General features: G+C 48.5%; 3 protein-coding genes and 2 pseudogenes across 4 annotated transcripts; 3 read left to right on the top strand and 2 right to left on the bottom strand.

The window, feature by feature from the left end:
* The first annotated feature begins 15,750 nt into the window (after positions 1 to 15,750).
* LOC109740300 (F-box protein FBW2-like) lies at positions 15,751 to 17,036 on the top strand (annotated as a pseudogene).
* A 1,556-nt stretch (positions 17,037 to 18,592) lies between these two features.
* Positions 18,593 to 20,568, bottom strand: LOC123494537 (putative disease resistance protein At5g05400). Its single transcript, XM_073500688.1, has 3 exons — positions 19,689 to 20,568; positions 19,470 to 19,555; positions 18,593 to 18,687 (listed from the first exon to the last, which is right to left on the bottom strand). Exons 1-3 carry the CDS (start codon positions 20,394 to 20,396, stop codon positions 18,669 to 18,671), a joined length of 813 nt encoding a protein of 270 aa, XP_073356789.1. The 5' UTR covers positions 20,397 to 20,568; the 3' UTR covers positions 18,593 to 18,668.
* Positions 20,569 to 21,224: 656 nt separating this feature from the next.
* Positions 21,225 to 25,809, bottom strand: LOC109740292 (polyadenylate-binding protein 2). Its single transcript, XM_045230058.2, has 6 exons — positions 25,547 to 25,809; positions 25,324 to 25,417; positions 24,244 to 24,314; positions 21,891 to 22,082; positions 21,661 to 21,782; positions 21,225 to 21,582 (listed from the first exon to the last, which is right to left on the bottom strand). The coding sequence occupies exons 1-6, from the start codon at positions 25,649 to 25,651 to the stop codon at positions 21,534 to 21,536; spliced, it is 633 nt and encodes a 210-aa protein (XP_045085993.1). The 5' UTR covers positions 25,652 to 25,809; the 3' UTR covers positions 21,225 to 21,533.
* A 201-nt stretch (positions 25,810 to 26,010) lies between these two features.
* On the top strand, positions 26,011 to 27,065 carry LOC109740291 (24.1 kDa heat shock protein, mitochondrial). 2 transcript variants are annotated; one of them, XM_020299326.4, is made up of 2 exons: positions 26,011 to 26,328; positions 26,453 to 27,065. In XM_020299326.4, the coding sequence occupies exons 1-2, from the start codon at positions 26,097 to 26,099 to the stop codon at positions 26,869 to 26,871; spliced, it is 651 nt and encodes a 216-aa protein (XP_020154915.1). In that variant the 5' UTR covers positions 26,011 to 26,096; the 3' UTR covers positions 26,872 to 27,065. The 2 variants fall into 2 exon arrangements, with proteins under 2 accessions (XP_020154915.1, XP_020154916.1); XM_020299327.4 differs by having other exon boundaries at positions 26,016 to 26,325.
* A 484-nt stretch (positions 27,066 to 27,549) lies between these two features.
* LOC109740299 (uncharacterized) lies at positions 27,550 to 29,003 on the top strand (annotated as a pseudogene).
* The last annotated feature ends 42,706 nt before the right edge of the window (positions 29,004 to 71,709 follow it).

The following is a 71,709-nucleotide window of genomic DNA, read 5'->3' as shown; positions in this document are numbered from 1 at the left end:
CAAGCCCCCAAGTGATTTTTATATAAAGCTTTAATAAGCTGAATCAAGGGGTAAACCGGACGCCGCTTTATGAACAGAAGCCCCCATGTAACCACACATGATATAAGAAAAACAACAAATACCCCGCTTTAGCTGAGGCTCCGGTTTATTATATTAATCATAATATATACATTGTCATAACTATGTACATGAGCAGAGCCTGTGGCTCAAGCATAGTAAGGCCGAAGATGAGCAATATTCCATGGCCGGTCGGTCTCCTCCTCCGATTTACGTGAGTCTTTGCGCTCTCGAACATCTATCAGGTAGTATGACCCGTTGTGCAGATTCTTGCTGACCTCAAAAGGTCCTTCCCAAGGTGGGGATAACTTGTGCATATCCGTCTGATCCTGGATGAGTCGGAGCACTAGATCGCCTTCTTGAAAAGTTCTGGTTCAAACCCAGCGGCTGTGATAACGCCGTAGATCTTGCTGATAAATCTCCGAACGGGCTGCTGCAATGTGACGCTCCTCATCTAACAGGTCAAGTGCTTCTTGTCGTGCCTTCTCATTGTCAGTTTCAACATACGCCGCTACACGAGGTGAGTCATGACGGATGTCACTAGGGAGAACCGCCTCCGCTCCATAAACCATGAAAAATGGCGTGTAACCCATCGATCTGTTGGGTGTGGTATTGATGCTCCATAACACAGAAGGTAACTCCTCTACCCAACAACCCGGCGTCTGTTGCAAAGGAACCATAAGCCGGGGTTTGATGCCTCTCAAGATCTCTTGATTGGTCCTCTCTGCTTGACCATTGGACTGGGGGTGAGCCACTGATGATACGTCAAGCCGGATGTGCTCACGTTGACAGAACTCCTTCATGGCACCTTTTGACAGATTGGTACCATTATCTGTTATAATGCTGTGTGGAAAACCAAACCGAAAAATCACCTTTTGGATGAATTGAACCGTCGTGGCTGCATCACACTTACTGACTGGCTCTGCCTCCACCCACTTCGTGAACTTATCAACCGCCACCAAAAGGTGGGTCTTCTTGTCCTTGGATCTCTTAAAGGGCCCAACCATATCCAGCCCCCAAGTTGCAAACGGCCAAGTGATTGGAATCATCCTCAATTCCTAAGCCGGTACATGAGCGCGTCGTGAGAATTTTTGACATCCATCACACCTTTTGACCAAGTCCTCGGCATCAGCATGAGCCGTCAACCAATAGAAACCGTGACAAAACGCCTTGGCTACCAGAGATTTTGAACCGGCGTGGTGACCACAATCTCCTTCATGGATCTCACGCAAAATTTCGCAGCCTTCTTCAGGAGACACGCAGCATTGAAACGCCCCTGTCACACTGCAATGATGTAACTCTCCATTGATAATAGTCATGGACTTGGACCGCCGGATTATCTGCCTGGCCAAAGTTTCATCTTCTGGTAACTCGCCCCGGTTCATATACACCAAATATGGAACCGTCCAATCCAGGATAATATGAAGAGCCGCCACCAACTGAGCTTCCGGATCAGGAACAGCCAAATCCTCTTCGCCAGGGAGCTTGACGGACGGATTATGCAGCACATCCAGGAAAACATTGGGTGGAACCGGTTTACGCTGGGAACCCAAGCGGCTTAAAGCGTCCGCCGCTTCATTCTTCCGCTGGTCTACATGATCGACCTTATAACCTTTGAAGTGACCTGCAACAATATCCACCTCTCGACGATACGCTGCCATGAGTGGGTCCTTGGAATCCCAAGTACCGGACACTTGTTGAGCCACCAGGTCCGAATCACCGAAGCACTTAACTCGGCTTAGATTCTTCTCTTTAGCCATCCGAAGACCATGGAGTAGAGCCTCATATTTAGCTGCATTATTAGTGCAAGGGAACATTAAACGGAGAACATAATAAAACTTATCACCTCGTGGGGAAGTTAATACGACCCCAGCCCCCGAGCCCTCCAATTGCCTGGACCCATCAAAATGAATAGTCCAATAAGTATAATCCGGCTTCTCTTCTGGCGCCTGTAGTTCTGTCCAATCATTGATGAAATCCACCAGTGCCTGAGATTTGATCGCCGTCCGGGGCATATATTTTAACCCGTGAGGCCCAGCTCAATAGCCCACTTAGCAATCCGGCCGGTTGCTTCCCTGTTCTGGATTATATCCCCCAAAGGAGCAGAGCTGACCACAGTGATGGGATGACGTTGGAAATATTATTTAAGCTTCCGGCTTGCCATAAAAACTCCATACACCAGCTTCTGCCAATGTGGGTACCTTTGATTGGACTCAATAAGCACCTCACTGATATAATAACCGGCCGTTGAACCGGATACTCCTTTCCGGCCTCCTTGCGTTCCACCTAGCCACGCTAACAGCCCGGGCGTTAGCTGCCACATATAGCAACAATGGCTCCTTATCAACAGGAGCAGCAAGAACCGGCGGATTAGCAAGCTGCCGCTTTAACTCCTCAAATGCTTCATTGGCGGTGTTACTCCAGACGAAGTTATCCGTTTTCTTCAGCATCTGATATAAAGGGATGGCCTTCTCCCCAAGGCGACTGATAAACCGGCTCAATGCGGCAATCCGGCCTGCCAGGCGTTGAACATCATTGATACACTTCGGTTTAGCCAAAGAAGTTATAGCCTTGATTTTCTCCGGATTAGCGTCGATGCCTCTGTTAGGTACCAGAAAATCCAAGAGCTTGCCTGCCAGTACACCAAAGACACACTTGGCCGGATTAAGCATCATTTTATAAGCCCGGAGGTTATCAAAGGTCTCCTTCAAGTCATCAATCAATGTCTCCTCCTTTCTTGATTTCACCACAATATCATCCACATAGGCATGAACATTGCGGCCGATCTGATCATGAAGACAATTCTGCACACACCGCTGATAAGTCGCCTGGGCACTCTTGAGCCCAAAGGGCATAGACACATAGCAGAAGGCTCCAAAGGGAGTTATGAAGGTTGTCTTCTCCTGGTCCTTAACCGCCATTTTTATCTGATGGTAACCAGAATACGCGTCCAGAAAGCTCAAACGCTCGCAACCTGCCGTAGCATCAATGATTTGATCAATACGAGGGAGGGCAAAAGGATCTGCTGGACAAGCCTTATTGAGATCTGTGTAGTCCACACACATACGCCAAGTGCCGTTCTTCTTGAGTACCAGCACCGGATAAGCTAACCACTCAGGATGAAACACTTCGATGATAAACCCAGCCGCCAAGAGCCTGGCAACTTCCTCATCGATAGCCTTGCGCCTTTCTTCATTGAACCGGCGAAGAAATTGCTTGACCGGTTTATACTTGGGATCAACATTGAGAGTGTGCTCGGCGAGTTCTCTCGGTACACCTGGCATGTCAGAAGGCTTCCACACAAAGATGTCCCGATTCTGACGGATGAACTTGATGAGCGTGCTTTCCTATTTCGGATCCAAATTAGCGATGATGCTAAACTGCTTGGATGAATCGCCAGGAACGAAATCAACAAGCTTAGTCTCATCAGCCGATTTAAACTTCAAGGCCGGATAATGCTCTGTAGTTGGTTTCTTCAATGAAGTCATATCTGCCGGATCAACATTGTCCTTATAGAACTTCAACTCTTCTGTCGCGCAAACCGATTCAGCATAAGCCGCATCACCTTCTTCACATTCTAAAGCGATCTTGCGGCTCCCATGGACCGTGATGGTCCCCTTATGGACCGGCATCTTGAGCTGCAGATAGACATAACAGGGCCTTGCCATGAACTTATCATAAGCCGGCCGTCCAAACAGGGCATGGTACGGGCTCTTGATTTTCACCACTTCAAAAGTCAATGTCTCTGATCTCGAGTCATGCTCATCTCCGAAAGCCACCTCCAGAGCTATCTTAACAACCGGGTACGCCGATTTACCAGGAACCACACCATGAAAGACCGTGTTAGATGGTTTAAGATTTTTATCTGTTAACCCCATGTGACGGAAGGTTTCATAATAAAGGATATTGATACTACTCCCCCCATCCATGAGTACTTTGGTGAACTTATAACCTCCAACCTGAGGTGCCACCACCAATGCCAAGTGTCCCGGATTATCAACCCGAGGTGGATGATCCTCTCGACTCCACACAATAGGCTGTTCAGACCAGCATAAGTAACGGGGCACCACCGGTTCAACAGAATTCACTGCCCTTTTATGAAGCTTCTGATCGCGCTTGCACAGGCTAGTGGTGAAGACATAATACTGCCCACTATTCAACTGCTTCGGGTTGCTCTGATAACCCGACTGCTGATGTTGCTGCTGATTGCCCTGATGATTATAACCACCTTGGTTGCCCTGATTACCTTGATTGTTATGTCCGCTCTGATTACCGTGAAAACCTGAACTAGAACTGCCTCCACCATAACCCAGCCCATGAGATCCGGGGCCTGAACCGCCACCCGGTCCATGATCATACCGAAAAAAATCAGAATTTTTGAACTCCTGCATGATATAACAATCCTTCCAGAGGTGCGTGGCCGGTTTCTCCTGTGACCCGTGCTTTGGGCAAGGCTGGTTTAACAGATAAGACAAGCGCTCTGGGTTAGGACTTGGTCCTCCACTACGCCGGGGCGGTTTACCCTTACGCCGCTGGCCCTTATCCTGCGCGTTGGTATTAGCCACGAAATCCAAACTGTTATCCTCTTTACGCTTACCGTTGTTTCCATGACCCACCGGGTTATGCTGCTGCCCCTTGGTGTTGTCGCTCTTCTTTCCCTTCCCTGTCTTGTCATCGTCAGACTCGGGATCCTTGGTACTATCAGAGTCGACATACTTCACCAGAGCAGCCATAAGAGTCCCCATGTCATTGCAGTGGCGTTTGAGCCATCCCAATTTCAATTTCAGAGGTGTAAACCAGCAATTGCCTTCCAACATCAAAACTGCTGTGTCAGCGTTGATGCGGTCTAATGAATGCAAGATTTCTGAAACCCGACGCACCCAATGGGTTGTTGATTCTCCTTCCTCCTGAACACAGGCAGCCAAGTCCACAATTGACATGGGTTGTTTGCATGTATCCTTGAAATTCTGGATAAACCGGGCTCTGAACTCAGCCCATGACCCAATGGAGTTAGCTAGCAAGTTTTTCAACCAAGTGCAAGCCGTTCCTTCTAACATCATGGTGAAGTATTTAGCGCACGCCGCATCATCCACATCCAGCATCTCCATTGCCATCTCATAGCTTTTGACCCACGACTTAGGGGATAAATCGGCGGTGTAATTCGGCACTTTACGTGGGCCTTTGAAATCCTTGGGCAGGCGCATGTTGCGCAGTGCTGGGACGAGACACGGCACTCCCAAAGAGCTGGAAGTAACCCCTGGTTCCACCGACGTGGTTGGACGAACCGGAGTAAGTTGGCGGGCCTCATGCCGCGCCGCTAACTCGGCTTCTCAACGTGCCCTAGCGCGATCCACCACATCCTGAGCATCACCACCGCCACCCGCCGGGTTATGACCACGGGGCGGATCACGGTTTCGCGCACTGCTTGACACGGCCGGTTCATCAATTCGCCTGCTGTAATTCCGGCTTGGGCGGGGAGTAGAATGGATCCTTTCGCAACTATATGAATAAGCCTGCTGCTGAGTTAAAGCTGTCTGAAGGAGCTCCCTAGCCCGTCGTGTCTCGATCACTACTGGGGACTCGCCTTCGATCGGGAGAGCCGCCAGTCGTGAAGCGGCAGCGACAATGTTATCCATCGGGTTAGAATAGTGACCCGGCGGCGTTGGGACATGCTGCGACGGAACGTTGTTCTGACGGGGCGGATGTGTTGGACGCAGCTGAACCGGCGCTCCCGTTTCAGGTGCCTCTGCCCGGTTTACCGCCGGCGAATTACTGGTCCCTGCTCCTGGGGTATTAAAGAGGTTCCTGGCCTCATAAACCGACGGTAGGTGAGACCGGTATCTTCTCCTCATGACATCATTTGACGCACTCTGATCCAACATAAGCCGGTAAGCCTGTGCATCCAATGCGGCCCGTTCCGCAGTCATCCTGGCATCCTCAGCTGCCAGGTCGGCCTTGGCCTGAGTTATCTGATCTTTCACCTTTGCAATTTCCGCATTATGCTCATCCCGATTGGCCGGATTAACCTCCGCCATCAATGTTGCCAAAGCGTCAAACAAGTCAGATAAAACCTGAGCTGGTGGTCGCACAAGGCCTCCTGCCCCGGCCGCTGTCGCTGCTACTGATCCAGAAATCATCGCCGCTGCTGTCGAAGAGTGGAGCGTTGGCTGTGTACCGGCCATGAAGATCGCGACCCGGTTTGGCAGATCAAAGGGGTCCAGAATATTGTCGCCATCGGAACAGCCCTCGATCCGGTCATCTTACAACTGGTACAATGACTCAGTCTCTCCGGTCGATGACTCGTCGCCGGAATAAACGACGGTTTCACCACCAGACTCCGATCTATCCTCAGATTCCACTCCGTGGATGACTCCCACGAAGGCACGCTTCATGACAGGCTTAACCCGGGCAGATCTCGCACGCTGAGCCGTTTCGACGATGTCGGTGCAGATGTCCGGCTCAGGGCCCGGTTCGCCGATCTTGCCAATGAAAATGTGTATGCCGCCGAAGGGGACCCGGTACCCGTACTCGATTGAGCCGGTATCGGGGGCCCAGCCTGCGTCGTCGATGTAGAGCTTGCCGCGACGACTCTTGGTCATCCGGCCCACAGCGTAGCCCTTGGGTCCTTCGAAGCTGCCCTCTAAGAACTCGAAACCATCGTGCGATAGCCCCACGGTGGGCGCCAACTGTCGTGGTTTTGTCACGGCAGATGTCCTCGTGAAGGGACTTAGTCATGGAGCCATCGCAATGGGTTAGCTTAAAGGGGTTAAAGCGGACAAGGGTGCTGCCGGCAGAGCTCTTGCATGTAGGCCTCGGCGGCGGCCTCGGCCTCGAGGTGCTCCCACACCTCGCGGTCCTCCTGCGCCATAGCCGAGCTCACCACCCCTGGCTCCGGCGGAACGAGGTGGACCAGACGTGTGCCGAAGGGGAAATTGAGCCTAGCCGCCGCGCCGTGGTAGCGGACCTGCCAGTGGTCGTACTCCATGGCCGCGAGCTCGGCCGTGTGGAAGCTACCGAGCCACCAGCGGGTGTGGGTCTCTCGATCTGTAATCTCGGCGACCCACGTCCCCCACCGCCACTGCCGGACCCCGAGGTAGGACTTCGTCGGTTGGCGGGTCCGAGGGAGGACGGGGAAGTCCTCGAACCGGCGTAGGGGCGCGGCGGAGGGGGGATCGGGGGACCAGCGACGGCGGATCGGGCCCGCGGAGGACGACGGGGACACCTCGGTGGCCACCTCGCTGGCGTCGGGCGAAAAGGCCGCGATTAACCTCTTTTTGGCCATTGGCTCCTCGAGCTCCCCGGCACACAGGCACAGGTTGAGGATGGAGGCGCCGACGATGGCGGCGACGTACCAATGGTTTCGAGGATTGTGTGTGTCTGTGTGAGCGGATGTTTGGGTGTGTGTGTGGAGGGGGGGCAAGGTTGTGTTTGAGGAAATACTGCGGCAATTGAAAATTTTACTAGGCATGAGTAACAAGGCGGGGCTACTGAAAATTTGGATCAAGAGCGAGCAGATATTTTTGAGATTGCGAAGGATGAAGAGGCGGGAGTAAAATGCCGGGGCTACTGAAAATTTGAATCAAGGGACCGAAGCAGAGCGGGAGTAACAGACATCGCACACGGTCCGCACATACTAATCGTGTGCTATCAAACATTAAAACCTTCTAGACGGTAGATATTTTCGAGATTGCGAGGGATGCAGAGGCGGGAGTTTTTGGGGAGTGAGCTAGTGTGCTTGACACGCCGGCTGTGGACTGTAGCCGACGCACCTTCTCGCGTAAGCCATAGGCGTACTATACACCGACGGTGCTCCAAGATATTTTGTACTACATCTCACACGGTTGGTGATAATAAACTGTGTGGGATCTAAGTGATTTGAATTACAAAATGGGGTCACAACGGCAATAGACGCTGTTTGAATTGCAAGACCTTTTATCTGCAGTGAACATGCAACTATATGTGTGTCGTAAAAGAATTGGAATTATTCAGGGTTCATTTGGACATTTTATACATTAAACTGGTTTTCTAGCCATTTCACGTGCACAATTCAAAATTAAACTACATGCACATGCTCCGGTGCATACAAATTGGTTGAAAAAATCAAATCGGTGTCCTTCAGTGCATGCTTAGGTCCCATGCAAGAAATGGGAATGAATTTTTCGGGGTTCGTTTGGCCTTTTTTATACATTAACTGGGTTTTCTAGGCATTTTATGTGCATAATTCAAATTTGAACTACAAGCACATGCTCCAATGCACTAAAGTTGGTTGAAAAATCTAATATGTGTCCTTGGGTGAATTTCTAGGTCCCATGCAAGAGATGAGAATGAAATTCAAACACCAGGGCACTGTTGATTGCCGGCAAAACGTTGAGATGCCTGGTTTCTAAATTCTAGTAAATCCAAAACGTCTGAAATTCATGAAACTTGGCATGCTATCATGGAGCGGCATCAGGTAAAAAATTGTCCCATTTGGGGCAGGTTCTGGTATAAGCTTCTCACAACCCAGAGCTTCTCACAACAAGCATGATGGTTTCGATAAGGAACGTACCACCTTTGGGGACGGGACGATATCCGTTGCCTCTTATTGCTTTCAAAAAAATTCTAGTGTCAATATAGAACAACAGGACTGTTGTGTTTAATCTTGGAATTTTTCGAGGTTCGTTTGGCCTTTTTTATACATTAACTGGGTTTTCTAGGCATTTTATGTGCATAATTCAAATTTGAACTACAAGCACATGCTCCAATGCACCAAAGTTGGTTGAAAAATCACATGTGTGTCCTTGGGTGAATTTCTAGGTCCCATGCAAGAGATGAGAATGAAATTCAAACACCAGGGCACTATTGATTGCCGGCAAAACGTTGAGATGCCTGGTTTTTAAATTCTAGTAAATCCAAAACTCATCTGAAATTCATGAAACTTGGCATGCTATCATGGAGCGGCATCAACATGCTGTGGTAAAAAAATTGTCCCATTCAGGGCAGGTTCGGGTATATGCTTCTCACAAACCAGAGCTTCTCACAATAAGCATGATGGTTTCGGTAGGGAACGTCCCACCTTTGGGGACGAAACTATATTCATTGCCTCTTATTGCTTTCAAAAAAAATTCGTGTCAAGATAGAACAACAGGAGTGTTGTGGCAATTTTTGGGATTTTTGGGGTTCGTTTGGACATTTTTATGCATTAACAGAGTTTTCAATGCATTTATGTGCATAATTCAAATTTGAACTACATGCACATGCTCCAATGCATATAAATTGGTTGAAAAAACAAATATGTGTCCTTGGGTGCATGCTTAGGTCCCATGCAAGAAATGGGAATGAATTTCAAACACCAGGGCACCGTTGATTGCCTGCAAAACATTGAGATGCTTGGTTTTAAAATTCTAGTAAATTCAAAAGTCGTCTGGAATTCATGAAACTTGGCATGCTATCATGGAATGGCACCCGACATGCTGTGGCATTTTTCGTGTCCATTTTGAGAGAAGGCGCACTCGAATAATGACAGCCAACAAAGGCATTTTGAAAAAATAGCTGCCAATTTAATATCTCAAACGTTTGTAGAATTCAAACCATGTGCGTTCTGTTAACCATTCACGTGACGCCACGTGTCTTGGTTTTAATGGATGTAGGAGGTGACGTGCGGACAGCTGCTTGACCTTGACTGAACGGGAGGCGTGCGAGCGCAGTCCGGTGCATAGGCTGACCGAGAGGCGTGCAAGTTGTCCTCGAATGCGCAGGCTCACCGGGAAGCGTGCGAGCTGTACGCTGCGCAGGCTCATTGGGAGCGAGCCCTTTGACTTCCATGGCCGCCCGCCTTCCACTCCATTAATGGCACCCGAGCCGCTGTTTAATACGGGCGGCCTTACTGTTCGCCTCCCATTCCCCTCCCTCCCGCAGACCTCCACCAACGCCATGGCGCAGAACGATCATCTGCCACTAGTCTTCAAGTTTGGTGAAGTCGACTCCGAGCTGGAGGAGATAGAAAATAAGGAGGAATGGGGCCTCATGGACATGGCCCAGAACGAGCTGGCCGCGGCGGTTGCTGCCCCCGCTTCCATCCCAGCTCCCATCCCCGCGCCCGCGCCAGCGACCATCCCCGTAGCATTAACGGGCTGGTCGCCGAGCACTATCGCAGAGCTGGAAGCCGCGGGCATCAGCAAGGTCTTCGTGGACCCGCCCGAGCTCGTGTACATGCCAGCGCCAGCGCCCGTGCACGTGCCCGTGTGCGCCCCTACACCCACCGTGGCGCCGGCCCCCGTGCGTTTGGCTGCACCCCCCGGGCCCGTGCCCGTGCGCGCGCCCCCCTCAGTGGCATGGGACGCTGCCATCGACCGCTACCTCTCAGCGGCGCCAGTTGCCGTCCTCCCGCTCCCCGCTCGTCGATCATGCGACGACATGATGTTTGATTTACAAGTGAAGAACATTTTGTGCTGCCTTGAAGACATCAACAATGGCGTCCCGGAGGACGACAACGACGGCGCGGCACGCCGCCTCAGCCGCCGCCGGAAATAGTTTTTTTGGGGTTTAATACTGTATCTCGAATTCTCGATCATATGAATATAAATTCGCAGTGTGACTGAATGAAGGATATGGTTTGAATGAACTTGCCTTTTTCTCTCTTAATGTACAGACTTATCAAACAATTTTCTTTTGAAAAAAACGTCAATGGTTTTAAATATAAAACACTCATCGCAAACGCTTTAGTTAGAACACCCGTATGCAAACCGACAGCTTCCCTAGGAAGCCAAGGGAAAATGTGCCGAGCAGGATTTCTGCATCCCTTCAACGCAAACAGTTGTTTTGCATGACCCATGTGCAATCACGTACAAGCAATTGGGTAAGATTTGCATATCTGTCATTTTGGGTATGTTGCCATTTGTCAAACTGGAAAGATTGACGTTTGTTTATCTAGTAACATTGCCATTTGTCAACCTTGTAACACTGCGATTTGTCAAAATATGTAGCTAAAAATCACTAGCACTATCTAATTTTTGCAACTAAAATCACTAGCACTGTTCATATGGACACCACTAGCAGGCGTGAGTTGATGGACGCATATGCAAATTTACCATTGATTACATACAATAATTCATCAACCCACAATGACAACGAGGATACACTTTGAATTATAGATCATTTCCAACAAAACATTCTAGTAAAGTAAGGTTTTTCTCACACAACAAATAACAAAGCGATGAAATGAACTTCAGCTCAACCACTCGTTGGCGTTGGAAACGCTTGCTTTGAACCATAAGTGATTCTCTAGGAAGGGCCAGCTACTGTCAATCTCGAGACCAACGCAGGACTGGTCATCCAGGCTGAAGCGGCCTATGTCAAGACCCATATTGGGACGGTAGGGAAGCATAGCAATGTCCGAGGTATAGATACAGTTGCTTCTCATAAATGGTAGTAACGTTGTGTCAACAGCAGCTGGATGGCCTTCCACCATCGTTGGATAGTTTTGTCCAAGGAAGAGCGAGTTTCCTCCAAGACTTTCAATACCGAACCATGGAGAAGGTGTTGGCGCTAGTACACTAGTATCCATCCCGAATACCCTGCAACGGATGTTGGAATAGGTTCGGAGAGTGTGACCATGCGAGACAACACCTGCTTCCTTAGTAACATCAGCAGTGCCTTGTATACAGACAAGAAGAGGTGATCCATCAGAAAAATTTGCCAGGCGCCACTGAGTATATGGGTCCTGCTCGTGATCATCAGCATCGTCATCTCCCCCTTGGTTATAAAAATTTTCAAGTATAGGTGGTGGAATGTTCACAAGACCTTGGAAACACAAGAAGGTTAATTAATTAGTAAAGGGAAACTAGCTAACCCGCATGCATGTGGATGAAACAATAATAATTATGGTGGAAGACAAACGTACCGAAAGCATCAGGATTCCATGCAAAAACAGTGCCACGAGTGGTGGCAGCAAACACAAGACCCTCGTATTGAATTGCATCACAGTACTCATCCATGTACAGAAATTGATTTTTGAGCAATATCCATCGAGGCGTGGAAGTATGGATGGCAACAAGCTTGTCGAAGATAGCAACAACTTCATAGTTCGTGTAATCCCAAGAGCGATTATGGCATCGCACACAGTTTCTTGAAGGGTCTCTGATCGTAGTGTCGCGTTAGCAGCATCCTGCAGTAGTGTTTGAAATTTGGGGAAAGTTACAAACTTTCCCCCATCTAAAATTTTGGACATATTGCGGGTCGGGGGTAGGACAGTAATCTCAGGTGTCCCAAATGGTGGGCGGATAGATTTTGGCTGAGTGCATGGGTGTTTAGGCACCCACGGCGTATGAATGCTTCTCGGAGGTGGTTGAGACTAGCGTCTTGGTGAAGTTACAAACCTACCCCGGTTTAGACCTTTGGACATCGAGCCGATAGGCTACAGGGCCAGAGTCAGGACAATAATTTCCTACCACCAAACATTAGTCTCGCGCGGTTTTGGGTGACCAGAGGCTTATTTGGCGCTTCGTTCAATATTTGGGAGCAGAAGCATTAACGTTTTCGGTTCTCTTGAATTGAACTTTCAGGATTTGTCAAACTTCACAAATCTTGACTATTGAAAAATCCTAAAACTATGATTATTTTGGAATGGAGGCAATGGTACACATCGGTGTTGTACAAATGTTTTTTAACCCCTTTCCGCAACGGCATTTGGAACCATCGCCATGTGAGTGTGGGCGATAGGGGGGTCCTACCCACACGACCCAGAAATCGTCGGGGATAGGCCCTCCTAGGACACCAAATGAGCTCTTGTGCGATCGGGCGAGGCATCGAAATCCAATCATTTCGGTAGGTATGTACATCCCACACGGTGAATCCTAGAAAAACATTTCCGTAGGTATGTATATCACACACAGTCAATCCAAGGAATACGTTGCGTTCTTATGTACATCCCACACAGTCAATCCAGGGAAAATGTTCCCGTTCTTATGTACATCCCACACAGTCAATCCAGGGAAACGTTTCCGTTCGTATGTACATCCCAGACAGTTTTATGTGTAGGCTCGTGTGTGAAAGGTGTAACTATCACACACGCTCTGCCTTGGTTAACAGTTTGCTTTTATCAACTACATTACACACGATTTGATGAAGAAAAATGTGTGCCATTGGGCTATCCATCACAAGGGCTTTTACTGCTAGAACCGTTTGCAAAGTTCCACGACACATTTAGCAGGTATCACACAAATTCACATTTCATATTGAACAGCTGTTTGCAAATTTCATATCAGGCACATAGGTATATTATAACATCACAGTACGATAGCTACATGAAAACATCACAGTACAACATATAGCTAGTTCAACTTCATAAGAACAATATATTCATTTCCCTAATCAAGATCATCCAGGCTCGTCTTATCCACCTCTGCTTTCAGTTCAGTAAGAACCTGTTTTGCACTGGCCAACTGGGAAAGTGCCTCCTCCTTCGCCAACACCATCTTAGCAAAGTCTGATTTAAAAAATCAGAGCTCATTCTCCACCTTCCTTTTTAATCCCGCATCTTCAAATATTCTTCAGCGTTGACAACACTTTCTCTGTTCTCTTCCTCATACATGCTCTAGAGCTTCGCTAGGCACACCTTCAAACACTGTGGCCACTCTTGATCAATCCACTCCAAGTAAGAACACTTCCGCTCATCCTATAATATTTAAAGCTAGATCAAGAGTGGCCACAGTCGTGGCTGGAGTGGAACCCGACGAGGTTGCTCAAGCAAGGCGGTAGCCCTTTGTGTCGTTTGTCGATGTAGCCGAGAGCGTGGGTGGAGTAGCCGTGGTCGAGGTAGCCGGGCGAAGAATGCCGCGGTCGATGTCGGGTCGGGGTAGCCGGTGTCGAGGAAGCCGTGGAGCCGCGGGCGCGAGGAGGCACCGAGTTAGCATGGGCGCAGTGATGTCGAAGTAGTGGTGCGCCGGGAGGAAGACGGTGTTGACGACGCGTCGCGGCGGGTTTGCCAAGCCCGGGGACACATCATGGACGAAGGCACGCACCGGTGTTGCCAGCATCGGGCATGCGTAGACGGACGAAGAAGTTGACGAAGCGCCGCACCATGCTTGCCAGGCCCGGGGACACGTCGTGGACGAAGACACACATCGGTGTTGTCAGCACCGGGCATGTGTAGATGAGGGACCTGCACGAGCTGTACGCCATGTCGAAGAAGTCGGAGTGGCCAGCAGAGAAGAACTCAACGACGGTTGCGGCGCCAATCGGCGCGGGGCCGATGTTGCCCGCGGTTGTCGGAGTAGACGAAGTGGTCGGGGTAGATGACAGCGACACTGGCAATGGACTGGTGCTTGGACGAAGACGAAGGGGGTGGACGGGCAGCGGCGGCGGCCAAAGAAGAGCGGCGACGGCGGCTAGGTTAGGAGTGCGGCGGCGGTGCTCGAAGTAGGCGAAGAACCCTGACAGCGTGACGAAGACCGGCGCGGACGGTGGCGTTCCCGCGCCAAGGGAGACGGCGTGGCGCATACCACAGGAGGTCGACGCGCGGCGACGGCAGGAAGACCTCGGGGCGGCGGTAGGGACCGCGGGCCGCGGCACTACGGCCCGAGGGGCCGGTGCAGCGACAGAGCGCGGGTCGGTGCAACCGCGGGGACGGCCTCGGGGCGCCGGCGTGGACCGCGTGCCACGCTCGCTACGGCCCGACGGGGCGACGCAGCGGTGGCACGAGGGTCGGTGCAGCCACGGTGACGGCCTGGAGCGGATGGCCCCGGGGCGGCGGTGGACCGCGGGCCGCGACACTACGGCCCGAAGGGGCGATGCAGCGGTGACGCGGGTCGGTGCAGCCGGGAGAGGAACCATGGGGCGGCGGCGCTACGGCCTGATGGGGCAACGCAGCGGCAGCCCGTTGCTCGATCGGTAGAGGGGCGCGCTGAACTCAGGACGGTCTTCACAGGGCATGCAGAGGCGCGCGCAACCGACGGTCCAGGTCGATCGCACGGCGTAGATGAGGCGGATCGCGGCGGCGGGCGGGTGATCAATCCGATCGCGCGCGAGGTCGGGGACGCCGCTAGGTGGAGGCGCGGTGCCGGCGGAGTCCGAGATGAAGCTGGCGACGGCGGGTGGCAGGGCGGCTATGATTGGCCGCCGCATGGCGCGAGGCCGCCGAGTCGGGGTGATGCAGGAGTCCCGGTCGGAGCAGGGTGGTGACGGCCGGCGTAGATCGACGGGCGGGCCGGCGCGCGAACGGCGGCGGTAAAGGGACACCGCATGACGCGAGGCCGCCGGGTCGGGGCGGCCGGCGGGCAGATGCGCGAATGACGCGCGAGGCCGCCGGGTCGGGGCGACCGGCGGACGACGCGCGAGGCCGCCGGGTCGGTGAAGAAGTCGGTCGATCGCGTCGGTGTTGGAGTAGAGGCGCACGGGATCGACCGCGGCGGTGGGCGACGCAAACCGATCAAGATTAGATCGGAAAACTAAAAAAACCGCCGATTAAGATGACTGGCGGGAGAGAGAAAACCCCGGAGCAAGGGCTCGGGGAAAAGACTCTTTAAGGCAGCCGGTCAACACGACCGGCGGAAAACCCTAGATACGGGCGGCGCGGCCCCTGATGGCGGTCATGGAGGCCCACCGCCCCGGGGACGGCGCGCGGGTGCGGAAGCGGCGGCGGCTAGGTTTTAGAACCCGGAAACTGATATACCATGTTAAAGGGCAGAGAGAATTGGTGGAATGGTTGTTGTATTACTTGAGCCTGGTGAGCATATATATAAAAGTACATGATTTACTTAAAGTACAAGGCAAGTGAGAAGTCTAATCTATATTTTCAATCTAATCAATATACTCAACCTGCTCCGCTCTGCTCCGAGGAGGCTGCCGCTCCCAGCTGCTCCACTCACCCTCGACTGATCTCCAACTCCAAGGTAGGTAGGCGGCCAACCTCAGCCGGAGGAGTGGAAATGGCCGGAGGCTTTTGGTTCTTGGCTGGTCGGAGCGGGGAATTGCGTTGATTTTGCAGCTCTTTGGTCGCAGGGGAGACGAGGAGCAATGGGGGAGAGCGAGTACCGGTGCTGGGAGGAGCTGCTGCCGGACGCGCTGGAGCTCGTGTTCCGGAACCTGCCGCTGCAGGAGGTGCTGACGGTGGTGCCGCGGGTGTGCAAGTCCTGGGGGCGCGTCGTGGCCGGGCCCTACTGCTGGCAGGAGATCGACATCGAGGAGTGGAGCCAGCAGCGGCAGAGCCGCCCGGACCAGCTCGTGCGCATGCTCGACCTGCTCGTCCGCCGCATCAGCGTCTCCGGCCTGCCCTGCGACCCGCTCTTCTCCTTCATCGGCGACCAGTAAGCATTAAGCATCTCACTCACTCACCATCGCCGTCGATTGCGTGGTAACAATCAGGCTGGAACTGACGAATTTCGTCTGCTTGGCAAGCGCGCGCGCCCTGAGGACGCTGGAGATCCCGCGGAGCGAGATCAGCGACGCCGTGGTGGAGGCGGTGGCGCCGGGCTGCCCAACCTCACGTTCCTCGACATCAGCAGCTGCACCAAGATCGGCGCGCGCGCGCTGGAGGCGTTCGGCCGCCACTGCCGGTCCCTGGAGTTCGTCGACCTGCGGGGCTGCTGCGGGAGCGGCACCCGCGGCTCAGCGTCCTCGGCCCGGGCGTCGACGACTGCTTCGAGAACAGCTACTGGGATGAGTGCTCCGACGACGACGACGACGAGGTCTACTCGTGGGAGCTCATGGGCGACGACGAGTACTACGGCGTGGTCGGCAGCGACGACGACGAGGCGGTGTGAGGCGACGGGCCGGGCCTCGTGGAGAACCTCGAGGTGAGGTTCTACGGCGGCGGGTTCAGCGAGAGCTACGCCGGCTTCGACTGGCCAGCGTCGCCGTGACAGCCTCGGCCAGCCGTTCGTGCTCGCCTTGACCGCAAAAGAAGTCAAGTATCCTTCTCGTTCTCGATATTCCTATGGTCGTTCAGACATGCGTTTGCGTGCGTGCCAGTAGCTTAATCTGGGTGTGTGATGTAAACTTAATCTGATGCTAAGTTTTAAAAAAACTTAATCTGGTGTTTACATGTCCAGCGTCAGTGTCAGTGTCATTCTACCCTGGTGTACATTATTTGGCACGGGGAGCCAGTCTGCGACGTTGGTTGGAGTTTCGTGGTGCTTTTATTCACGCTGCGCGGTACAGACATGGACGTACCGGCTTCTCCATGCACGCTCCTCGCCATGCATCCATCCATCCATCTACCGGACGGGACGCGCGGCGACGTGCCGCACCGCGCACCACGCACGGAGAGAGGGGTGCAGTGCACTGCTGCAGAAAGAGACGAGTGCGACGTCGCTCTCGTTTACAGTTTTACTACTTTACATGTCAACGCAGTGCATGGTCGGTACGCCCTCGATTGATCTCATGACAGCGCAGGCCAGCGGTTAAAAGCGGCCCGGCTTTTAGGCCGGCCGGACCACGGTGACCACCGGAGCCAGATTTCGTCGAGATTTTGGGGTCCAAAATCACGGTGAGCATCAAATTTGGAGCTGCACGGCACGCTTAGATTCTGCTTGGGCGGTAGCGAGTAGCGACGGTGCCTGCAGCGAGCTTACTATTGTAGCATCTGCGTCGAGGTATGGTCACTGCTGGTCAGGTCTGGATGATGATAGAATACCTCCGGCTCTGGCCACAAATATTTGATGCTCTGAGCTGCGATCATCCTGTGCTAACTTTGAGACGGTTGCTCTGAACCAGTACGATTTCTTTGAAGAAGCAGTCGAGATATGGCGCCGTGCCATGGCTACGAGGCGATCTTTCTTTCTTAGGATGGTCTCGACAGACAGAAGAGATGAAGGGATAAACTCTACTCTACTCTTATGGCGCTAATCGACAGGGAGCACCAGCATTAGGGATTGTTAATGCGATCCTCTGAACGGGATGTCTGTCCGTGCTGCAGCTAACCCATGTCCCCTTTCACTTTCGGCTCTTTTCCATGCGTCGTCGCCCTCGCGCTCAGCTCAGCTGCCCTCGTTTTGTCCCCTTGCTTTCTACCGCCAACTTTGCGAGATTCTTTCGTCGGAATTTGCACTTGACAAATTCTGCTGGTCGCCCGAGCCTATCCATCGGCCTGCTGCCGCTCCGGTAACACAAGCTAGCGGAGACCAGCGTAGCCAACCGCGACGGCCATGCCCATACCCATCACTGTAACCGGAGAGGAACTTGGCGAGGCCGGTAATGGAGAAGCCACCCTCGGGTGATAGATGGGTAATGCATTATGCTTATGCATGCACACGACGGCGACAACGGTGCCGTGTGTAAGGGATCCGGGGGAGCACGTAGCGGCGATGCAAACGGCGGCGACACCGCCGCTGTTGCCTTTGCTTCGCTCTGGCAGCCGAGTCGGGACCGTTGCGCAATCTGCAGGCCAGATTGGATCTAGCCTACTTATACTGTGCTCATGGACCGCTGACGATGGCGGGGACAAAGGCCTCGCCTGAAACAGAAGCGGCGGCACAGGAAGATTCCGGGCGGAGTCATGTGCTCCGGCTGATCGCCGCAGCGGGCCGGCGTGACGCGGGTGGAGCCAGACGGGCATGCTGTCTCGAGGGTCGTCACGTACAGGGGCTCAGGAATCGTAGTGTTTTCGTGCTGAATTTTGTGATCAGCAGCAACGTTTAGAACCTGGCATCGTGGCTGCATCCGAGACAGCAAACCAACGTGAGGTAACTGAATCCATATATACTTCCACCGCGCGCGCACACGCAACAACTGTTACTCATGCTTAGCATCTCTCCCTTATTAACAGGTTAACCAACCCTTGTAAAAAAAAACAGGTTAACCAACCTGAAAAACCCTACCCCTATGATTTAGTCACGTGCCGCCAGTCCATTACAATTATAACTGTGTGTTCGAAAAGAAGAAAAACAGTTTATGTGATGCCATATATAGAAAGTGTTAGATAAAACGAGATCAACGAGACACAGTAGACACGGTTTTTACGAGAAAACCCTTGTGGGAGAAAACCACAGACGCACGAATGCGCAATCACTATGATGGAGAAGTATTAGAAGCACGAGACGACACACGTCTTTAGTGCGGCCACATGGGGTTATATGAGGGCAATACATAAGAGTTTTTGGAGGACAAGTAAACAAGTTGTACTCGTACGCGCCGGCATTAACGCCACGCCCCACACCGGTTGTACTACGTCTAATCTGTCACGGTACTAAAATTTGGATCACAGTTTAACAGAAAGATCTTTGGCCACTATCACTATCAACGTCTTTCTCGCATCGGTTCTCCGTCGGAGATGGTCATCACATTGAAGTGGTGGAGAAAACTTACAAGCTCAAGGAAGAAAATAGGCATTATTATTGCAGCTGAAACACCCTACGAGTGCCGGATATCGACTAACAAATCTAAAAGCTGTTCCTGTGACAATGGAAGCCGAGCCTTTAAGATACTTATGCATATACCTCCATTCATCTGCATGTTCTATAGCAGACATCGGGCAACCAAACATCCTTAGTGCCAGTGGCAATCCTCCACAGGCTTCAGCCATCTGCGCATGCATGCATGGAACTCGATCAAGTCAGTTCATGCAGCAGGTTCAAATCTAGCCAGAAAAAAAAAGGGAGAAGGATTTGCATGCATGCACGGTGATTCTACTCGGTGGGCTGTACGTACGTACGTACCTCCTTGGCGAGCGGCCGAATCCGAGAATTTTGGAGGATTTTATCCCCCACGCAGTCTCTGAAGAGGCCCGACGCGTCGTCTTCCCCGAGGCGCCCGATCTCGACGACGTTGTCCGCGGCACACCCCATGAGGGCGCACACGTCGGGGGTCTCCGAGGCCACGACGACCTTCTGCCGCCGGCCGCTTTTCCCGAGCGGCATCGGGACGCCGGCCGCCGCCAGGTCGACGGGGGCCCCCAGCCCGTCCAGCAGCAGCAGGAAGCTTCTGCGCGACAGGTCCCGGCGGATGAGGCGGGCCAGGGCCCGCTCGTCCGCCGGCGTCAGCTCGCCGTGGCTGTAGTAGCCCAGGCAGATGCCGATGCAGCGCCGCACGTCCGCCACCGAGGAGCTGCCGCCCAGCGCGAGGTAGAGCACGCGGTCGAAGAGCGCGTGGTACGGCCTGGGCTGATGGAGCGGCGTGAGGAGCGACGTCTTGCCGGCGCCCCGCCGGCCCCAGATCCCCAGCCGGTCGTCGCCGGGGAGGTCGCTCTCGAGGAAGTCGTGCATTCTGCTGAGGTGGCTGTCCACGCCTGTCAGGTGGTGGCAGGCCGATCGCAGCTGGTCCAGCCTCGCCGGACGGTCGTGGGCGCGCGCCGCCGCCTCCTCGAGCTTCGCGATGGCCCCTTTGAACTTGATCATGTGGTGGATGATCTTGATTAGGAGCCACATGGTGATACATACGTACGGGGTTCAACAATCGCGCACGAGAGAACCTCACGCCGCGAGAATCGACTCGACTAGCTATAGCGTACTACAATCTCAGAATATGTAGAATTCGAACTTCAAAAAAAAAAAGAATATGTAGAATTCTCGACTCGACTAGCTATAGCGTACTACAATCTCAGAATATGTAGAATTCAAACTTCAAAAAAAAAAAGAATATGTAGAATTCGTATCAGGAGGGGATCGTGTCCAACACGGACATGGCTTCAACTTCAACTTGTATCACACATGACTTGAATTGCTCCTGAAGCCCTGGTGAGTCGAACGCGCGGACGATCAGCCAGATATGCTGTCGGGCTCTACTAGCCTGAAGAACTAGAGAGGGGAGAAATTCAGACAAAATCACTCAGAGTAGCACACTTTGTGGGATGATTGCGAGGAATTTAGAGCGAATTAGAATACGCACTTAGGCCAACCAGAACATGGGGGCTAGGGTTTATACTCGGGGCATGGATGTCTCTTCCCCTCGGTATACTGGGCTTTTTATAGCCTTACATTATGTAGAAAGTAAAGAGAAACAGAGACTGAAAAGTAAAAAGTGCCCCAGTGCTCTTCTCGTGGTTCAAACAGACACAGGAAGACCAGCATTAGCCGCGACGGAGAGCTGCAGTGCTTCGAGGCAGCTCAACAAAGCCGTTAGATGCAGATCCAACAGCTGGGAATGTTTGGTTTCTTCAGCTAAGCATACCGGATAGTCGATTTCTTCAGAAATCAAAGGGGATGGGGCCTGACATATGCTATACTAAAGATTCAGAGGGTTATAGGCCCATCGCATACAGGTACAGAATTGCAGTTTCTTTTAAAGTTTGACATCAGAACATGGCATCATAACTTCATTCGGGCCAACATAATAACCACGTCAGACAATACGACTACCAAGTACAGCAAACCAACTTCACCACACGACTGAACGCATACTGCAAGCCCACAGGTACAACAGAGCTTAAGATGACACGATAGGGGCATTCGACCGTCGTCAGATTATGTCTACCAGTCAAACAATGTAACTGAAACAGCGGCAGCTAGATTATTCCGCAGTATGGCTACTGGCATTGCGTTGAACTTCATGAAAGCCTTGTCCTCTCAGAAGTACGGCCTGTAGCGTGTCAGCCGGCGGAATCTGGGAACTCTCCTGAAAAGAGCACAAAGGTAGATGTTAGAACAAAGGATGCAACTAGACGCCCGCATTTGTACATGCTCCTGAACTCACCCATATCCATACGGCGGGAAATACGGTGCCCCGTATGATCTATAGGGGTAGGCATGATAGGGATTGAATCCGCGTGGAGGACGCTGCTTCATCCCAGGGACGTTAGTCCTCTTTGGTGACACCTGTTGAGCACAACAGAATGAAGGTTGATTCTAAATTCAAGACATTATTAAACAGAGGTAGTACTGGAAACTCGATGTCTGAATGAAAAGCTGTTAATATCTCTGCACCTTGATCTGGCGACCATGCAACTCAGATTCATTCAGATTAAGAGCCTCCTGAACAGCTTCTTGTTCTAGAAATTCCACGTAAGCAAAGCCTTTTGGCTGTCCAAACTTGTCGGTCAAGATTGTCACTCTGTTGACAGTTCCGCAAGCTTGGAAATGCTGCTGCACTTCCTCTGGTGTACACGCATAATCAACCTGCAGTACATGATAATATCAGAAAAACAAATGTCAACCGAATGAACATGAAAGATTAAACAATGGATTATTCAGCTAAAATTAACTGACACAATAAGATTATACTAGATATTGTGTCCACCAGGTTTGCACTTGTGAACTTGAAGGGTAATCATATACTACCTCTGTTCCTAAACATAAGTTGAACTGCCAAAACGCCTTATATTTAAGAACAGAGGGAGTAGTTATAAACGGATGTTTACAGCTATATTAGTAAATGGCAAATATAGCTGGTCTTTGCGTTACTACACAAGCTCAAGATTAAAACAAATGTGAATGAGATTGTAACCGAGGGAAGGTTAAATTAATATATGGCCATGGGGAAAACCATCGCTGATATAGAGATTAGTAAATAATATTGAAGATTTAAATGGTTATTTCTCAAAAGTCAATATGGAAAATTACTCATTTTGGAGGTACAAGAGAAACTTCACTAACGTAAGTCCAATACGAACAATAAATGAGATTACATAATCCATAGGGTAGATAAGAAGTCGTGAAAAAGTATGATTCACGAGGACATTTGTGGGACGATGCTTTTGTTGAGGAAAAATAATGATAGTTAACAATCTGAGAATGGTAAAAGTAGAAGCGATGTGGCGGATGACATATGAAAAGTTACAAGTTAAGAAACACATTTGAAGGAAAACTTGAAAGCCTGTTAAGAGCATAAACTTGCGTGTCGAAGATGAAACTTCTAGATTCTTGTGTGCCCTACAGTCTATAATGCAAGCATTTCAAGAAAAGCAGTTCAAGAAAAGTTCTGTTAGCATCAATGTTTGGTTAATCTTTTGTCTAATTATGCTCCCTTCAAGAATCTTAAGGTAACAAGTACCTCAACAGCAATTTGTTGAAGTAAAGTTTTGTCTTCGGCAATTCCGTATATAAACCCAGCCCTATGGAAAGCACAGAATGTTGGGCAACTTTACTTGCATTTAGAGTTACATGTAATCCTCCAAAACCATTAGAAACACTTTTATGCCAACGTAGAAGGAGACATCACGTTTAGAAAAAGATCAACAATAGACCATAAAGAGAGGGTGCAGGAGCAGCATGATTATGGGTTTCGGTAGCACATGGACAGCCCTGAAGTGAAAAGAGGGAGAAGAAAGAGGGAGAGGAGCAGTAGGCAAGCGCACATTCAGAATGAGCAACATAAGTCTCCATTCTGATGATACACTTACATGTCATACCTATGCACCGTTCAGGTGTTTCTCACTGGACCAGTGGTTTAGAATCACACCACATCACACGCACGTCCGAGTCTCAAGCGCCATTTGCAAGTCTGTACAGCTGATTTCTAGACTTCCTTTGCTTCTTCAGGGAGGTAACTAATCCTATGCTATGTAAACTCGTTTTTCTTTTTTCCTTTTTTTTTTCTTTTCCCTTTTTTCCCTTTCCATTTTTCTCAGGATATATGTTTTTTTTTCAGGGATTTTTCTCTATCTGCTAATATAGTAAAACACGAGATGGTATTGAACCATCGGCAAGTACTTGATATCAAAAGCCTACCCCTGCGACCATCACATTGTACAGTTAATGCACCAGAGCATTAGAACAGAAGGACATTGCAACATAAAAATAATAATATATACCTTTTCTGAGGTTTTAGCAAACTAGCAAATGATGGTGACAAAGGCAAAAACAAATCTAAATAATAGTGCAAAATTGCAAATGGAAATTATCCTTTGCTGTGAGGAACGGCATTAAGCATGAACTACAGTTAGGAATGGCATTAAGCATGAACTACAGTTAGCATGAACAGCACTGACTGCCTGCAGCAAACATAGGCAGGAACAGAGCAATTTCAGTATTCACTCCATACTAGGTATTGAACATTTGAACAAAGAGAAGTTGAGAATAAATCAGACCTTTTGGCGCAAGTATCTATTATCTAAGTTAAGTGCACCAAAGACATTTTCGACTAACTAGCAGTCAGTATCCAGTATCTAATGAAGTCCATATATCCACACTTTTTATGCTACATAGCCCAATAACTATAAGAATACCTAGACAAAGCAAGTGTAAATCTATCATAATACCGACCCAACATTTGGCATGTGTGCGGCCACCGGCCATGCGTGTGTGACAACTGACAAAGAGAGAGATTAGGAAATCTTACATTTCCAACATAAACAGAGCGAGCATCCACCTGCTCCTTTGCCTCAGCTGTAGACGCATTGGCATCTCCTCCTACAAAAGAAAATGAGTAACTGCATAAGACAACTGGTAGCAGGTAAAAAATAAGGCACTAAAACACTGATACAAATAAATCACGTTGTGTTAGTAAATTTTCTGTCAGCACTAACCGATCCATCATAATTAAGAAGGCAGTAAACCCTAAATCAAAAATCTAAAGCTCATCCTGACATATATTTAATGAGAAAAATGTCCAACATTAGACCCAAAAAAACATATGGGTAATCATGGAAAATATTCTGAAAGACAGTTTTTACCACAAGCTCCAAATAAGTATCAATGCCAAAGCAAAGGTAATCCAAGGCAAGCAACACAATTGTGCCACTACTTGAACTACAGAAGCAAGACACCGCAAGGCAATCTTCATTGCACAGACCTAAATTCACTGTTGGTGATATTATGAAAATTATGAAGGAATAGAAAGATTGGAGATGAGTGAGTATTATATATAGAGAGAGAGATAAAAGAGCAAGGGTCCCAATACGGTCTAAAATACTGAAAAATAAGAGAAGAACTTTGGAAGATGGCGACAGTTTAAAATTAAAATGTTAGCACAAAATAATTTTGAAGTGCATATCCTGGATATAGTACATGGCAAAGTGCCTGGAAGAACCAGATCTCTAGAGTCTATGCCAGGATTACAAAGAGTAAAGTAGTCACGAAAAGTTAAGATGCATGTAAGTCAATAGTTGTGCAGAAGGAACTTAAAACATACTGCTAGTGTAAGGATGCATGCAAGGATCAACCAATTTATTTTACCTACTCAACACAGGCCATAAAGTTACAAACAACACCTACAATAGTTGCAATTTCACAGTGTAAACAAAAACAGTAATCTGGTCAGATTTATGAGTACCAATCTCAGATTCATCAAATTGCCTGATAGCCTACTGCGCGTGGGATTACAAGACCCTCACGAGGCATCCCCAAATAGATCAGAAGCGGCTAAAAGCAAACTACGCAAATCGCGGCAAATAGAAGGAGGCGCATGTAGAAAGAAAACCTTGCATCTCCTTGGCGACCTTGGCCTGCATGTCGCGCAGGGCGGCGGCCTCCTCCTCCATCTCCTTGAGCCTACGCTTCATCTCGTCGAGCTCCTGCAGGTAGCGAGAAAGCGCACGGTCAGAACTAAACTAGGTTTAGGGTTTAGCGCGGAGACAGGGATCCGAGGGATGGGGATGGGGCAGGTGGGGGGGGGGGGGGGGGGGGGGGGGGGGGGGGGGGACCTTCGCTGCGTCGTCTCCGGCGGCGGTCATGTCGACGTCGGCGCCTTCCATGTCGCCGTCCACGGGGATCTCCTGGCCGTACACCTCGTGCTCCTCCTCGTCCATGGCCGTCTCTCCCCGATCTAAACCCAATTCGGTGGATTTTTTTTTTTTTTTGAGTTCATCCAATTCGGTGGATTTGGGGTCGGAAGCGGAGATGGAGCGGGTGGGCTCGGTCGGTACTCCGCGTATGCTTCAGTTGGGCTTATGGGCCTCGTACCACCATCGGTGCTCTTGGGCTTATGGGCTTATAAATGGACTATACCCATTGGGCCTGGGCCTGGTAGGTGGGCCCAGGCATCGCGGGGAAAAGCGCCTGACGCATTCCCGTGCCTTCTGGACTGTTCGGAGCGCAGCTGCGCGGCGGGGGCATTCGCGAAGCTTCTAAATCCTTCCCCAAGCAACGCCGTGTATAAATCTCCACAGTCCCCGGCGATCCGCGTCGTGCTCATCGCAGCAAAGTCCAGAAACATCCGACGAAGACAGGCAACGAGAGGCGAGAGCGTGGATAATGGCATTAAGGGTGGTGTTCTCCAACAGGATCCCGCTGGTGCGCGCCATGGAGAACCTCCTGGCCGCGTCCTCCGGGTCTGCTCTCAGGCCGGCTGCCGTCGCCGGCGGCGTCCGCGGGTACAACGCCGGCGCGCCCCTCCGTAGCTACGACCGGGACGAGGCGGTCGAGCGCAGCCCCCGCGGCGGCGCGCGCGAGCGCGACGTCGGCGTGCCCAGCTTCTTCTCAGGTAGTCGTCATCTCGCACCATGCTTGTCACTCCGATGCGTTGGATTCATCTCTCCGCTGCGCGATCTGAACCAGATTCCAATTGCGCCAGCGTGCGTGACAGAGCTGTGCTGACTGTTTTCGTGCAGATGTGTTCCGTGATCCGTTCAGCGCGCCGCAGAGCCTGGGCCGGCTGCTGAGCATGCTGGACGACGTGTCGGCGGCGTCCCCCGACGGAGCCGCGCGGGCCGCGCCGATGCGGCGCGGGTGGAACGCGAGGGAGGACGCGGACGCGCTGCGGCTGAGGGTGGACATGCCGGGGCTGGGCAAGGAGCACGTGAAGGTGTGGGCGGAGCAGAACAGCCTGGTGATCAAGGGCGAGGGCGAGAAGGAGTCGGAGCAGGAGGGCGCCGACGCGCCGAGGTACAGCGGCCGGCTCGAGCTCGCCGGGGACGTGTACCGGATGGACCAGATCAAGGCCGAGATGAAGAACGGCGTGCTCCGGGTGGTCGTGCCCAAGGTCAAGGAGGAGGAGCGCAAGGACGTCTTCGAGGTCAACGTCGACTAGACAGGATCATGCCCAAGTTTCGCGTCACGGAATAGCCGAGTCGTCTCGTGTTAGCAATGTGGAATAACCAAAATGTCACGAGTTTTTTTATATTTTTGTTGGTCCTGTCGAGTCTGGTTGTGATGGTCTCGTGTTGTGCACGTACGACTTCGGTCCGGTTTTATTGGTATCAAATTATTTCTTTCCCAATCAAATTTACTGATCGTACGTGGGGCACGGCCACGGCGCCCGAGTAAGACACGTACGGCCCTTCACAAATAGCCGAGCCCACGCGTGAAACCCCTCCATCGAGACAACATCGGCTGTTGGCGAGCCGTCAGGTATGGCGCAACTGCCAGACCACATTTCGGGCAGCGATGCGATCACTAGGTATGTTCGGCTTACATGGTTCGGGTTTATTTGGTTTTTTATGATTTCAGTACATAATAACCAAAATTGATGTGAATTTAAAAATAATGTAATAATAATTACAAATTTATGACTCAAAACACATACTATTTTACACATGTTGATGGTAATGGAAATTAATTAAAAAGAAAAAAATGACTATGTTACAAGAAAAAAATTACGTGCTTAGTAGTGAATTTGACTCATGTACAAGAAAAATGATAACTTGTATGGTTGTTCATCTAAAAATATATAAATTTATTTTTTACTTCGGTTTGTTTGGTTAACCATTTGATTCATATAAAAACAAAAGTTCAAAACGGTACAAAAAGTTCTTACTGGAACCAGAAATCATAAAAACCGTAAAATTAGTTGGGTTTGGTTTATTTTTGGTTCGGTTTTAAAATGCACATAGTGAGATGCGCACGCCGGCCTGTCCCTCCTACAACACGTCAAAGCTCACTTCGAGTCCAATCCGGCCGTTCACGTGGAGTTCTTCGCCCTCCTCACGCGCTTCGGCAAGCCCTCCTCGCGCGCTTCGGCAAGGGCGAGATCTCCAACATCCGCGACGTCGTTGACAACACGTATGCGCTCCTCCAGGGCCATCCCGACCTCATCCAGCACTTCGATGCCTTCAACCCATTTCTCTGTTGCCCCGGCCAGCACGAAGCCGAGTCCGCCCACAAGGATCCGCCGACGCGGCCCAAGAGGGAGCGTCGTCGCTCGGTTGTCGTCGACGCCGATTGTGCCGGACCATGCAGTTCCTCGAGCGGGTGAAGCTGGCTGGCGCCGGGCTGTATGACAGGGTCCTGGCGATGCTCATTCACGTGTAGGCGGAGGAGGCGCTCAACGCAAACAAAATCTACAAGGACCTGGGTGGTTTTCGGCTCCACGGACAAGAATCTCCTGCGCAGTTTCACCGAGTATCTTCTGACGGGACACAACTTTCTGAGGCGTCACACGATGAAGGAGCCATTGGAAGAGCGTCGTGCTCCGGCAGCAAAGCGCAAGGCCCCCGCCGGTGCAGCGGCCACGAACCCAGTCGACGACGGTGGCATGAAGAAACCTCGCACCGGCGGACAAAAGGTGACGAACCGCCGCGCCTCCCCTCTTGTTGTCGACACCTCGAAGAGGGACAAATCCTCTAAGTGTAGGAAGGCGTGGGAGTTTGAGACCACGTACTCGAAGCTTGTGGTCACACTAAGACGCACCAAGAAAGCACTAGAAGAAGAACCGCTAGGACACCACGGACGGCCACAGAAAATTGAGGAAATTGAGGAACTCTACCCTTGTCGCGAGTGCCAGGGGGTTCTCCAGGAGATGTATGGCGACATGTTCGGAGCGATGCAGGAGGCACTCGAGGACGAGGTGCGCACCGAGCTGGCGCTAAAGACGATACTACGCAGGATGAGGAAGCTGGAGCATGTGCATTGAAGATGGCGATGGAGCGGTGGGATCCCGCCCGAGTTAAGGACCGGGTGTACAAGTGTGTCGTACATCGGGTGGTGGACCTAAAGAAAGAGCAAAAGGATGGGGGCACGCGATCAATTGTGGTGGCGCGTGAGCATCTCCGGCCGACATTTGGCATGATGGAGCATGAGAAGATCAGTGCACTTGTCTTGTTTGTCGAAGTGGTCTACGGTGTTGAAGTATACGAGAGAAGTATACCATAGGGGATGGCACGCTCCGCCGCGCGTGGGCCATAGGCGTGTACTTTTTAGGCAAATTTAGGCGAGCGTGGAGTAGTGTCGTTGATGGGGTATAAGGGCCATGTATCTGCACGGGCTAACTTTTTTTTTCCTATCACATGCTCAGGGTTCCTTTGATTCAAAGGAATTCTATAGGATTGTTTCGAGGATTGAAATCCTTACTAAATTTTTCTAAGTTGGTCATTTGATTCATCGGATTGGATCCTATAGGAATTTTCCGTATGAAATCTTTTGTACTACATTTCATAAAAAATCTAACATCCACTCCAACCTCTTTTTACAATTATGAATCCTATAAGATTCAAGTGAACGTGCTCCAATCCTATACTTTTTCTATTCTTGCATTTTCAAAATCATGTGAATCAAAGAGGCCCTAAGTTGTGCGCAAATGCTAGGTATCACTCCTTGCGGTCGTTTCTTCCCTTTTATGTGTTTCTCTGTCATCTTTTGGGCTTTTAAAATTTGAAACATGTGGGCATTTTTTCAAGTTCATGAATATTTTTTATTTTTTGTGCACATTTTTTAATAATAAAGGAACCGACAAAACAAAAATAAAGTAGAAAATGGAAAAAAGAAACTCCACAAGCTTGCGCTAGCTCGTGGGGACTGCGCCTGCTTTCTCTCACCATAGGCTAGACTCATGTAGGTAAGACATGTGAGCTACCGCGGTCCTTAAGGACCGCAAGTGGCACTGCATATCATCAATGCGGAGTATGTGGTTTGAGGTGTTAACGCGTGGGGAAGGGGCGTGTATTGGTTTTGTGTTGCTCGGGGTGTTGGTGTGCCCATATGTGGTTGTTGCATGAAGTTTTGTTTTGTGCTGTGGGACGGTGTGATACCTTAGTGCTGGCAAGTTGTATAATGGTGGCCTCGGTATGTGCGGTGTTCCCTATGTTCCTCTATTGTGTGAGTCAGTGATGGACCTAGAATCTCAATACCGAGGTGTTACGGCTCAAACTTCTGAAAAAAGTACATAACTATGCTCAATTCTATCAATTGCCCAAAGTAATTTGTGTTGGGGATCGTAGTAATAATTCAAAAAAATTCCTACGTGTCACCAAGATCAATCTAGGAGATGCTAGCAACGAGAGAGAGGGAGTGCATCTTCATACCCTTGAAGATCGCTAAGCGGAAGCGTTACAATAACGCGGTTGATGGAGTCGTACTTGCGGCGATTCAAATCACAGAAGATCCGATCAAGCGCCGAACGGACGGCGCCTCCGCGCTCAACACACGTACAGCCCGGGGACGTCTCCTCCTTCTTGATCCAGCAAGGGGAGAGGAGAAGTTGAGGGAGAACTCCGGCAGCACGACGGCGTGGTGATGGAGCTTGCGGTTCTCCGGCAGAGCTTCGCTGAGCACTACGGAGGAGGAGGAGATGTTGGAGGAGGGAGGGGCTGCGCCAGGGGAAGGGTCACGGCTGCCCTCCCACCCCCTCACTATATATAGGGGGAAGGGGAGAGGGGGAGGCACCCTAGGGTTTCCCCTAGGGGGCGGCGGCCAGGGCAAATTGGATCTCCCTAGGAAAACCCTAGGGAGACTTGCCCCCCAAGCCAAGCCAGGTGGAGGCTTGCCTCCCAAGCCAGGTGGAGGCGCCCCACCTCTCCAAGTTACGTGACATGGGGTGGGAGGGGCGCACAGCCCCTTAGTGGGCTGGTTTGCCCCTTCCCCTTGGCCCATGAGGCCCTGCAACACTTGCCGGGGCCCCGAAACACCTTTCGGTCATGCTGGCCATAGCCTGGTACCCCCGGAACACTTCCGGACTCCAATACCCTTCGTCCAATATATCGATCTTCACCTCCGGACCATTCCGGAGTTCCTCGTCATGTCTGGGATCTCATCCGGGACTCCGAACAACCTTCGGTAACCACATACTATTTCCCATAACAACTCTAGCATCACCGAACCTTAAGTGTGTAGACCCTACAGGTTCGGGAACCATGCAGACATGACCGAGACATCTCTCCGGGCAATAACCAATAGCGGGATCTGGATACCCATATTGGCTCCCACATGTTCCACGATGATCTCATCGGATGAACCATGATGTTGGGGATTCAATCAATCCCGTATACAATTCTCTTTGTCCATCGGTATGTTACTTGCCCGAGATTCGATCGTCGGTATCCCCATACCTCGTTCAATCTCGTTACCGGCAAGTCTCTTTACTCGTCCGTAACGCACGATTCCGTGGCTAACTCCTTAGTCACATTGAGCTCATTATGATGATGCATTACCGAGTAGGCCCAGAGATACCTCTCCGTCACACGGAGCGACAAATCCCAGTCTTGATTCGTGCCAACCCAACAGACACTTTCGGAGATACCCGTAGTGCACCTTTATAGCCACCCAGTTACGTTGTGACATTTGGTACACCCAAAGCATTCCTACGGTATCCGGGAGTTGCACAGTCTCATGGTCTAAGGAAACGATACTTGACATTAGAAAAGCTCTAGCAAACAAACTACACGATCTTGTGCTATGCTTAGGATTGGGTCTTGTCCATCACATCATTCTCCTAATGATGTGATCTCGTTATCAACGACATCCAATGTCCATGGTCAGGAAACCATAACCATCTATTGATCAACGAGCTAGTCAACTAGAGGCTTGCTAGGGACATGTTGTGGTCTATGTATTCACACATGTATTATGGTTTCCGGTTAATACAATTATAGCATGAACAATAGACAATTATCATGAACGAGGAAATATAATAATGACCATTTTATTATTGCCTCTAGGGCATATTTCCAACAGTCTCCCACTTGCACTAGAGTCAATAATCTAGTTCACATCACCATGTGATTAACACTCATAGTTCACATCGCCATGTGACTAACACCCAAAGAGTTTACTAGAGTCAATAATCTAGTTCACATCGCCATGTGATTAACACCCAAGAGTTTACTAGAGTCAATAATCTAGTTCACATCACCATGTGATTAACACTCAATGAGTTCTAGGGTTTGATCATGTTATGCTTACGAGAGAGGTTTTAGTCAACGGGTCTGCAACATTCAGATCCGTGTGTTCTTCGCAAATATCTATTTCATATTGTAGATGTTGCTACTATGCTCCACTTGGAGCTATTCCAAATGGTTGCTCCATTATATGTATCCGGTTTGCTACTTAGAATCATCTGGACAGGTGTTAAAGCTTGCATCGACGTAACCCTTTACGCCGAACTCTTCATCACCTCCATAATCGAGAAACATTTCCTTATTCCTAAGGACAATTTTGACCGCTGTCCAATGATCCACTCCTGGATCACTCTTATACCCCCTTGCCAGACACGTGGCAAGGCACATCGCGGTACACAACATGGCATATCGTATAGAGCCTATGGCTAAGGCATAGGGGACGACTTTTGTCCTTTCTCTTTCTTCTGTCGTGGTCGAGCTTCAAGTCTTAACTTCACACCTTACAACTCAGGCAAGAACTCCTTATTTGACTGATCCATCTTGAACTCCTTCAAGATCATGTCAAGGTATGTGCTCTGTGAAAGTCTTATCAGGCGTCTTGATCTATCTCTTATAGATCTTGATACCCAATATGTAAGCTGTTTTACACAGGTCTTCCTTTGAAAAATCCATTCAAACAACCCTTTATGCTTTCCAGAAATTCTACATCATTTCCGATCAACAATATGTCATCCACATATACTTATCAAAAATGTTGTAGTGCTCCCACTCACTTTCTTGTAAATACAAGTTTCTTGCGAACTTTGTATAAACCCAAAAACTTTGATCACCTCATCAAAGCGTATGTTCCAACTCCGAGATACTTGCTCCAGTCCATAGAAGGATCGCTGGAGTTTGCATACCTTTTAGCATCCTTAGGATCGACAAAACCTTTTGGTTGTATCACATACATCCTTTCCTCATGGAAACCGTCAAGGAAACTTTGTTTTGACATCCATCTGCCAGATTTCGTAAATGAAAATGCAGCAACTGCTAACATAATTCTAACAGACTTTAGCATCGCTATAATTGAGAGAGTCTCATCACAGTCAACTCCTTGAACTTGTCGGAAACTTCTTTGAGACAAGTCGAGCTTCATAAATGGTGACATTACCATCAGCGTCTGTCTTCTTCGTAAAGATCCATTTATTCTCAATGGCTTGCCGATCATCAGGCAAGTCCACCAAAGTCCATACTTTGTTCTCATACATGGATCCTATCTCGGATTTCATGGCTCCTAGCCATTTGTTGGAATCTGGGCCCACCATCGCTTCTCCATAGCTCATAGGTTCATCGTTGTCCAACAACACCTTTAAGACAGGGTTACCACTCAGAAGTTGTACACACCCTTGTCGACCTACGAGGTTCGATAGTAACTTGATCTGAAGCTTCATGATCATCATCATTAGCTTTCTCTTCAACTGATGTAGGTGCCACAGAAACATCTTTCTGTGATGCGCTACTCTTTGGTTGAAGTGAAGGTTCAACAACCTCATCAAGTTCTATCTTCCTCCCACTCAATTCTTTCGAGAGAAACTCTTTCTCGAGAAAGGACCTGTTCATAGCGACAAACACTTTGCCCTCAGATCTGAGATAGAAGGTATACCCAATCGTCATGTTTGGGTATTCTATGAAGACACAATTTTCCGCTTTGGGTTCGAGCTTTTCTGGCCGAAGCCTATCGACATAAGCATCGTAGCACCAAACCTTAAGAAACAACAACTTAGGTTTCTTGCCAAACCATAGTTCATACGGTGTCGTCTCCACGGACTTAGATGGTGCCCTATTTAAAGTGAATGTAATTGTCTCTAATGCATAACCCCAAAATGATAGCGGTAGATCGGTAAGAGACATCATAGATCGCACCATATCCAATAAGGTTCATTATGACGTTCGGACACACCATTACGCTATGGTGTTCCAGGTGGCATCAACTGTGAAACTATTCCACCTAGTCTTTAGTGATTGCCAAACTCATAACTCAGATACTTTTCCCTTGATCAGATCGTAGGAACTTGATCTTCTTGTTATGATGATTCTCAACTTCACTCTGAAATTGCTTGAACTTTTCAAACGTTTCAAACTTATGCTTCATTAGGTAAATATACCCATATCTACTCAATTCATCGGTGAAGGTGAGAAAATAACGATATCCACTGCGTGCGTCAACACTCATCAGACCGCACACATCAGCATGTGTGATTTCCAACAAGTCACTTGCCCGTTCCATTATTCTAGAAAATGGGGTTTTAGTCATCTTGCCTATGAGGCATGGTTCGCATGTGTCACATGATTCAAAATCAAGTGACTCCAAAAGTCCATTAGCATGGAGGTTCTTCATGTGCTTTACACCAATATGACCTAAGCGGTAGTGTCACAAGAAAGTGGTACTATCATTATCAACTCTACATCTTTTGGCATCAATGTTATGAACATGTGTATCACTACGACCGAGATTCAATAAACCATTCACATTGGGTGCATGACCATAGAAGGTATTATTCATGTTAACAGAATAACCATTATTCTCTGACTTAAATGAATAACCGTATTGCAATAAATATGATCTAATCATGTTCATGCTCAACGCAGACACCAATGCAAACAACATTTATCTGGGTTCAATACTAATCCCGAAGGTAGAGGGAGCGTGCGATGGTGATCATATCATCCTTGGAAACACTTCCAACACACATCGTCACCTCGCCCTTAGCTAATCTCCGTTTATACCGTAGCTTTTGTTTTGAGTTACCAATATTAGCAACTGAACCGGTATCTAATACCCATGTGCTACTAGGAGTACTAGTAAGGTACACATCAATAACACATATATCAAGTATACTTTTGTTGAAGTTGCCAGCCTTCTTATCTACCAAGTATTTGAGGCAGTTCCGCTACCAGTGACCATTCCCCTAATAGAAGCACTTCGTCTCGGGTTTGGGTTCTTGGGTTTCTTCACTGGAGCGGCAACTGGCTTGCCATTCATGAAGTTTCCCTTCTTGCCCTTGCCCTTCTTTGAAACCAGTGGTCTTGTTAACCATCAACACTTGATGCTCCTTCTTGATTTCTACCTTTACAGCCTTAAGCACGACGAACAGCTCCGGGATCATCTTCCATTGCATGTTATAGTTCATCACGAAGCTCTAGTAGCTTGGTGATAATGACTGGAGAATTCTGTCAATCACTCTCTCATCTGGAAGATTAACCCCCACTCGGTTCAAGCGATTGAAGTACCCAGACATTCTGAGCACATGCTCACTGGCTGAGCTATTCTCCTCCATCTTGTAGGCAAAGATCTGTCAGAGGTCTCAACCTCCCAACACGGGCATGAGCCTGAAATACCAATTTCAGCTCTTGGAACATCTCATATGTTCCATGGCGTTCAAAATGCTTTTGGAGCCCCGATTCTAAGTCGTAAAGCATGGCGCGCTAAACTATCAAGTAGTCATCAGAACATGTGAAAGGATCGATATAGTTGACTAGAGGGGGGTGAATAGGCAACTAACAATTTTTAGCTTTTCTTTACCAATTTAAACTTTGCATCAAAGTAGGTTGTCTAGATATGCAACTAAGTGAGCAACCTATATGATGCAATGACAACAAGCACACAAGCAAGCAAGGGATTTAACACAATTAAGCTTGCGAAAGTAAAGGGACGAGATAACCAAGAGTGGAGCCGGTGAAGACGAGGATGTGTTACCGAAGTTCCTTCCCTTTGAGGGGAAGTACGTCTCCGTTGGAGCGGTGTGGAGGCACAATGCTCCCCAAGAAGCCACTAGGGCCACCGTATTCTCCTCACGCCCTCACACAATGCGAGATGTCGTGATTCCACTATTGGTGCCCTTGAAGGCGGCGACCGGACCTTTACAAACAAGGTTGGGGCAATCTCCACAACTTAATTGGAGGCTCCCAACGACACCACAAAGCTTCACCACAATGGATTATGGCTCCGCGGTGACCTCAACCGTCTAGGGTGCTCAAACACCCAAGAGTAACAAGATCCGCTAGGGATTAGTGGGGGGAATCAAATTTATCTTGGTGGAAGTGTAGATCGGGGCCTTCTCAACCAATCCCGAGCAAATCAACAAGTTTGATTGGCTAGGGAGAGAGATCGGGCGAAAATGGAGCTTGGAGCAACAATGGAGCTTTTGGGGGAAGAGGTAGGTCAACTTTGGGGAAGAAGACCTCCTTATATAGTGGGGGGGAACAATCCAACCGTTACCCCCCAAAACAGCCCCGCAGAGGGCGGTACTACCGCAGGAGGCACTGGTACTACCGCTGAGCACAGCGGTACTACCGCTCCCCCAGGCGGTACTGCCGTGAAGTTTGGAGGGAAGGAGAGAGACGGACCCGAGCAGTACTGCCGCGGTGGTAGGGCGGTACTACCGCCCATGAGCGGCACTGCCGCTCTACTGCCGCTGCAAAGTACCGCACAATCTGACACGAAAAACGACCCCCTCGAGTCAATGCGGTAGGGGCCTGGTACCGCAGCGGTACTACGGCTGAGGACCCACCGGCGGTACTACCACTATGGAGCGGTACTGCCGCCTGTGACCCCTAAGCGGTACTACCGCTGGGACCAGACAAAGCCCAAAAGAAAAGGGGAAAGAGCTCTCCATTGAAGCGGGAAGGCTCAGAGGGTGTGAAAAGGATGTGTACGTGTTGATTCCACCCTAGCCTTACCAAAGCGGACCCCCTCTTGATAGTACGGTGACTCCTATGGAACTAATCCACCAAAATAGAAGCGAAAGAGCTACACCGTCTTGAATGACACTCCGAGGGGAAAGAAATCGTCTCGTGCCAAAGGATGAATCTCTGAAATGCTCAAAGCACACGATTAGTCCGCAAACATGTTGTCATCAATCACCAAAACTACATCTAGAGAGATATGCCTTAACAATCTCCCCCTTTTTGGTGGATTGATGACAACCAGGGATTTGCACAAGGATATATCATGAAAGTAAAGATACTTAGAACTACAAAATATAGACGGGCTCCCCCTGAATGTGTGCACCTAGTTAGTAGTGCCTTTGGAATGTAAGACACACACATTAGGATCAACACTCCCCCTATATTTTATAGTCCAACAACCTAAGCATAGGATACATGAGAGCAGGAAATATAACAGGATAGACAAGCAACTCATAAGATACCAAAGTACTAGAAAGACATAGATAAAGATAAGGTAGCATATGTCTTACACCATATGACTCGAACTTAGGTCTCTCTGGCACAAAACCAAACAAAGCAAATGGCGAGAAAACACAACGACACTACAAAGAAACAACGAGAAACCATGACACCACAAAGCACAAATCCCTAAGCTCTCTCCCCCTTTGGCATCGAGACACCAAAAGGGCAAACAGCAACGCTATGGCGCCAGGTGAAAGCAAACTGAGGAGCTCTCTCATCACATCCTGGCAGGGTCATCTGCACTGCCATCCTCAGTCGGAAACTGCTCGGTGTCAGAATCGGTCCACAGACAGTGCTGCTGAATCCACTCCTCCTCCTCAGTGATCTGGCCCTCAGACCCACTGACAACGGTCGCACCCAGCTGACGCATGAGATCCTGGTGACGCCCCCTGGCCTTCTTCTCAGCCATATGAGTCATGTACTGACCATGAGACTCCATGCAGAAGAGCTTCTTCATCTTGCGCTTGAGCTTCTTTGCCCAAGAGGGCTCTGTCCCAGAAGGCTCATAGTCCTCATCGTCATTATCGGCCTCAGCCCCGTCCTCGGTCTCCATGTCAGCAGCAGTAGATGGACCCCCGGATTTAGGGGCTGGGGTGCCCCAATTGTCCTTCTTCCTCAGACGCTTGATCTCATGAGAAACCAATTCTCCAGTTTCCAGCATAACCTTGGGATAAACACGTGCCCAGGCCTTCTCAATGAGCAGCATGATGAACGGACCATAGAGCGGGCACTTGCGCTCAGAAACGACAGTAAGAAGTTCAGACCACATAACATGAGAAATGTCCAAGGACTCGCCAGTGTTTGCTTCCTTCTCATGCTGGCAAAAGAGAAGCATATCCACGAGATAGGAGTGGACCATATCTAGATTCCCGATGCGAGGGAAGAGGGTCTCGCGAAAGACACGATGAAGGATGTCCAGAAAGGTAGACAGCTCATAGGTTTCCTTCTTAGTCACAGGGTTAACCTTCACAGTGCAGTAGGGCCAGAGGGCTTGCTTGTGAGTGGAGTTGGCATTGCGGTGAGGGCGAAAGCCGACAGGAGTCTCAAGCCCGTGATCTTCCACCTCAAGTAACTCCATGAAGGCCTTCCACTTGACAGAAAGCAACTTGCCATTTGTCATCCAGGTCAGAGTCCTTTCTTCATCAGTTCCAAGATGGACAGTAGCATAGAATTGAGCCACCAAATCTGCATCAAAGTCCTTGTTGAACTGCATGATTCTGAGAATGTTTAGCTCAGAACACATCTGGAGGGCTTCACCAAAGTACTCAGGATCCTTTTCCATGGCATCCGTGTCGATGGAGCGAACATCAACATAGAGATTCTTCTTGGCCTTGATCACATCAAAGTAGATGGCAAACTGAAAGCGGTTCCAGAACGGGCGGTTAACCAAATTGGGTTCTTGGGCTTCCGCATAGGGGTTGCGGCGACGCCTTTCCCAGAACTCCTTGGCAGTCAACTCAGTCACAGTCTTGCCCCTTGGCTTCGGCCTGTTGGCAGGTTTCTTCTGGAGTTGAGGCGGAGGTGGTGCACTTGAGAAAGCACCTGCTGACTCAGAGGTGCGGTAGCGCTTTGATGTTGCACGTCCGGGGTTGACACGGCGGACTTGCTGCTCAGGATGTTCATCACCTGGAACCAAACACACGAACAGAAGAACCAACACGAAAGAAAGAGCATAAGCCTCCAAACAAAAAAACATGGATCAAACAGTGGTAGGAAAATGATGGAATCGGGCAAGCAACGGTAGTACCGCTGGCCATAGGCGGCAGTACCGCTCCAGTGGAGCGGTAGTACCGCTCAAGACTGGGAAACAGCGGTTCCCACTGACGTGGTCAGAACCGGCACTACCGGACTGCCAAATTCAAAAATACTCCTACCAAAACTTAATCCACACAGTCTAGACGCCTTCTCCAAACTACTCAAGCCGAGATTTAGCCAAAAATTGAGAGATGCAACCACTATTTCCCCCAAAGACGCTAGATCTGAGAACTAGACAAAAAGAGAGGAGGAACGAGGGCAATACCGGCATCCATGGCAAGAGGACGAGGTGGGGATCGACTCCACCAAAGGGAATGGAGAGGGATGGCCCGGAGACGGCGACCCGCCGGAGCCCTCCCGCGGCGAGGCGACGCTGGAGAGAAGAAGAGGAATGAGGAGGCGGCGCGAATGGGTATGGGAGAGAAGAAATCTCCCCCCCCCCCCCCGGCCCCGACATAACCCCCTGGTCCCGCCCCCCAATGGTAGTACCGCTCGGGTGGGTGGTAGTACCGCTTGTCAACATAAGCGGTAGTACCGCGCACCACCAGCGGTAGTACCGCCCAGCGAGATGCAACTACTAGACAAGAAGGCTTGGCTCAAAAAGGAACTGAAAATAAATGGCAAGAGGAGGAGACTAAGACAAGGCAAAGAGAAAGAAAGGCAAGAGACAACGAGGACCAACCACAAGACACAACCTCTCCAAGGAGAGGGAGGTGGCCGGAGCCACCTATGTTTGAGTCAATTGGTATGGCACCGCGAAGAATTATCCTTGGGCCCATGACCAAAACTCGTCTTTGAAGCACAAGTACCATAAAAAATGGCTAATGTGAAAGAGTTGATCAATTTATGCATAATGGGGGGAGGGAGAGTTCATTGAGAGAACAACACTCCCCCTATTTCCATGCCTACACCTAAACAAGATAACCAGTTGAGTATGGTGGGGAGTCATGTGTTCAAGCAACATTGCTCGAATCAATGATATTTAGCTCATGCCTTAACTCGCGAAATCTTGCTTCATCCAAAGGCTTCATGAAAATATCTGCAAGGTTATCATGAGTGTTGACATAGTTGAGCTCGATCTCCCCTCGCCTAATATGATCCCGGACGAAGTGATATCGAATCTCAATATGCTTCGTCTTGAAGTGTTGCACCGGGTTGAGAGAAATCTTGATGGCACTTTCATTGTCACACCAAAGAGGCACTTTGTCACAAATGACACCGTAATCCTTTAAAGTTTGCCTCATCCATAAGAGTTGTGCACAACAACTACCGGCCGCCACATACTCCGCTTCGGTGGACGAGAGAGATACACAACTTTGCTTCTTGGAAGACCAGCTTACCAAAGAGCAACCAAGGAATTGGCACCCTCCGGAAGTGGACTTCCTATCCACTTTGTCTCCCGCCCAATCGGAGTCCGAATATCCTACAAGCTTGAAGTTTGCTCCTCTGGGGTACCATAAGCCAAAGTTTGGGGTATGAGCCAAATATCGAAAGATTCGCTTGAACGCCACAAAGTGGCTTTCCTTAGGTGCGGCTTGAAACCGTGCACAAACTCCCACACTCAACATGATATCCGGTCTAGATGCACAAAGGTAAAGCAAGGAACCAATCATGGAGCAATATACCTTTTGATCCACCGCTTTACCATTGGGGTCGATGTCAAGTTGGCACTTGGTGGGCATTGGAGTGGACGCCGACTTGACATCACTTAGCTTCAATCTCTTGAGCATGTCTTGAGTGTATTTGGCTTGGTTGATGAAGGTTCCTTCTCTTCTTTGCTTTACTTCGAAACCGAGAAAGAACTTCAACTCTCCCATGGAAGACATCTTGAACTTTGAGGTCATGAGTGCGGCAAATTCCTCATTGAAAGCTTTGTTAGGGGAACCAAAGATAATGTCATCAACATATAGTTGGCACACAAACAACTCCCCTTTGACCTTCTTAGTAAAAAGAGTGGGGTCGATTAGCCCAACTTCAAACCCACGATCTTGTAACAACTCGGTAAGGTGGTCATACCACGCACGTGGGGCTTGTTTAAGGACATAGAGTGCCTTATCGAGTTGATACACATGATCGGGAAAGTAGGGATCCTCGAACCCGGGGGGTTGCTTGACATAAACCAACTCATTAATAGGACCATTAAGAAAAGCACTCTTCACATCCATTTGTTGCAACTTAAAGTTGTGATGAGAAGCATAAGTAATCAACAAACGAATAGATTCAAGGCGAGCAACGGGAGCAAAGGTTTCACCGTAGTCGATACCCTCGACTTGGGAGTAGCCTTGTGCCACCAATCGTGCCTTGTTGCGGATGATGGTCCCATGAGCATCTTGCTTGTTCTTGAATATCCACTTGGTTCCAATGACATTGTGGTTCCCCGTTGGCCTTGGCACTAATCTCCACACCTTGTTGTACTCGAAGTTGTTGAGTTCTTCATGCATGGCATTAAGCCAATCCGGATCTTTGAGTGATTCATATACCTTTTGGGGTTCCACACAAGAGACAAACGCGTGATGTTCACAATAGTTTGCCAATTGTCTACGAGTGCTTACCCCCTTTTGAATGCTTCCAAGCACATTCTTCATGAGATGACCCTTGGTGGAGAGCTTGGATGCAATCTTGGCGGCACGACGCTCCAATTCCTCCTCGGTGGTGAGTTGAGGAGCGGTCACTTGATCATCTTGAGCGCCGTCTTGAGCTTGTTCTTGATCTTGAACTTGCTCGGAGGAGAGAACTTGACCTTGGGCATCACTTGGTGTGTCAGCACAGTCTTGAGCATGATCTTGCCCTTGGTCTTGTTCATGAGGTTGAGGGCCTTCACTTTGTTCTTCGGAAGCGTGTGGGCCTTGGGTTGGTGATGGTTCCACTTGAGTGGAGCATTGTCCTTCTCCTTCGGCCACAAGGGGTTCCTCAATGGGTAGGATAAAACCAACACCCATTCTTATTATGGCTTGAGGAGGAATTTCATCACCTACATCACAAGTGCCACTTTGCTCCACTTGGGAGCCGTTATTCTCATCAAACTCCATGTTACACGTCTCCTCAATAAGTCTCGTGGATTTATTGAGGACATGGTAAGCATGAGAGTTTGTAGCATAACCAATAAATATGCCCTCATAAGCTCTAGCCTCAAATTTAGACAAACAGACACCTTTCTTGAGAATGAACACTTACACCCGAACACCCGGAAGTACTTGAGGTTGGGCTTGTTGCCGGTGAGTATCTCATATGGAGTCTTGTTCAAGCCTTTGCGGAGGTAGAGACGGTTAGATGCATGACACGCGGTGTTGATGGCTTCGGCCCAAAAGTTGTAGGGAGACTTGAACTCCGCCATCATGGTCCTTGCCGCATCCATCAACGTCCGGTTCTTCCTCTCCGCTACTCCATTTTGTTGAGGGGTGTATGGTGCGGAATATTGATGTTTGATCCCCTCATCACTAAGAAACTCATCCAATGTGTAGTTCTTGAACTCGGTGTTGTTGTCACTTCTTATAGTCAAGATCTTTGCATTGTGTTGACGTTGGGCTTCATTTGCAAAGTCAATGACAGTTTGTTGGGTCTCGCTCTTCCTCTTGAAGAAGTACACCCAAGTGTATCTTGAATAGTCATCCACAATCACCAAGCAATACTTCCTACCCCCAAGACTATCAAAGGATGGAGGCCCAAAGAGATCCAAATGAAGGAGCTCCAAAGGCCTCTTCGAGTAAATGATAGTCGTGGGAGGGTGAGCCTTCTCATGTAGCTTTCCTTCGATACAAGCACTGCAAGCACGATCTTTAGCAAAACTAACATTCGTTAGTCCATGGACATGGTCCCCCTTGAGAAGACTTTGCAAAGATCTCATATTGACATGGGCTAAACGGCGATGCCAAAGCCATCCCACGTCAACTTTAGCCATTAGGCATGTCACGGTCTTAGTGGGTCGCTCCAAAAAGTTAATCACATATAGACCGTTCTCGACATGCCCAACAAAGGCTACTTTAAGAGTCTTGCTCCACAAGAGGGCCACAGTATCGATATCAAAGAAAGTGGCAAAGCCCATGATTGCAAGTTGACGAACGAAAAGTAAATTGTATGCAAGGGACTCAACAAGCATGACTTTCTCGATCGTGAGATCATGAGAAATGACAACCTTGCCAAGTCCCAATACCTTAAAAGACGAGGCATCACCCCACTCGACATTGGTGGGCATAGATGAAATCTTGTGCACGTCCACCACCAAGTCCTTGCTTCCGGTCATATGATTTGTAGCTCCACTGTCGAGCAACCATGATCCCCCACCGGAAGCAAACACCTACAAGAGATCAATGCTTGGTTTTAGGTACCCATTTTGTAATGGGTCCTTTGATGTTAGTAACAAGGGTCTTAGGAACCCAAATAGACCATTCAATATACTCATGAGGAGAACCAAAAAATTTGGCATAAACATGCCCATCACTAGCACGACATAGCACATAAGAAGGGTTAAAGTCGCCGGCTTTGTTGGGAGGGGTGGCATTGCCCTTCTTGGCACCGCCACCCTTCGCATTGTTCTTCTTCTCCTTGAAAGCACCCTCTCCCTCCTTCACAAAAGTTTGCTTGAGAGGAGGAGGTCGTTTGGTCTTGTCATTCTTCTTCTTGTTCTTGGGCTTGGGTGCGAACCCAATCCCCTCCTTGGCTACAACTTCCTTTTGATTGCTCAAAAGGTTGTTGAGGTTCTTCTCACCTTGTATGCATGACACAAGGCCTTTCTCAAGTTGCTCCTTCAACTTGGCAGTGTCCTCAACAAGATGCACATGCTCACAACAAGGGTTAGTAGCATTTGCATTATCAATTAACATCATATGAGGAAAGGTGGCTTTCTCCTTGGTTAGCTTCACTTGGAGTTGATCATGAGACTCCTTGAGGCGAGCATGAACAGCCTTCAAGACTTTGTGAGCCTTGTCGAGAATGTCAAAATCCTCTTTGAGTCTAGCTAGATCAACCCCAAGCTTTGCCTTCTCAGAGTTTAGCACACGAGAAACAACAAGAGCATGATCGAGATCTTTCTTTAGCTTAGCATGATCATCGTTGTGTGACTCCTCAAGAGCCAAACGAAGACCACACTCTTCCTCAAGCGCATTGGAAAGATCCGAGATCTCATCGGCATAGTCACGACTATGCCCCTCCATCCTAGAGATGGTATCTTCGTGAGCCTCGATCATGTCATTGGCTTCACCAAGTTGTTCCAAGAGAGCAACGAAGTGCTTCTTGGATTTACCCTTGAGTTTACTCATAAAGGTCTCAAACTCATTCTCCTCCACATTTGTTCCCTCATGTTCATCAATGCTATCCATCAAAGAAGGATGATTAATGATGCTAGTTTTGATGTTGGGAGTTACCTTGTTGGTAGCTTTAGCCATGAGGCACTTGGCGGTCATGCTCTCGTTGGGTGAGTCGAAGAGAGACACCCGTGGAGTCGTCGCAATGGCAACGGAGGCCATGGAAATTAACTCACCATCATCATCATCATCATCATCCTCATTGTACTCTTCTTGTACCACCAAAGCCTTGGGAGGAGTCTTCTTGGTGAAGTTGCTTTTGTTGGGGAAAGACTTGGCCTTGCCCTTTTGGATGAGCTTGCCACCATTGTCTTCTCTCTTCTCATACGGGCACTCCGCAACAAAGTGGCTCACATTGCCACCATTGAAGCAAGTCCTCACTCGTTGCTTGCCCTTTGCGCCACTTGAATTGTTCTTGTTGAAGTTGGGCCTTGAGTTCTTCTTGCTCCAAAATTGCCTTGAAGCAAGGGCCATGTGTTCATGATAGGCATACTTCGTATCTTCGAGATTACTCTCCTCTTCTTCCTCTTCATCCTCTTCCTCCATACTAACCTTGGCCTTTAGAGCAAGGTTGGGCTTCTTTACTCTTTGAGAACGAAGAACCGCATTGTCGGCGGTCTTGTCCAAGATGCTCATAGCAACGAACTCATCCAACACTTCACTTGAGCACAAGGTGTGGAAGTCCAGCCTTTGACGAATGACGGAGGACATGGCTTTGTGGTAGGGCATCATTGCCTTGAGGAATTTGCGCTTGATCCAATTGTCATCCGTGTCCTTACTTCCATGATCTCGGAGAGAGACCGCGAGTTTGGTTACTCTCCGAAAAAGCTCACGAGGTTCTTCATCTTCTTTCATTGCAAACTCATCGGCTTCATCTTGCACCACTTCATAGTTGGAGCGTTGAATGCTCGCGCTTCCCCGATAGAGGGAAACCACTTGGAGCAAAGCATCTTTGGCCATGGTGTAGGGCCGGAGATGAGGAAGATCTTCGGGTGGGATTGCTTCTTGGATGATGAAGAGAGCATTCTCATTGAATTGATGATCCATGACTTCTCTAGGAGTGAAGTTACTTCGGTCATGCGGATAGAAACCTTCTTCAATGATTCTCCAAAGATTAGTGTTCACATGATTTAAATGACGCTTAAAACGATAGACCCAAGAATCAAATACTACATTCTTCTCAATCTTAGGGGCCGGGCCAGCATGATTCAAATGAGTGGAAGGAAGCGGTCCACCATAGACAAGTGGAGGTTCCACATGGGCAAAGATGCCGGTGCCATTTTTACCACTAGAAGAAGGAGCTTTCTCGCTAGTAGCTTCCCCCTTGTCGGAGGTAGCATCCGTCGCCTTGTTAGTGGGATCACCCACTTTCAACGGTGCGGTGGAAAGTTTAAGCCCTTCTAAGAATTTATTAAACATGCTTTCGACCTCGGTCGTCATGGAGGTTTTCAATGTGTCCAACGCCACATTGAATTCCTCACGCGAGACCGCGGTTCCCCCATCTCCCGTAGACGAGACCAGATTCACACCGGAGTGCTCCTCCACACCGTCTGCGACGTCAACCATACTCTTCGGACGGTAAAGTCCTTAATAAAGAAACGAGGCTCTGATACCAATTGGAAGGATCGATATAGTTGACTAGGGGGGGTGAATAGGCAACTAACAATTTTTAGCTTTTCTTTACCAATTTAAACTTTGCATCAAAGTAGGTTGTCTAGATATGCAACTAAGTGAGCAACCTATATGATGCAATGACAACAATCACACAACCAAGCAAGGGATTTAACACAAGTAAGCTTGCGAAAGTAAAGGGACGAGATAACCAAGAGTGGAGCCGGTGAAGACGAGGATGTGTTACCGAAGTTCCTTCCCTTTGAGGGGAAGTACGTCTCCGTTGGAGCGGTGTGGAGGCACAATGCTCCCCAAGAAGCCACTAGGGCCACCGTATTCTCCTCACGCCCTCCCACAATGCGAGATGCCGTGATTCCACTATTGGTGCCCTTGAAGGCGGCGATCGGACCATTACAAACAAGGTTGGGGCAATCTCCACAACTTAATTGGAGGCTCCCAACGACACCACAAAGCTTCACCACAATGGATTATGGCTCCGCGGTGACCTCAACCGTCTAGGGTGCTCAAACACCCAAGAGTAAAAAGATCCGCTAGGGATTAGTGGGGGGAATCAAATTTCTCTTGGTGGAAGTGTAGATCGGGGCCTTCTCAACCAATCCCGAGCAAATCAACAAGCTTGATTGGCTAGGGAGAGAGATCGGGCGAAAATGGAGCTTGGAGCAACAATGGAGCTTTTGGGGGAAGAGGTAGGTCAACTTTGGGGAAGAAGACATCCTTATATAGTGGGGGGGAACAATCCAACCGTTACCCCCCCCCCCCCAAAACAGCCCCGCAGAGGGTGGTACTACCGCAGGAGGCAGCGGTACTACCGCTGAGCACAGCGGTACTACTGCTCCCCCAGGCGGTACTGCCGTGAAGTTTGGAGGGCAGGAGAGAGACGGACCCGAGCGGTACTGCCGCGGTGGTAGGGCGGTACTACCGCCCATGAGCGGCACTGCCGCTCTACCGCCGCTGCAAAGTACCGCACAATCCGACATGAAAAACGACCCCCTCGAGTCGACGCGGTAGGGGCCTAGTACCACAGCGGTACTATGGCTGAGGACCCACCGGCGGTACTACCGCTGCGGAGCGGTACTGCCGCCTGTGACCCCTAAGCGGTACTACCGCTGGGACCAGACAAAGCCCAAAAGAAAAGGGGAAAGAGCTCTCCATTGAAGCGGGAAGGCTCAGAGGGTGTGAAAAGGATGTGTACGTGTTGATTCCACCCTAGCCTTACCAAAGCGGACCCCCTCTTGATAGTACGGTGACTCCTACGGAACTAATCCACCAAAATAGAAGCGAAAGAGCTACACCGTCTTGAATGACACTTCGAGGGGAAAGAAATCGTCTCGTGCCAAAGGATGAATCTCTGAAATGCTCAAAGCACACGATTAGTCCGCAAACATGTTGTCATCAATCACCAACACTACATCTAGAGAGATATGCCTTAACAACGTGTCCGCCAGATGTTCACAACATCCACAGACGATGCCAGAGGGGTTGGCACATCGAGCGGTGCATCAAGGACAGAAGCCTTCTGTGTAGCAGTGAGGACAATCCTCAGACTATGGCCCTAGTCTGCACAATTGCTTACAATATCATTCAACTTAGTCTTTCTCTAGGAACGTATTAAAACAAGGAGCTAAAGCGCGAGCTATTAATCCACAACATAATTTGCAAAGACAATTTAGACTATGTTCATGATAATTAAGTTCATCTAATCAAATTATTTAATGAACTCCCACTCAGATAGACATCCCTCTAGTCATCTAAGTGATACATGATCCAAATCGACTAGGCCGTGTCCGATCATCACGTGAGACGGACTAGTCATCAACGGTGAACATCTCCATGTTGATCGCATCTACTATACGACTCATGTTTGACCTTTCGGTCTCTTGTGTTCCGAGGCCATGTCTGTACATGCTAGGCTCGTCAAGTCAACCTAAGTGTTTCACATGTGTAAATCTGGCTTACACCCGTTGTATGCGAACGTTAGAATCTATCACACCCGATCATCACGTGGTGCTTCGAAACAACGAACCTTCGCAACGGTGCACAGTTAGGGGGAAAAAATTCTTGAAATTTTAGTGAGGGATCATCTTATTTATGCTACCGTCGTTCTAAGCAAATAAGATGTAAACATCACATGCAAATCATAAAGTGACATGATATGGCCAATAACATCTTGCGCCTTTGATCTCCATCTTCGAGGCGCGGCATGATCACCCTCGTCACCGGCATGACACTATGATCTTCATAATCATGATCTCCATCATCGTGTCTTCATGAAGTTGTCTCGCCAACTATTACTTTTACTACTATGGCTAACGGTTAGTAATAAAGTAAAGTAATTACATGGTGTTTTTCATTGACACGCAGGTCATACAATAAATTAAGACAACTCCTATGGCTCCTGCCGGTTGTCATACTCATCGACATGCAAGTTGTGATTCCTATTAGAAGAACATGATCAATCTCATACATCACATATATATAATTCATCGCATCCTTTTGGCCATATCACATCACATAGCATACCCTGCAAAAAGAAGTTAGACATCCTCTAATTGTTGTTGCATGTTTTACGTGGTTGCTATGGGTTTCTAGCAAGAACGTTTCTTACCTACGCAAAAGCCACAACGGTGATATCCCAATTGCTATTTACCCTTCATAAGGACCCTCTTCATCAAATCCGATCCCACTAAAGTGGGAGAGACAGACACCCGCCAGCCATCTTATGCATCAAGTGCATGTCTATCGGTGGAACCAGTCTCACGTAAGAGTACGTGTAAAGTCGGTCTGGGCCACTTCATCCCACAATGCCGCCGAATCAAGATAAGAGTAGTAACGGTAAGCAAATTGACCAAATCATCACCCACAACTACTTTGTATTCTACTCGTGCATAGAATCTATGCATAGACCTAGCTCTGATACCACTGTTGGGGATCGTAGTAATAATTCAAAAAAATTCCTACGTGTCACCAAGATCAATCTAGAAGATGCTAGCAACGAGAGAGAGGGAGTGCATCTTCATACCCTTGAAGATCGCTAAGCGGAAGCGTTACAAGAACACGGTTGATGGAGTCGTACTCGCGGCGATTCAAATCGCTGAAGATCCGATCAAGCGCCGAACGGACGGCGCCTCCGCGTTCAACACACGTACAGCCCAGGGACGAATCCTCCTTCTTGATCCAGCAAGGGGAGAGGAGAATTTGAGGGAGAACCTCGACAGCACGACGGCGTGGTGGTGGAGCTTGTGGTTCTCCGGCAGAGCTTCGCTGAACACTACGGAGGAGGAGGAGATGTTGGAGGAGGGAGGGGCTGCGCCAGGGGAAGGGTCACAAATGCCCTCCCACCCCCTCACTATATATAGGTGGAAGGGGAGAGGGGAGGCGCCCTAGGGTTTCCCCTAGGGGACGGCGGCCAGGGCAGATTGGATCTCCCTAGGAAAACCCTAGGGAGACTTGCCCCCCAAGCCAAGCCAGGCGGAGGCTTGCCTCCCAAGCCAGGTGGAGGCACCCCACCTCTCCAAGTTATGTGAGATGGGGTGGGAGGGGCGCACAGCACCTTAGTGGTCTGGTTTTCCCCTTCCCCTTGGCCCATGAGGCCCTGCAACACTTGCCGGGGCCCCCGAAACACCTTTCGGTCATGCTGGCCATAGCCTGGTACCCCCAGAACACTTCCAGACTCCAATACCCTTCGTCCAATATATCGATCTTCACCTCCGAACCATTCCGGAGTTCCTCATAATGTCCGGGATCTCATCCGGGACTCTGAACAACCTTCAGTAACCACATACTATTTCCCATAACAACTCTAGCGTCACCGAACCTTAAGTGTGTAGACCCTACGGGTTCGGGAACCATGCAGACATGACCGAGACATCTCTCCGGCCAATAACCAATAGCGGGATCTGGATACCTATATTGGCTCCCACATGTTCCATGATGATCTCATCGGATGAACCACGATGTCAGGGATTCAATCAATCCCGTATACAATTCCCTTTGTCCATCGGTATGTTACTTGCCCGAGATTCGATCGTCGGTATCCCCATACCTCGTTCAATCTCGTTACCGGCAAGTCTCTTTACTCGTTCCGTAACGCATGATTCCGTGGCTAACTCCTTAGTCACATTGAGCTCATTATGATGATGCATTACCGAGTGAGCCCAGAGATACCTCTCCGTCACACAGAGCGACAAATCCCAGTCTCGATTCGTGCCAACCCAACAGACACTTTCGGAGATACCTGTAGTGCACCTTTATAGCCACCCAGTTACGTTGTGACGTTTGGTACACCCAAAGCATTCCTACGGTATCCGGGAGTTGCACAATCTCATGGTCTAAGGAAACGATACTTGACTTTAGAAAAGCTCTAGCAAATGAACTACACGATCTTGTGCTATGCTTGGGATTGGGTATTGTCCATCACATCATTCTCCTAATGATGTGATCCCGTTATCAACGACATCCAATGTCCATGGTCAGGAAACCATAACCATCTATTGATCAACGCGCTAGTCAACTAGAGGCTTGCTAGGGACATATTGTGGTCTATGTATTCACACATGCATTACAGTTTCCGGTTAATACAATTATAGCATGAACAATAGACAATTATCATGAACAAGGAAATATAATAATGATTGTCAGCGTCCTGGGAACGGGGGTCCCCATACTTGCCTGCCTGCGGCCCATGGCGTGGCTCCACCGGCGGCCCCGTACGGCCCATCTTCATCAACCAACGCTCAAGACCCTCGCGAGGCGGACGACGCAAGACCTCCTCGGGGGCGGCCTCCCCAGGCTGGCTCGCGAGGGGCGGAGAGATCAAGGTGAGGGGCACCTCGCAAGGTTTCTATGACGCAAGACATGACGACCAAGGCCAGGCGGGTGCTAGGCGGGCGCCAGCGCGCGTAGTGTCCTCATTTCCTCTTTGGTGCTAAAGAGGCAAGCGCAGCCGCGGAGTCCCGAGACATCAAGCAAAGGTTTCCATATTGGTGCAACAAGACCAAGACCAGCAAGACAGAGGTCACCGTGGAGCCCAAGACGGCGTCACCACCAGAGCCTTTGGCAGGCGAAGACCACCTTTAGTCAGGATAACTTGTACTAGTTGTGTCCCTTCAAATTTGGCCGTTGTTGGATCCCTTCCCGCTCAATATTTGGGAAGAGGACCAGGGCCTCTATAAATAGGGCTAGCCACCACCGTAGAAGGCAACGGATGACGGAGCCAAGACCACTCAGATCATCCTCATCCACACAAACTCACCAAGCACAAGAACACCTCTCCTCAAGAGGCTGTTCTTCCCTTGTAACTGTTCATCCTCAGCCCAAGAGGCAATCCACCACACTAATACGTCTCCAACGTATCTATAATTTTTGATTGTTCCATGCTATATTATATTCTGTTTTGGATGTTTAATGGGCTTTATTATACACTTTTATATTATTTTTGGGACTAACCTATTAACCGGAGGCCCAGCCCAAATTGCTGTTCTTTTGCCTATTACAGTATTTCGAAGGAAAAATATATCAAACGGAGTCCAAACGGAATGAAACCTTCGGGAACGTGATTTTCGGAACAAACGTGATCCAGAGGACTTGGAGTCTACGTAAAGCAATCAACAAGGAGAGCACGAGGCAGGGGGGCGCGCCTACCCCCTGGGTGCGCCCTCCACCCTCGTGGGCCCCTCGTTGCTCCACCGACGTACTTCTTCCTCTTATATATACCCATGTACCCTGGAAACATCATATACGGAGCGAAAACCCTATTTCCACCGCCGCAACCTTCTGTACCCGTGAGATCCCATCTTGGGGCCTTTTTCGACGCTCCGCCGGAGGGGGCATTGATTGCGTGCGGCCAGGCCAGCGGAGGGAGTAGGGTGGGCCGGGGAAGCCTGCGTGGCATCACAGCGGGCCACAAGAGGAGGGAGCAGGCAGTCCCGCCGGCGCTAGTTTAGGCGGCTGGAGCAGGAAGATCAGAGATTGAAGAAGCACGTCGGCCGTTGGATGGACATCCAACAGTCACTGTTGCTAGAATCATGTGTTCACTGACAAAGCCTTGCATAAACAAGTCAGCCTCGAAATCTGTGGCGTGTACAGCCCATTTGCTATTATTTTTATAATTTTTACTCATTTTCTAATTCATATGGAATTTATTGCAGCCCGTTTTCCATTTTTAGAATTGCTGGCCGTTTTCTGGTCAGTACCAGGGTCAAAAAATTAACTAAATATGTGGGAAATTTTGAAAATTCGCAAATTTTTGCTGGGGAACAAAATATTCTTAATCCAAAATTAATAGCCATACTAAAACAAACTTAAAAATAAATTAGTACTATGTCATGTTAAATCCAATGAAATACGTATAAGATATCAGTGAAGAACAAAAACAAAGAAAGAAACTTATATCCCATTTGCTATAATTTTTTTTCGAATTTTCAACCCCTTTTGATATTACTTTTAACAGACATTGACCATACTCTTAAGCCAGGCCGGAATGCATCCCTCCTCGTCTTGAAAGATTTGCAGCCCAGTAATTCGGAGAAAACAAATAGGCCTAGCTTGGGTATTCTTCAAAAAGAAATACTGGGCTACCTATTTTCCCAAAGAACTGGCGCATGAGCATTTAGCTTTATTTATTTACTTATTTATGTTTAGGGGACCATGAGCATGTACCTGGGCCGGATTCATGTGAGAGCCTCCCTTCCAGTTAATTATGGGCTTCTCTATTGGGCCTTCATCAGTGGGCTGCATGTTATCAACAAGTGGAAAATGTGTTCCGTACGAAAAATAGTATGTGCTACGTACGGTACGGGGCACTAAAGGATCGAACCGTGCAACGACTTCTAAAACATTGTGTTTGTCGTTCTAACAACACATTTATTCAACCAACAGACGAAATATACTACTGATTGTACATTGAAAACAGCAGCAGCAGGAACCAGGGCTGGGGGTGCAACATAAGCAGTAAGCAGGCCAGAAGAGTGAAGACGCAGCTCTCTCTTCCAAACCAAACATCAGCCATCATTACAAAAGGGCTACCAAAAAAGAACAAGTGTATGCATCAAACTAAATAAAGATCCTACTACACCAAGTGTACGCATCTAACTAACTGGCTCAGTTAGACGTTACTATTTATTAAGCTGTGAAGATTGGCTGACGGCTTGAACCAGATGGGTGCCTGACGGGGGAAACTCCAGCCAGCAGGTCGAAGTCTGATACTTGCGACCCTCTCTCCTACTTTGGGCTGCAGAGCGTGGCGGCACATATCAGGGTATGGTGCATGCAGAGATGCATGGTACGCTGTGTACACACAGTTTTGCCTGATGAACGAAACCGCGCTGCCATCATGATCCTTGCCATCGGTTATCTCCTGGTTAATCGGATAATTCAGTCCGACAAACAGAGAGCGTGTACCAAGGCTACTTACCAGCCTCCAGTCAAAAATTCCTGAAGGCCCAGAGAAGCTGGGATCCTGCTCAAAGACCTTGCAGTGACTGTGATTGTATTCCGCGAAACAACACGTCCGGTACGTGCGAACGATCATCAATCTTTCACCATCGTCTGATCGATCCAGGAACCACCTGCAACTGTCATGCCGCTTTTCTTTGAAAGGTTATGGGATTAGGAAGGGTAGGGAGACCAGGCGGCCTACAACATCATATCAAGTTGGAGTCAAATAAAAAAGGGCTCTTGATTTAGTCAATCTTAAGAACAACATGTTATGAGCATGAATATTTTTTCAGCAAATGTTGACAGTAATATAAGCAAGCCATCATGATATCATAGGAAAGTAACATACTGTTGTAACAGCCGTTTGTAGCGATGACTGGAGTAGGCCAGCAAGACGTCCAGCCATAGAAGGAGTCGACAGCGTAAATGAAGCCCTTGTGTTCAATGGCATCAGAGAACCATGGAGGATGTATGATCCTGCGATGGACGTGCAGATTTATCCACTTACCGCAGTGACCTGTCAGATAGGCGAGACCGCGGTTAAAGAACGCAATTAGCCAGAAGTCTTTATAATTCGCAGATCTTGTGGGCACTTGGCAGATTACAACCTTGAGCAAATCAAACTTGGTATCATGTTGGCTACTGTAAGATTCCGAGTATTCTGGGCCGCGGTGCCAAAGCAGTGTAGTGTTAATCGAAGGAAGGGGGATCAATCGCCGGGTGTAGACCTCCACGAGCATCCAGCTGCCGCGACCGTCGACGAGCACCATCCAAGACATGTTCATGCCGACCCAGTACATACCGTTAATGTAGTTGAGGCTGACAGGGATCGGATCGCAGTCAAGGGGGTTGATGCTCGCCACCCTACGATCATTATGCTGCGTGACACGCTGTTTCTGAAGATCAGGCGGCATCAGCAAGCAAGGAGCTGGCTTAAAAAGCTCCGTCCTGAGGGCTTTGAGTAAACGGTACAGCCCCGACGAGCACGCGGCGAGCGGCATGGTACTGAGATTGTCCACACGCGAAACAATGAGCTTGATTACCTCTGTGGGGAGCGAATTCCAGCCACTCTTTCGGCGGATGCTGCTCGGTTCTGCCATTGTTAGCTTGGGTTTCGGACGAGGGGGGGAGGCGCCTTGCGGGGATGGAAGATTGGACGAGATTATGTGCGGACAAAGATGGGGAAGCGAATATGTGCTGCGGGAAGTGGACAGGTGATGATGACTACAGCACGCCGCTTGACTTACGAGACACATACCAGCAGTGTAGGGTCATGTCGATGCTAGACAACTTGCTTGAGTGATCACAGTACTGGTACTCCCTACAGTGCTATGCCCTAACTTGCTTGAGTAGAGTAGTAGAGTAGGACTCTGCTCTACTACTAGCACCGGAGGAGTAGTATATTCTAATCTAAAATAGTTACAAACTTCAATGCCTGAGCGTGGAACGACTACGAACCGTGCTCAAAGACCGTGTCTACGTGGTGTTTGGACATGGGCGATAACCTCAACGCCAACGGTGCTGCTCCCGTTGCACCGTATGTGTTTCTGTCCTTCCTGTTCGAAATCGTGGTAGAATTCATGTTTCTACTCTGTATCCTACTACTATGCTAGTCCACATGATTAGTTTCATCTCTGTTATAGCCGTCATGATTTATTTTGTGCTTATTCGGATTAAATCTCGTAGTAACTTGCTCATATATTCAACTGGCGCAACGTCCCCTACAACCACTCCCGTTTCATGGACGGCCTGGTCGATGCCTCCAAGGAGCCCTTCGTCCACTGCTATGAGTGCCCGATGCCGTTTTGTGGCTTGCCGGCGGACATGGTGCATCACCTCACGGATGCGTGCAGTGGTCACTGCTGGCCCTTGGCGGAGAACATCAAGTATGAGACGTGCTACCCGTTCACCATGCCGGAGTCACTGGAGGATCACCGCCGCCTGCTAGTCTCGGAGGAGGACGGCAGCGTCTTCCTCATGATCGTGGGCACCGGCGAGGCCCGCGCAGGCCGCCGCCCTGTCTCTGTAATGTGCGTCAGGGGCGACGCCGCTGACGCTGACACTGACACAAGGCCGATGTACGGGTGCGTGGTCAGTGTTACTACCCCTCCGGGTCGCGTGGGCGGCGACACCGGCCTCATCGAACGGACTTGGACTCCGGGGAGCTGGGACTATCTCGCCAATGTGGACTTGGAAAACCCATGGCATCCTTTACCCGCTGACGCGGTGCACGGGGACTCCAAGGAGGTTCACCTGGACATACGCAATATCAAGTTAAATGTTGATCATTAGTCTTTGCTCAATGTAATCCGCTGTTTAAGCATGTGGAGACTTCCATGCAGGATCTTGCTCTATTGGAGTATCGCGCATGAATAAAAGTGTATCCGTTTATGGTTTAGTCTAGAATCTTCCATGTATGAATTTTTACTACAATACTGGTGAAAGACCTACGATGAACCATTTCTTACATCTCCTCTGCCCGCTTGCAAGTCATCCTGATTTAATCCCTCTGTCTAGGTGTATAAGGTCATGGTTAATATTACTTAATAGTATAGCCAACTGTTGACTATAAGAAAGTGCCTTGTCATCTGTAGCCAACATGTATAACAATCGATACTCAAAAAATAATTCTTAAAGATCATTTCTTGCAAAGCACAATAAGTGTTATTTCTTCACAAGTTTTGGATGCACGTTGAACAGTTGAACACTTTTGTTTGCAAAAGATACCTTTTTATCTATTTCACCCGGATGTTTGTGAGCTCTAGAGATGAAATAATATCTGAAGAAACCTATCGATACCCGTTACACATGAGATGACCCCCACATCCTTTGTCAAAATAAACAACTCCCCGATCAATGCATTTCACTCTTCGGTGCAACGCACGGGCACCTTACTACTATAGATTAGTACGACCAAAAATTGAACTAACATTATATATAGTACGATAAATGCTGATGCATGTCACCTAAAATTATATCATTCAAAACTATGTTCAAATACGAATCCAACGATATAGTTTTTGTTGACATGCACTAACATTTTGTCAGTTAAATCTTCAGTCAAATTCAATGGGGGGCTAATAAACCACGACCGATGTAGTACAAGTGTAGAGGGCGGCGCTGCACGGGAGTCTCACCTCTCACCCCGCTCGTGGTGCGGCAGTAAAGCCGTCATATCACAAAACCCAACCACTCCCAGTAATAAGTGTCCTGGTAAAATAAACGGACAAGCAAACATCACATCCCTCCGTCTTTTTTGCATTTCATCTCTCTGCATTTACTTTCTCCGGTTCATCTCGCACACTCGATCCCTAGCTACTACTCCTAGGGCAAGTTCTTTTGGCGGCTTCCCCAGCTTTTCCCACAAGACTAGTCACAGTGGAGAGTAACAATAAGGCGCCTCACTCATTTATTTGGGCTTCTAAACTACTACTCCGTCCTGGTTTATTCCTCACCGTTGTAATTTGTGCTAAATTTTGACCAAAGATTTAATTGGTTTATTCCTCATCATTGTAATCCCTCCGTCTAGGTGTGTAAGTCATCTTACGAAAACCAAATAATCCCAAAACACTTAGGCGCGGTGCATTAACTTCTACCTCGTTTCTTGTTTCTTGACATATCAACCAATAAGAGATAAAGAGTGTGCATGCTTTTAATGACTTGAGATATCAAACACGACATGGAGTGGTTAGTTCATTGCATGCAATACTATTAATTAGCAAATAAACATTAACGTTTATCGTTTTCTCCTCCTCCTTGGTCACGGTGCACAACCTAAGATGACTTACTCACCTAGACGGATGGAGTAGTGCATGTGACATGCACTAACATTTCATTAGTTAAATTTATGATCAAAATTTGACATAGATTACAATGGGGACCAATAAACCAGGACGGAGGTAGTAGTTATGGGATTACTAATCTAGAAGGCTAAAAGAACTGGCCCCTGGTACTCCTACTAGTAGTAGTACTCAAGTTGGAATTCCAATTGCACGGCACAACTTGTTAGGCAAAAAATTCGATACAGGGTGTAGGAAGCGGTTTGGGAATTTGCATGCCTTTCCAACCAGTGAGATACTCCGTACAAAGTACGACAGAGAAATAACCACAGAGAAGGAAGCTAAAAGTAAACAATCAAACGAGCATTTTTGCATTTGTTTTGCATTGAATTGTTTCACAAGCTTGACTAGTGCTATTTTTCTACTTCTACAAAAACCGCATCGTAATGTTAAAACGTGCATTTGCACGTACATAAGTAATAGTAGTACTCCCTCCGTCTAGGTGTATAAGTCTTCCCTCCTTCTTGGTCACGGTGCACAACCAAAGATGACTTATTGACCTGGACGGAGGGAGTAGCACAGTCTGCAAGCATATATCGAGAGAGACGTGTAGTGCGATAGTATATAGTAAAGTTTGTGCAATATGCACGTACTTGCAAAATGCATACGAAAACACAAGGTTTCCAAACTTTCCCTTTTACATACTTAATTAAGGACGCTAAAAATTCCTGAACGTTCGGGATTTATCATTTGCGTCCCAAAACTAATGAGATCGCCTTACGAAACAAAAATTATACTCCTCCTAAAAGCCACGACGCTCGCAGGAGCGCTTGCAGCGCGCCACGAGTGCCCTGGTGTGCGGCCGTTTCCCAGCGCGCCGACACAACGCCTCTTCCTCAGCCTTGCAACTCGCGAGGTGCTGATTGGCGGCTTGCCGGCGGGCGAGCACGATTTCACCGGTGTGGTGATCCGGCGCCAACAGGTACTCCTCCTCGCTAGAAGCATGCAGCCGGTCCACGTACCGCCAAGCGTAGATGAGGCGCTTGGGCCCGACTGCACTCAGGGCGTCGGCACGGGCGTCCTCCGCCACCCTCACGGCCCTCGCACGAGCCTTCTGCCAAAGAGCCAATTGCCTGACTCTCTCGGACGCGACATAGGCCTCCCAGGCAGCTTGTTCCGCGGTGCGCTTCTCTTCCTCGGCCTTCTTCTCCGCCTCTATTTTGGCGCGCTCTGCTGGAGGCAAAGCCTCCCACAAGGCGACATCCATTTCTTTCCAAACCTCCTCAAGGCTGGGGGGCTCGACGGGCGGCGCGGCGTTCTCCTCGTAGCGGGGAGCCGACGCGTCCTCCGGCGCGCGTGCTGGCGAGATTGGGAACGCCGACGCGTCCACCTCGACGCATCGCGGCGAGGAGCAGAACGCCGACGCATCCTCCTCGACTAGTGGCGGCGAGGAACGGAACGGCGACGCGTCGCATCGCGGTGAGGAGCGGAACGCCGACGCGTCCTCCTCGACTAGTGGCGGCGAGGAACGGAACAACGACGCGTTGTGTAGCGGCGAGGAGCGGAACACCGACGCGTCCTCCTCGACTAGTGGCGACGAGGAACGGAACGACGACGCGTGACTGTCCGCGCGGTGCAGCGAGGGGCTCCTAGGGCTTGGGAGGGGCGATGCCATGGTGGTCGACGTGAGAGGGAGGGGGAGGAGATAGCGATGAACGTGAACGTGAGGGGGAGGAGATAGCGATGTCATGGGAGGCGCAGTATTTATAGCGAGCAATGGCACACCTACGTAAGATATGGACTGAGCTGCATTGACTTAACTGCAGGTCCAGTTGCGTCACTGACATGTGGGTCAGACCCCTGTTGGGCCCATATGTCAGTGACCCAATGCACCTGTAGTTAAGTAACAACTACGTGGGCATATTTGTTGGAGTAAATTACGGGGGAGCGAAGGGGTGGAAATATTGCTGGTCACAACGGATTGGACGAGCGTGGGGGGAGGAGAGTCATGCATGCAGATTTTTTCACACGGGGTGGAGTGGTGGGACCGCCGGAGGGAGAAGGAGAGTTTGGCAGGCATATTGTTTCCACACATGGAGAGGTAAAGATTTGGAGACGAACGGGCTTCCTGCAGGTATGGGGAACGGTGCATAATAAGTCATCTTGCATGCCGGGCTAGGTATAGTCTCAAGTCATCAAAAACATACACGCCCCACACATGTTCATATTTCAAGGTGCACTAAATTATTGCATGCGATGATTAAGGCTGGCCATAATGGTGGTATCTTAGCTGGTATCATGCACACGGGAATAGCAAACATGCTGATGTGGCAAAGAATTAAAGAAGAGAGGGGGGTTAGAGTAACTAGTGTTCATGCATGCATTGGTAAACACATTTTTTGTGAAGAACGACAGCACTAGTTGAGTACTTTTGCAGACTTCAAAAACTATTCCACCGCCTCTACTATCTTGCTAAGAGTAGGTGAAATTTTTTAATCGAGCCCTTTAAACTAGAAGGGAGGTAGTGGTACTCTAAGGCTGGTCATAGTGGGGAGTAACTTAGACTAGTAACATGCATATGTTACTAGTCTATGTTACTACCTCTATAGTGCATAGTATCATAGATTAGTATCATAGGTGGTCTCATTTATTGCCATGCATGACACATATTAGCATCACATTTATTATGTTACGGTATCTACCTATGTTACTATAACCATCTCTCTCTTCTTTAATTGCCTACCACATTAGCATGTTTGCGAGTCCCAAGTGCATGATACTACTTATGTTACCCCCACTATGGCCAGCCTAATAGCTAACCTTGTTGTGATGACAAGATAGGACATGGCATGCACCTGGACGGAGGAACTAGTCTGCATTGTGCATTTAAGTTTTGTCTGAAGTCAATGTACCTCTACTTTTACCAGACTTATAGAAAAATGTGTCAACATTCACAATGTCAAATCAATATTTTTACACTCATTATAAAATGTAGTTCTTATACTCATTATAATCAGTATTGTAGATATTGATATTTTTAGTATAAATTTGGTCGTGGGATTTCATTGATGCCTGTCAAAGCGTGGAGGAAGCGGAGCTTAGGGCTTGCATTGCCGGTCTCTACATAGGTATTTCTCTTCATAATCCTGTAATTTTAGAGACTGATTGCGCTTTTGTGGTAGCATCTCTTGCATCGGGGGACTATGACAGGTCTGCTATGCGTGACCCGAAGATGAAAGCATTGAGCATCTCGAAGTTGATCAACAATCTTCAATTGTTAAAGATTAGCCGTTCGGCCAATAAGGTGGCACACTTAATCGCTAAGTATAGATTTGACAATAGATTAGATGGTATTCTTGTAAATAACGTACCGCCCTGTGTGGTGAATATTGTATCGAATGAGTGTACTGGTGTGGCTGGTTAATTAATATAAGGTGGTGTTCAGAAAAAGTATAAATTTGGTCAAACACTTTGCAAACGGTTGACGGGAGTAAAAAGGACCAGAGGGAGTATCATGCATGCGGAGTAGGCAAAAAAATTGCTTGTCTAAAAAAAGGCAAAAAAAAAAATTTGCTCATTTATAGCCGGTCGAAGTCTCAAAGGGCGCGACCACGCGAGGGAGGCGAAGGTCGTGGGAGGCGCGACGTTTGACGGAATTAAGTGAAGTTACATCCACGCGCCGGCATGGCGTGCGAACAGGCAGAAGCTATACCGTCAGGCCTACGATATGGGTCTAGTAGACATGGCATCTAGTGGGTCCCGCATAGTTCTCGAGAACTCTTTGGGGGCTTGCAGCTGTTTATCCACCGGGCAAGCCAACAACCCCACGCCGTTTGCACGCCCTACTCGTCCCCGTCTTCTACCTTACAACAGTTCGCTCCCAGTCGTCCCGTCCTTTCACATTAGTTCTCTCCCAGTTTTTTTTGCGGGGTACAACAGTTCAACTTCTCCTAACCCTCCTCCAAAATCCATGGCCTCCCAAATCTCCATGGTCGCCGCTGAGTACCAGGTTAGAGCCATCACCGGCGATCAGTTCATCGTCATCTACACGCGTGGATCCGAGACGGTGAAAGCATGGCTTGCTCGCTTCCTACGCATGTTCAACAGTTCAACGGATGAGTGGGTCGCTGGGCTAGATGTTGAGTACACCACAGTCCTGGGACGAGAGAAGGATCTAAAGGACGAAGAGAGGAAGAAGCCCGTCGTGATCCAGGTTTGCATACATAACGTTTGCTTGGTCTACCACATATGCCATGCCGACGTTGAGTGCCAGGATTTTAAGAACTTCCTCAAGGACAAAAGAGTGAAATTTGTTACTGTAGGCTTTAAGAACGACAGGGATGTCCTGCGTCGGATAGGTCTCGTTGTAGGCCAGTCCTTCGATCTCCAGAAGGCAAGCCTGGTGTCCTCCTCTCAACCTTCAATGCTGACCCTGGCAGCAGCCATGATTGATCCTTCGTACGCTAAACTGAAGAAACCTCATCACGAGTTTCATCATGCATGGGAGTCAAAGACATTAGATGAAGATCACATCCTGTATGCAACAATGGATGTCTACCTTTGTTTAAATATCTACAAGGGTTGGATGAAGAAGCAGAGCTCAGTATCCGGTTCAAGCAAAGAAGCGTCGACGAAGAGGAAGAGGAAGAGGGATGAGGACGAAGTCAAGGACGTGGACTCGGACTCCGAGTAGGTGGCAGTGCCGTCGCTCATGCTAGAGAATGCAGGGTCATTTGGAAGCAGGGTGATGTGACGATGGCTGACTGACTCCTGCCCCCACCCTCTCTCTCTCTTGCACAAAATTACCAATCCCTCTCTCCCCCGCACAAAATTGTCAATCCCTCAACCCACGAGATCCTTCCCCTCTCATCCATGTTTTTCCACCTCTCTCATCAAACATGTTGTCTCTTCTCCTTCCACGTATACAGAATCCAGATGCACACGCATCTCATGTATATTACATGTATCCATCTTTCTCACAGACCTAACTTCTTACTCTCTCTTTCTCTCTCTATCTCTCTCTCTCTGTCTCGTTAGGTTTGTCTCCTACTCTCTCGTCCCCATACATACAATCTTTCCCGCACTATCTGCTCCATCTTCAAAAGCTCTCTCTACACGTTTCATTCACACATTGGGATATGTCAAAATGTTGCTTCTGTAATGGTTGATGTAGAGTTATGGTTGTTTTTGTTGCATCCTACAAAGTAATAACTATGAAATGCATTTAGATTCTCATTTGACTGGGATTATGTGAGTTTGAGCATGTTGTGAAGTACTATAGACCTTGTATACATCTTGGGATTCGACAATGATTGTAACTATTGAATTGTATAGACCATTACATTCGAAGTCAATAGCCTAATATATTTATTTAACAATTTCAACAAATGATTAGTTCACTACAAACTAAGAAAACAAATGTGTACTCCCTCCGTTTTTATTTAAGTCCGCATATTAGCATTGGTCAAAGTCAAGTTTTGTAAACTCTCAGAAAGCTTATAACAAAAAATATTAACATATACAATAACAAATAAATACCATTAGATTCATTATTGAATGTACTTTCACATCATACATATTTGTTATGGTAAATGTTTATATTTTTCTATAAACTTGGTCAAACTTCAGGAAGTTTGACTTCGGTCAAACCTAATATGCAGAGTTTACTACTACTACTCGCTAGTTGCTTAGCCGAATCACTCAACACGCCACACGGGGAGTCCAGTGTCACAAAATTTTGAGGTCGGCGGGAAAATGTCCCGCGACCCTGATTCGAGCAGTGGGAAGTTACCATCATAGCCTTCGGAATAGGCCTACGGATGACGCTTGGTAGGGGGCTATTTTCGTAACTTCAGGTTCACCCTACCCAGCCAACCCCACCCCGGCACCCAGAGTAGTACACCTGAATACCCCCCATTTTCTATCCCCACCGCAAAATAGACTTCTCCACGGCACCGCAGCCTTCGTGCTCCTCCCCTTTACATCGGCGCACTCGTCCACCGCAGCGCATCTGCCTCATCGACGACCTCGTACGCCGCACTGGAGCCGGTCCACCGTCGTCGTCGTACACGGAGCCTCTTCCCCGGCATCGTCTTCCACGGTCTCGGATCTGCTTCCCGGAAGCCGATGCCAAGCGCTAAAGTACCACCGTCGTGGACAATGAACTGACTCCCGTTGCCGACCATGACTCACAGAGGCCGCCGCGACCATCGTTCTCCTCCTCGATTGGTAATGTGTGTATTGAATCACTTAGCAGTACATGTGCAGTTCCAATTTTGGTCATACCTACCCTTCAAATTTCCTGGGTGCTATTGTTCCCGTAAAAGTAATTGGTTATAGCCTCCATTGTCCAACAGAATATCGGCTTGTAATTGTGCGTCGCTCCTGTATCGCGCTGTGCTTGGGTAGGTTTTTCATCTGCAACCAGTAGTGTGGCAAATGATGGAAAGGTTTTTAGAACTAGCAAGATGCCCATGCGTTGCACGCATCAAGATGCATTTGTATGAGTAGTTTATCTTGTGGGAGAAAAGGATGAACGAGGGAAGGCCTTATTTGCAAATCTGGAGAGGGGTATGGGTATCTTTTTGCAAAATTCCCATTTGTTTCCTTCCTATCTGTCAGATATAAATCGAACGACCTATATTGCAAGAAAAAAAAGTATAGAGAAAAAAGTAGACAGTAAAGGAAGTAGAGATAAATATTAAATATAAAATATAAAATAAATATAACACTAGAGAAGAGAGTAGAGATAGCAGAGACGTCGGGAAAGGATCGCGCGCGCGCGGGAAAAAGCGGCCGGGCGTGCGCTAGTTTTGGCGCGCGGCGTCCGACGCGCTTTATAAAATCCAACGCCCTCCCACCACTCTGTGCCTTGCCATCGCTCTCTCCCCGCTCTGTGCCTTGCCACCGCTCTCTCCCTGCTCTTTTTCGCCTTGCCGCCGCGTCGCCGTTGAATTATCTTTTTATTATCTATCTATGCTCAGAACTATCCTCTACTCTCTAGTATCTACTTCTCGATTTCAGCACTGTAAACGCTTTTTTAAAGCGCCGCGCGTTGCGATTCTGTTGGAGATGCTCTAACATGGCAGACAAGTGCTTTAATGTTGCCCACAAGATGCGCGAGTATTTCTAGTAGTATATTTTTCTTGCCATGTTGAGATTTTAAAACCACGAGTGCGAACATGCAGAGGAGCAATGAAGACCAAACACGGGATATTCGGGACATCTTCAAGGAGCGTGGCAAGTTAAAGAGGAGCTGCACCGAACCTGTAAAATGAGCTTTGGTAAGTAACACCCTTTCAATTACTTTCGTGTAGCCTCGTGTTCTTCGATGTGTATATGTTGTAGTTTCTGTTTCTCTTAAGCGTGGTGTTCTTCGATGTGTAATAAGAAGAGTCTTAATCGTCCTAATGCTTTCGTTTTTAGCTTGATGTAGGAAGTGGAGGTTCTCACCTTGTAGTCTGTTTTTTTTTTCCTTTTGAATTCACTTCCCCGAGTTCTATTTATCTGGCTTCTACTAAATGTATCTAGGTTGCTCTGAGTATTGATCTATAAAAGAAGTAACTTCATGTCAGGATGCCGTTCCTGCGAGGAGGGAAGTATGGTCAACCTCGAGATCATGTTTCCAAAATGAGGCTGGATTACACACAAGGTGTCAGTTCCCTAATGATGCTGGATTAAACACAAGGTGCAAATTCCGAGATGATGCTGGATTACACACAAGCCAGGTGGAGTCGTCAGCTGTTCGTGTCCTCGTGGCATTAGTAAAGGCTGAAAGAAAGCATGCAGCAGCCCTTGAGAATGTAGCTGAGTTCCTGAAGAAGCGAAAAGAGCAATCTAAAACTAGGCGTCTCCCATGCCAAAGAAGAGATGGAAGAAGCCAGAAACAAGCTAGCAGAGGCAGAGCAGGCTAGGCGTCTCCTGCTATCTAAAACTGTTCTCAATACAAAATTTCCTTCATAATAGCTAGGTTCAAATGTTTATCCAGTCAGCATGCCTGTTGTGATGTCCGTGCATCTACTGATGTGGCACAAAATGTTTTTTTGGGTCATGTAATAACAGCAATTACTTTCCAAACAATAACAGGCGAAGCATTGGACATGGTATAGTTCACGCACAAGCCCGACATTCCAAGTTCAACTTCCACATCAAACTCATGTTCACAGATATCTGCACATTCATACATAATGTCCACAACCATGATTCACTTCAAAGCCAAAAAAAATGTGAGGAGAGTTATAAATAAAGAAAATCCTCTACTAGTTCCTGCTACTAGTGCGAGCACAACAAGTCAAGACCATGCGTGAATTAATTATATTTTAGTCATTTTTTGTGTTCTAAAATGCCTGCCGGCTCGCGGAAGGACGTGTTGCCGGCACACGCACGGATTCAATGAAGGCCAGCGGGGCAGTCTTATGCTGGTTGCACGCAGCGAGGAGGCGTGCTCAGTCGGGCGTGCAGCGAGTGCGGCCCTCTTGGCCGGCGCGCCGGTTCAATGCCTGCGCTATGAGAGGTCGCGTCCGTTTCAGAGCAATCACTCCCTCCAGTCCTTTTTTGTTTGGGTATAACAAAATCTCGTTTTCCATTCACATTTTACAAGTAAAATTCATGGACAAACTTTGACCCAAAGTACGATGGGGACTAGTAAACCAGAATGGAGGTAGTAGTTTTTTTAATCAAAGAAGGGTTTCCCCTTCCGATTTTCATTACTGAAAACCAGCATCTAAATCTAAACCATAGTATTTGCCCTAGAACTACCAGGTTCAACATCTCGCAACATAAACCCATACAACCTCTATCGCAAAAAAAACCATACAACCATACGCCAAGGAGGTACGTAGTACTATGAATTCCATTTTCGCTCCATACCAATCGTTCTAAAAACTACTTACTACTTATAACGCGCCATTGAAAATCGGAACTCTTAACCCCGCTAAAAAATGATATTTTAAACGTGGCTACTCGATCTGTGGCAACTGGCGAGCCACCGCGCTCCAAGTCGTTCACTTGTGGTCCCGACCATCAACTCCTACGGATCAAATTATCACGCGAGCTGACTATTCCTACAAAGGTGCTCCACCACGTACCCGGTACCCGCGAATGCAGCAATCGTGCACCTAGGGTTTTAGGGTTTATTTGTTAACGTCGCCTTTATCTAACACTCATGTGTGCGAGACAGCGAGAGGCCGACTGCGTGCGTGCGCCTCTTCTCTTCATATATGTACTCCACCGTTTGTCTGGTGTCCAAAAAATTATAATAACTACTAGCAATGTGCCAATGCGTTGCCACACGATCAAAGTAGATTAATACATATTCACCGATTTGATAGAAAAAAAGTCTAGTTTTGAAATACGTATATCACTAAAAATATGTTATGTTTCACTCAAAATATATTCCTTTGGCGGTTTTGATGAGATAAGGGAGGAATGTTGTTGGTTTCAAGATTCGAGAAGTGGTATATGTCTAATTTCTACTCTTACTAGCAAGATGCCCGTGCGTTGCACGGAACATCAAGATCTTGTGGGAGAAAAGGATGAACGAGGGAAGGCCTTATCTGCAAATGTGGTGAAGAGTGCGTGTAAATTGCCATATTTTCCTTCCTATCCGTCAGATATAAATCGGACGACCTACATTGCAGGATGGCAGGCCCACCATCATCACCAACTCTATTTTTTATCCCTACTCTTATAAAAAGCATTGTCGGTGATGATCGTGTGCCTGCCATCCTGCAATATAGGCCGTCCGATCTATATCTGACGGATAGGAAGGAAACTATGGCAATTTTGCAAAAAGATACCCACACCCCTCTCCACATTTGCAAATAAGGCCTTCCCTCGTTCATCCTTTCCCCCACAAGATAAACTACTCATACAAATGCATCTTGATGTTCCGTGCAACGCATGGGCATCTTGCTAGTTGTTGCAAAAAGCCCATGTGTGTGTGAGAGAGAGGGAGAGTGGAGGAGGACGGAGTGCATGTGTGACAAAGACACAAGGAGTGTGTGTGCGATAGGTATCAGCTTAAAATGAGGCGATAGTGTGTGTGTGCATGATCGAGAGGGCGTGTCTCAAGAAGGGAAGAAAAATCTACATAGATACAAGGAGCGGGAGAGAGACATGTATGCGATGGTGGAAGCACGAGTGTGCGGGTGTATAAACCTATCTAGAGGCTAGCTAGTCGATAAATGTTTGTGAGAGAAATACGAGTCGGGGTGCGAAAGCGAGAGTTTTGTGTGTGTGAGAGAGAGACGGTAGTCGGGAAGGGGAGTGGAAGCAGGAGTTGTGTGTGTGTGTCTGTGAGAGAGAGAGAAGAGATGGTAGTAGGGGTTGTTTGATCGGTAAACAAATGAATAATGTCAGTCTGGGATGGAGACGAAAAGGAGACCGCAACAAATGTTGTGTCTACAGGAGAGAGAGAGAGAGAGTAATTTTAGTGGTATGAGTCATATGTAGAGACATATAGGGTGTGTGAGAGAATCCCATAGAGAGAAAGACAAAGGGAAAGACGAGTGGAGACTGTGTGTGTGGCGGTGAAAAAGAAAGCTTAGGTACCGAGTGATACCAGAGAACAATAGAGACGTGAGAGATAATGAAAACCGTGTAATGTATAATGATAGGGAGAGTGTGACACTTCTCAAGGGAGACGTCGAGAGACCATCTTTGCGAGGATAGGAGAAACATGAAGTGAGCGTGCGGGTGAGCTCGAGAAAAGAGAGTGATAGCTACCTGAAGGAGCATGCATGCGAGAGAGATGGGCATGAAAGGAGTGAACAAAAAAGCGATTCAAATATTTGAATTCGAGATGATGATACATGTAATCCATACTCGAACCAAAATTGATCTATCAAACATGCATACTCATATGAATTCACGCACATCTATGTTATTTAATATGTAGATATTACTGATCCATACATTTTAGTAGAACATAATTTGGTTAAAATTTTTCAAATTCAACCTTAAGATTTCGAGATCGTTGTATTTGTAAATCATATTATACATATAAAGGAGCAGAATTCTTTGTTGTGCTTTTGAAAGTATATATAAAAATGATGTATATAGAATGTAATTCCAATTGAAAATGGATCCCGCCCGAAAAAAATAGAATACAAACGGGATTCGAATTGAGTTGGCACGGTAAACGTGCACTCTGCAAAATTTGAACGAAGCGGCGAAAGTCGTAGTAACCGCCCGAAACCAAAATCTGCGAGATGGAAATCACTACTAACTATCCCTACCACGCAAAGCCTATCTGCTAGATTTCTATAGGTTTCGATAGGGGTAGGTTTGTAATTTCACCCAAACGTGACGTAACCGCCTCTCACCCGGATTCATACACGGTGGGCGCCAAAACACAGTGTGTCCTCGGCCGAAATCGACTCCCTCCCCGATTCATATTCATACACGGTGGGCGCCAAAAACAAACTCTCGTCGGGAAATATTCGGTGTATGCGAGATTACCGTCCTATCCCCAACCGACTAATGTTGCTGTGATGTAGTAGAAATTTGAAACGGGGGCTAAGTTTGTAAATTTCCTCGCATTTGAGACAAGCGCGCCCTGAATACATGGTTCCCCCTTCCTCTCTACCTCCCTTTTCCCCATTCATACTCCGTGGGCGCCAAAACACCCTCTCCACCCCACCCTCCTCCGTCCGCCACCCCATCCACCGTCGTCCTCCTCCACCATGCCGGAGTTGATACCCCGACGCCGCCGTCCATTACAAGAGATCGACCTCTCTCATCCACGGCTTCGGACCGGGATCCTTGCATCCCGTCCTCACACTTCATCCCCGCCGTCGTCCACCTTGTCGGCGCCGCTCCTACGACCGTCTCGTCCACCGTGCCCTGCCGCCATCGTCTACCCTCCTAGATCTGCTTCCACGCCACCGACAGCCATCGCTACCGCAGCACCGTCAAATTCTCAGCAGATGCGTACACGGCGCCGCACCAGAGGCGGTACTCTTTCGTATCTGCTCAACTTATTTATCGCAGCAAGAAAATAGATCGCCACTTCTTTACTCTGATTTCTTGTCTTGGTTGCGAAGTTGCCTTTGTCCGGTTTGCACCTTCAGATCCGCCATGGCACGCTCAACACTATACTCCCAATGCTTATGGTTTTCCCCTTTTATATTCCACACTAGTTAAATCACAGTAGACTAAATTTCAAAATTGGGTCAGTCGATTTTTCAGAGCTCGCTGGAGTTCGCCGGTGCGATCAAAGGGGCTCGGGTGGTTGTGGGGCCTCTCCGTACGAAGAAAACTCGACGCGGGTGGGGGTTGGGGCGGGGGTGGGGGTGGGGGTGGTGGAGGAACACAGGCGGTGGGGGCCGGTGGTCCGGCCGGCGGCCCGTGCGGTGTTCTGTATGGGAAGAATCAGAGACGAGGAAGAAGAAGGGTTAGGAGACATAGGATCTTCATCCAACCGCCTGAAATGGTCGAGAGACAGCTAGGAGTTGCATTCTTAATGCGCTCTGGTTCATCATGTGTGGGCACTGCGCAACCAACATTTTATTATCCAAAATCTGCTTGCTCTTCTTTACCATGTGCCTCTTCCGTTCTTCTTTAATATGTACTCTCTCCGTTCCTAAATACAAGTCTTTGTATAGATTCCACCATGGACTACATATGGAGCAAAATGAGTGAATCTACACTCTAAAATGTATCTGGATACATCTGTATGTGATCCATAGTGGAAATCTCTACCAAGACTTATATTTTGGAAGGGAGGGAGTATGATAGTAGTACAGTATGTTCCTTGTACCGAAGATGAGCAGGGACATTTGCAGTGTAAACATGGGAATAGGATTTGTAGTGGCCTGCCCACTTGAACCCTATAAGAATAGCAAGGAAATGCGAGGAGCTGTGTCGCCTTTGAGAGTTACACTGATATTAATAGTACCGCACCTTCACTTGAAGAGAGCTGGTAACCGAAGCCTTTCTAGTCGTACCAGCAATACTAGCACATATATTCCAGCAAGTTCCACTTTGCTGATTTTACTCTGATGCTTAGGGTTTTCCCTTTATATCTACACTATGATCTGTGTAGCTGCTTTGTGTCGCACTAGCAGCAGTCCACTCTTGAAGCTAAACACTGCAATGACTTACAAAATTGGCACCAAGGCATCGAGTGCCATTCTGGATTCAATGAAACTCATACGCTCCCCACCTGTTGATTCTTGTTCAGAATATGATCCTAATGACTATTCTAACCTCGAGGAGTCAAAGGCAGATGGCCTGTCCTGTTCACCCATCAAGGTGCCTGTTCTAATTTGGCAATGTTTTATTGATTGCGGGTATCTTGCATATGTTGTCTTGCATTTCTTCTACTTTGTTGCACCGCCATCTGCCTAGTTTACTCAATCATATATGTCGAGATGCCATGCCCATCCATTATCAATACATATTACATCTGTCATCATACCATGTTTTTTCACTCAAATGATGTTCTCGTGCATCAGACATCAACAAGGAAGAGGGTGATTGCCGAACCTGAAGGAGCACCAGCAAAGTCCTTGAAAAACGTGGTGGTGCCGGAGAAATCAGACAACACCCCACTTATATTGGTTGTACAGCCAGTGACACAAAACGTAGGACCGACTCCAGCAGACTGTACCCATACTTCACTGGCCACACCACTAGCCCCACCACACAGGACCTGCACTCCAGCAAAAGGTATACCGATTTCATTTGCCATAGCACCAGCTGTACCACAGAAAAATCCCACTCAAGCAAAAAGTACAGCAAGTCCATCGGCCGAAGACCTATCCCAACTGCAGAGACGGCCAATTCCTGCAGATTGGAACCCCATTCCATTTATTCCCAGTTTAAAAGACAATGCTTTCAATGTTGTTAGGGACTACGTGCATATATTCCCATCATGGGAAGATTATTGTGAAGACAAACACCATTTTCACATCTTCCTGTCCAACTTACGTGTAAGTGCTATTATTCATGGTTATTATTTTCCCGTTTTCTACTGATTGAACACATCAATGATTTACATTACATTGTTGTAAATAGGCGAGGGTCAATCTGGATAGTCATGACGAGCAAAGCTTGCTTGTGCTTTTCAAGGAAGCATTGCAGCAGTATCGGTGTTACCTGAGGAAATCACACTTTGATGGCAAGTCTATAAACGAATTTCCGGTGAAGTCTCCTGTGCTAAAATTAGAAGACATTGATGGAAAACCTTGTTATGCACTGGTCTCGTTCCCAGGATGAGGTACTGTCTATGAAATCACATGACAATTTGAACTTCTACTTTTCCGCATGTGCCTTACGGATCTTTTTTGCGGGAAATCTGCTCGAAGAAGAATTCCGGTTTGACAAGAACGACAGGATATCACAAATATGCTGCCCGCTGCTTTGCTCTTGTAAGTACCTGTTGTCCTGTATCACTGTACTTGCATACATACCTGGTTCATTATGTGACAGCAGTATGCATGATAGCTTGCTTATCAATTGTTCGCTCCAAATTATCTGATCTGTATGAATGGTTACATTAGTGTAGAATATATCCAATGCCAATGTTTTTTTAGCTCTGCATTGTTCTTGTAAGTACATGTTGTCCTTTATCAGTGTACTTATAATGACAGGTAGTTGTTCATGTACCATCACTCTGCAGCTTATTTTCCTTTGCCCTCCATTTTCTACACATCAGATCTATATTTACTCTTACCATAAGGTT

This window comes from Aegilops tauschii, chromosome 6 (genome assembly GCF_002575655.3).
Source record: "Aegilops tauschii subsp. strangulata cultivar AL8/78 chromosome 6, Aet v6.0, whole genome shotgun sequence".
NCBI lineage: Eukaryota > Viridiplantae > Streptophyta > Magnoliopsida > Poales > Poaceae > Aegilops > Aegilops tauschii.
This window is presented reverse-complemented; position numbering and strand designations above follow the sequence as displayed.

Bases quoted from the DNA above. Each gene is read 5' to 3' on its own strand.
- LOC109740291 (XM_020299326.4), top strand. From the start codon at position 26,097: ATGGCATTAAGGGTGGTGTTCTCCAACAGGATCCCGCTGGTGCGCGCC. The intron at 26,329-26,452 runs GTCGTCATCTCG...GTTTTCGTGCAG, and splicing joins GCCCAGCTTCTTCTCAGGTA to ATGTGTTCCGTGATCCGTTC.
- LOC123494537 (XM_073500688.1), bottom strand. From the start codon at position 20,396: ATGTGGCTCCTAATCAAGATCATCCACCACATGATCAAGTTCAAAGGG. The intron at 19,556-19,688 runs GTACGTACGTAC...ATGCATGCGCAG, and splicing joins TTCGGCCGCTCGCCAAGGAG to ATGGCTGAAGCCTGTGGAGG.
- LOC109740292 (XM_045230058.2), bottom strand. From the start codon at position 25,651: ATGGACGAGGAGGAGCACGAGGTGTACGGCCAGGAGATCCCCGTGGAC. The intron at 25,418-25,546 runs GTCCCCCCCCCC...CGCTACCTGCAG, and splicing joins CCGGAGACGACGCAGCGAAG to GAGCTCGACGAGATGAAGCG. The intron at 21,783-21,890 runs GTGCAGAGATAT...TGTGCTCAACAG, and splicing joins TGCATGGTCGCCAGATCAAG to GTGTCACCAAAGAGGACTAA.